The 60,948-nt window shown below is 61.6% G+C and overlaps 6 protein-coding genes across 13 annotated transcripts; 4 read left to right on the forward strand and 2 right to left on the reverse strand.

Annotated features, from left to right (window-relative positions):
• The first annotated feature begins 6,283 nt into the window (after positions 1–6,283).
• On the forward strand, positions 6,284–7,324 carry NPBWR2 (neuropeptides B and W receptor 2). The gene is given in 3 exon segments (XM_007099201.2): positions 6,284–6,373; positions 6,375–6,471; positions 6,474–7,324. Coding segments are annotated over 3 exon segments (1,038 nt in total).
• Positions 7,325–12,560: 5,236 nt separating this feature from the next.
• On the reverse strand, positions 12,561–20,911 carry OPRL1 (opioid related nociceptin receptor 1). Of its 2 annotated transcripts, XM_007087004.3 has the most exons (5): positions 20,394–20,911; positions 19,620–19,785; positions 18,850–19,114; positions 13,737–14,092; positions 12,561–13,640 (listed from the first exon to the last, which is right to left on the reverse strand). In XM_007087004.3, the coding sequence occupies exons 3-5, from the start codon at positions 19,080–19,082 to the stop codon at positions 13,117–13,119; spliced, it is 1,113 nt and encodes a 370-aa protein (XP_007087066.1). In that variant the 5' UTR covers positions 19,083–19,114; positions 19,620–19,785; positions 20,394–20,911; the 3' UTR covers positions 12,561–13,116. The 2 variants fall into 2 exon arrangements, with proteins under 2 accessions (XP_007087066.1, XP_042835799.1); XM_042979865.1 differs by lacking the exons at positions 19,620–19,785; positions 20,394–20,911 and having other exon boundaries at positions 18,850–19,130.
• A 4,078-nt stretch (positions 20,912–24,989) lies between these two features.
• Positions 24,990–27,506, forward strand: LKAAEAR1 (LKAAEAR motif containing 1). 5 transcript variants are annotated; one of them, XM_042979866.1, is made up of 5 exons: positions 24,990–25,693; positions 26,315–26,419; positions 26,599–27,000; positions 27,188–27,310; positions 27,392–27,506. In XM_042979866.1, exons 1-5 carry the CDS (start codon positions 25,508–25,510, stop codon positions 27,443–27,445), a joined length of 870 nt encoding a protein of 289 aa, XP_042835800.1. In that variant the 5' UTR covers positions 24,990–25,507; the 3' UTR covers positions 27,446–27,506. The 5 variants fall into 5 exon arrangements, with proteins under 5 accessions (XP_042835800.1, XP_042835803.1, XP_042835801.1 ...); XM_042979869.1 differs by having other exon boundaries at positions 24,995–25,691; positions 27,408–27,506; XM_042979867.1 differs by having other exon boundaries at positions 24,996–25,684; positions 27,408–27,506.
• A 4,009-nt stretch (positions 27,507–31,515) lies between these two features.
• Positions 31,516–37,283, forward strand: RGS19 (regulator of G protein signaling 19). 3 transcript variants are annotated; one of them, XM_042979872.1, is made up of 6 exons: positions 31,578–31,849; positions 34,277–34,374; positions 34,543–34,664; positions 35,998–36,072; positions 36,156–36,390; positions 36,480–37,283. In XM_042979872.1, exons 2-6 carry the CDS (start codon positions 34,345–34,347, stop codon positions 36,669–36,671), a joined length of 654 nt encoding a protein of 217 aa, XP_042835806.1. In that variant the 5' UTR covers positions 31,578–31,849; positions 34,277–34,344; the 3' UTR covers positions 36,672–37,283. The 3 variants fall into 3 exon arrangements, with proteins under 3 accessions (XP_042835808.1, XP_042835806.1, XP_042835807.1); XM_042979874.1 differs by lacking the exon at positions 34,277–34,374 and having other exon boundaries at positions 31,516–31,849; XM_042979873.1 differs by lacking the exon at positions 35,998–36,072 and having other exon boundaries at positions 31,579–31,849.
• A 710-nt stretch (positions 37,284–37,993) lies between these two features.
• Positions 37,994–46,502, reverse strand: TCEA2 (transcription elongation factor A2). Its single transcript, XM_042979871.1, has 10 exons — positions 46,257–46,502; positions 43,153–43,215; positions 42,724–42,829; positions 41,568–41,658; positions 40,253–40,383; positions 39,920–39,976; positions 39,301–39,455; positions 39,084–39,230; positions 38,403–38,474; positions 37,994–38,209 (listed from the first exon to the last, which is right to left on the reverse strand). Exons 1-10 carry the CDS (start codon positions 46,326–46,328, stop codon positions 38,201–38,203), a joined length of 903 nt encoding a protein of 300 aa, XP_042835805.1. The 5' UTR covers positions 46,329–46,502; the 3' UTR covers positions 37,994–38,200.
• A 10,265-nt stretch (positions 46,503–56,767) lies between these two features.
• Positions 56,768–58,623, forward strand: SOX18 (SRY-box transcription factor 18). The gene is made up of 2 exons (XM_042979669.1): positions 56,768–57,246; positions 57,386–58,623. The coding sequence occupies exons 1-2, from the start codon at positions 56,889–56,891 to the stop codon at positions 58,228–58,230; spliced, it is 1,203 nt and encodes a 400-aa protein (XP_042835603.1). The 5' UTR covers positions 56,768–56,888; the 3' UTR covers positions 58,231–58,623.
• Positions 58,624–60,948: the final 2,325 nt, after the last annotated feature.

The following is a 60,948-nucleotide window of genomic DNA, read 5'->3' on the forward strand; positions in this document are numbered from 1 at the left end:
AGGCAGAGCCAGTCATGTGCACGCACGTGTCACCCAAGGGTGAGCGAGTACCACGGGGCGTGTCAGCATGACACGTGCGAGCAAGATGCTGCACACACGGGGCATGAAAACATGTGTGCTCACCAGCACCTGTATATGGAGCAGCGAGCACCTGACCTGGGGGCCCCACGCCTGCCCTGGCTGCCCTTCCCCCATCACCAATACCCCTGCAGCCAGAGAGGGCCCCTCGCCAGTGCCCGGTCTCAGTGGCCATCCCGGACAGCCCCACGCCACCATCTGGATGTAAAGATGGCAGGAGGGGTGTGGAATTGAGCAGGAGTTTCTGCAAGTGCGGGGGAGGAGGGCGTGTGTGCTGAGATCTGTGTGCAGTGCGGGAAGGTGTGCGTGCTATACTTCGTACAGGGCCCTGGGGTCGCCAAAGCTCGTGCAGCAGGCCAGGCTCCCTCCTCTGTCCTTGGGGTCGGTGCCAGGCAGGTAGGGGAGGGAATAAGCAACCTTGCCCGGCAGGACCCGTCACTCTGGCCCTACTTGCTGCCAGCTCAGCCTGTCCTCCCCTGCCCAGGAGCCCCGAGGGCGACCTCATCCTGGCCTTACTCCACCAACTGTCCCACCCCTGCCTCATCTGCCCACAGTCTGAGAGCCGGGTCCAAGGTGAACAGGTCTGGCCTCTGGAGCATCCTATTCCCGGCTGCACCTGTGGAAAAGGCCGGCTGCCCACGTTCCCCGGGACCAGAAACAAGCTGAACTGTGTGGCATGAGCCCTGCACAGAAGGACAAGCGCTGCCCAGCTCCAGAACCACCTCCTGGCCTGGACTTCTGGTCTGAGTCATGGCTCTGCAGGAGTTTCTTCGAGGATGAATCAGCCTTGCCTGTCTACTGACCTTCGGCATGAATTCGGGGACTGACAAGGAGGCCGGGCTCATGGATGGCTCCTTCCTGGGTCCCATCTCTGGCCCAGGGTGCTGGGCCACTCCAGGCGTAGGGGGAGGGTGTCCAGGTACATCCACAATCTCCCACCACCCACGTGCGTTTTTACATACGCAGATGTGCCTGTGACCCCTCCCACCTGAGACACATAGGCACCTGCACCCTCCCTCCCTGCCCTGCCCACGCTCTCCGAGCAATCACAGGAGCTCTGCTGGAGACAAGAGGAGACCCCCCTCCACCCCTCTCACTCCGAGTGCACCAGGACCACCCGGGGAGACGTGCCCCCCAACTCGGGACAGGGACATGTGCTTGGTGAAGCCCCCCTTCCCACCCAGTAGGGCCCGCTTCTGGTTGCTGGAGCCTGAGCAGGAAGGAGGGGAGCCGCCACTACAAAGTTGCCCACACCTGCTGCCCCATTTCCATTTCAGCCTCCAAGCCCTCCTCATCCGAGTTTCTGGGGGACAGGAAGGGGTAGGCTGTCTGGTAATACAGCCAAATGACCCTCCCATGCTGAGAAGGGCCTGGCTTGCCTCGGGGAACCCTCGTGCCTCATTCCTGCCTGGGTTTAAGTCACCTAGAAGTTTCTCAGCTGGTGTCTGGAGAGGGAAGAGGGAGTGCGTGTGGGCAGGGCAGGGGCCGTACGCAGGGCAGGCAGGCTGTGCAAGCAGCCCAGGCCCTGGCCCAGGTTGCCCCAAACCCTGCCTCCCAAAGACCTCAGGTGGGGCTGGTGCCATCCACAGCCAACTGGACTCTGGACAATACGCCCCCTTCCAACCTGGCTGCCCCTACAGACCCCCGGCGGGGCTCCTGCACCAACCCCTCCCTCGTCCCCCTCAGCCCCCTCCACCCCCTCACCCCACAGACCCTCTCCACCTGAGGATGTGGCAGGACCATCCTCCCCTCCTCGAAGTTTTCACAGAGACAAGAGCCAGTACCCTGGTCCGGGCAGCCAAAGCCCCTGGTCCCTCCCTCCCTGAGACCCCTCCCTCCCCTTGTCCTTTGTCCTCAGCACACACACTTGCAAGGCTCTGCCACCTCCTTGGACTCTTGCGGCTCCAGCCTTCTCAGCAGGGCCACCCTCTCAAAGATGGACGGGGCTCCAGCATCGCCGGCAGGCCCCTCTGCTTTGCTCCCCCGTAGCACACCTCGTCTTGGACCACATCTCACGCCGCGCTCGATGCTTCCCTGCTACGGCATCAGCCCTGTGAGAGCGGGAAGACTTTCCTCTTTGCTCACTGCTGTATTCCTGGTCAAATGCTCGTGGAGCAAACTAATGACCCTGGGCCTAGAGTTGGGGTGTTTGAAAGTTGACTAAGCCGGAGCCCCTGTGGGACCCCAGTCTGGCTGCCCCGGGTTTCTCCCACCTGCCCTGAGCCAGAGGCCTCCCTCAGCACCTGGCACAAGAACCCCCAGGCCATGACCTCCCCCTGGGGACAGCTCAGCGCTCACTGGGTGTTAAAGGACGGGGAGACAGCTGGGCGCCCAGTGGCAGGGAGGGAAGGAGAGTCCCGTCCCCTCAGGGTTACACATAGAGGGCTCTCTCTGCCTCCCGGAGAAGTGTGAGGACCTGGTTCCCATCCTAGGAAGATGGGCCGTGTCTTTTTCCAGGGAACTCAGCTTCTCAATTACCTTCTTAGAGGCAGCTGGGGCCCAGGCACCTCCTCACCTGGTGAGCCGGTGAAGGAGAGAGCAGGAGAGCAGGCAGGCCTGGACCCCAACCTGCAGGGCAGAGTGCCTGTCGTCCCCACCAGGCCTGCCTGGGTGGAGCTGACATTGCCGAAACACAGGCGAGCACACGGGTGCTCGGTGCACACATGTGCACATGCGTGTGTGTGCATAAGTGTGTGTCTATATGTCTCCACGTGTCTCTGTACGTGTCTGCATATGCCTGTACAAGTGTGTGTGCACGCGCATGTGTGTGTAAAGACCCAAGTCACCCGTTTCAGTCAGGGATAGGTGGAAGGTGGCTGCCACACCCACGTATCATGACAGAGTAAAGCTGACACGGCTAAGCTCGCTCGCGGCCTACATTGTCTCAGGGTCTAACGCTCATTACCCACTAGCCACACTGTCCGTGCTCCCCCGCCGCCCTGCTCTGAGGGGGACAAGGGCCCACTGGGCTCTCTGGACCTGCTTCCCCCCAAGCGTGCAGACCGGTGCACACAGCAGCACACAAACACAAATTCACCATCACACAAGATCACGCTCCCTCCCCCACGGCTCCCTGCCCGCATCTCTCCACAGGCTGACAGCATCTCACCTCACTCATTTCTGAAAATGGAACCAATCTCCCCGGAGTGACGTTCACACAGTGCCCAACCCACAGGGCAGGACAAAGGACCAGGGGGCAAGGGCTGGGGCCACGGTGTTGCCAGGGGCCTCAGCTGAGGTGCTTCTGTGGGAGGAAGGGGCATCTAGGAGAGTCACTGCGCCTGCAGGCCTGGCATTGGCTCCCTGGGGTCCCGAGACCCCCACCTGAATGTGCCAGGGGCTAGCTAAGCACCCGCACCTGGTGTCCCCATTCTCCCCCAGCCCCTGCTGCCTCTGGGCCCTCCACCCTCCCATCTTCTACCCCCCCATCCCACTTCAGAGGTGACAGCGGGGAGCCAGGCCAGCACCCAGGACAGACTTAGGAGGGCAGAGACCAGGTCTCAGAGGGGCTCAGAGTCCCAGACCCAGCCAGACACCGGTGGGGTGAAACCCAGAGTCCGGTTTGCCTCAGAGGAAGCCAAAGGCACAGTGGGAAAGCCCACGAGAGGGTTCTTGTACTTCTGATACTGGGCTGTGGCCCCTCCCGAGCACTCAGGAAAAGGCCTGCCTGGAATCATCAGCTCCGGAGAAAGTTTGGGACGGCACTTGGTCCTTTGCTGAGCCGGGACAAAGCAGGAGGGATATAAGGGTCCCACCTGGGCAGGGCTTGCCGTGAAGAACCCCACTCCAGGGCCCATGCTCAGGGCGAGACAGGACACCAGTCTGCTACGTGCTGGCCAGAGGGCAGACAGAGCCACAGACCCCTCCTAAGATGAGCAAGGGACGGGGACCCCGGCATCCCTCCCAGGGAAGGCCCACAGCCAGGCCCAGAGCGGTCAGCCACTCAGCACAGCCCGCATACCTGCCGACATGGCCAGTATGGCCAGACACTGTGGCCAGACACGAGCCTGACCCTCTCCTCTTCCTGTCTTCTGGCGTCCAGGAACCAGCACCTCAGCCCACCTGAAACATCCCCAAGTCCAGCCCCAGCCCCACATCCTCAGAGGGAGCCACCCCCAGGGCTTCTCCTCACAGTCCCTGACCACACATCCCCCAGCTTTGCTGGTTCTCAGCCTGGAGCTCACCGTCGGCCCAGAGACCATCCTGCCCGGGCCAGAGAGCCACTCCCTCCCTCCCAGGGTGCCCGGGCCCAGCCTGGTTCACAGAAGCAAGGCGGACAGCATTCTCTCCGGCCTCTTTCACTCTGCTTCTCAGAGAGAATGTCCTTGTTCAAATCGACGAAGTCTGAGGGTATTCACACGGGACAGCGAATTGTTCCAAAGCAAGTTCTAGCGACAGTGCCCTACACACACCAGAAACAAATGCCTGCGTGCTCCTGCATGGAGGTGAGGGTCCTTGGGGCTGCCAGGGTATGGAGCAGACCCTGCTGGGGGCCCCGTGGGGTGGAGGCTCAGCCCTAGAGGGGTGGCCGGAGCCCCCGGCTGAGGCTCCCAGCACCCCCACCCGGCTATGCCCACCTCTGGGCCCGTGGGAGGAGAGGCTGGTGCACCCAGCCCCCGGCCTCGGGCCGGGTGACTTCAGGGTACTTGGGCAACTGCCCCGGCTCCTGTCCTGACCCAGGCCGCGGGGACACAGGAACTGCGGCTCTGGTGAAGGAAGCACAGCGAGGAAGGTGGGGAGACACCCAGCAGGAGGTAGGCAGCCTTGTCCTCCTAGACTGGAAACACACGGGCCCTTGACGCCGAAGTCCCTGCTGAGGACCTGCCCAGAGACGGTGCCGGGGACCGTCAGTAGCTGCAGCATTGCTGAAACAGCCCAGCTGTAAGGTATCGGGACTGAGCAAGTCTTTGAGAGTGGCTAGTGACAGTGGGCACTCAGGGAGGGACCAGGAGCTAGACAAGAACAAATCTCTCCGCACACTTCCACCGCATGTGTGGTTTTGGCACACGTACATGTCCTTCTTTCGGCAAAAGAGAGAGAGAGAGAGAGAATTGGGTTGTCTGCAGGCAATAGATCCTGCTTCCATACAAAGACATACAGACCCCCCCCCCCCCAGATTCCTAAATCTGGCTGGAACCTATGTAGACCGCCCCGCAGACCCAAGTACAGAGCTTTACGACAGAAACCGCACACGGACAGACACAGATGCACGATACACACGGGCACACACACAGGGTCAGGCACAAGACCTGCCAAGGCACCCACATATGCAGATAAGGGTGCCCAGGTCTACAGGGACCCACAGACAAAGGCACGGACGAACTCAGTGGCGCGCACAGCCATGGCCAACAAACCTGGGCCTGCCCAAGGCCCTCACACACAGGCACACATGTGCACAGATGCACACGCACGCACGCATACACGCACACCAGGGCCGCCCACTGGAGACTCCAACCAGGCGAGTGAGCGTGGCAGCAACCCCGGGGACGACTGTAAGTGCTACCTCGGTTCCTGTCCCCACTTCCCCCGCCAGAGCTCCACGTCAACCAGCGGGATCCGCCTCCCTCCTTCTCAGCTCATTGGCGCTGCCACCAGGCTGGAGACCTTGCCGGGAAGCCAGCTCCCGCTGAGGCTGTTGGCCAGGCAGGTCCCGAAAGCCCCCCAGGAGATCAAGAGCTGACTGGGACCCTGATGAGCACCCGTCCATGGGGGCCACACCTTCCTCCTCCACCCTTGCCACAGCCTGAACTGGCCTCCTCCGCACGCCCACGGAGGCCACCAACCTCTGGCTCCATGTCATCGGACAGGTCGGCGGGGAAAAGAGCAGGTAGCCAGGCAGAAAGGGTGTGCGCTGTGACTGGGAGGGCTCTGGCTTCAGGACCCTGGGATTTGAAGGGGGCAGGGTGAGTCTGGGAGGCGTGTTTGCAAAGGCACTGCCTTGACCCCATGTAGAGTGTGCATGGGGGGCAGACAGGACAGGGAGGGGAGGATGGAGGGAGGCCCCGTGTGTCCTTAACCCTGGCAAAGTGGCCACAGCCTCTGCCAGAGAACTTGAGGCAGCTGCTGTTCCAAACGAACAGCCAGATCCCAGAGTTTCTCTTCTCTTTCTCAGAACCCAGCCCCAGGAGGCCCCCGCCCAGACTCCCAACTCCACAGCACCTCCCGCCGGCCCCTGGGAGCGAATCCTTACCAGTCCCACCTCAGGATGCAGGCTGCTGGGCTGGATCCCCTTGAAAGCAGAGGCTTCCCCTTCCAGGCTGCGGTGGGCGCCGACTTCTCCTGGGACAACGGCACCCGGGCACAATGTCACCCTCCCCGAGCCGCTGCCACCCTTCTACGTGCTCCTGCCAACGGTGTACTCTGTGATCTGTGCCATGGGGCTGGCAGGTAACACAGTGTCATCTACGTGATTCGGAGGGTGCCCAAGATGAAAACAGTGAGCAACGTGTTCATCTTGAACCTGGCCATCGCCGATGGCCTCTTCACGCTGGTGCTGCCTGTCAGCATCGCGGAGCACCTCCTGCAGCGCTGGCCCTTCGGGGAGCCGCTCTGCAAACTGGTGCTGGCCATCGACCACTACAACATCTTCTCCAGCATCTACTTCCCGGCCACCATGAGTGTGGATCGCTACCTGGTGGTGCTGGCCACCACGCAGTGCCGCCGGGTGCCCCAGCGCACCCTCCGCGGAGCGAAGATCACCAGCCTTTGTGTCTGGATCGGTGTCACCATCATGGTCCTGCCCTTCTCCTCCTTTGCTGGCGTCTACAGCAATCAGCTGCAGGTCACGAGTTGCGGGCTGATCTTCCCGCGGCCTGAGAGGGCCTGGTTCAAGGCCAGCCGCATCTACATGCTAGTCCTGGGCTTTGTGGTGCCCGTGTGTACCCTCTGCGTGCTCTACGTGGACCTGTTGCGTCGGCTGCGGGCCCTGCGGCTCCACTCCAGAACCAAAGCTCTGGGCAGAGCCAAGCGGAAGGTGACCACCCTGGTCCTGGCTGTGCTGGCCGTGGGCCTGCTCTGCTGGACGCCCTTCCACCTGGCCCCCGTCGTGGCCCTGACCACAGACGTGCCCCAGACGTCACTGGTCAGCGGCATCTCCTACGTCGTCACCAGCCTCAGCTATGCCAGCTCCTGTCTCAACCCTTTCCTCTACGCCTTCCTGGATGAGAACTTCCCAAACAGCTTCCGCAGCACCTTCCGGTGCTCAGGGGCCTCAGCGCCCTCTGCAGAGCCCCCGTGTGTCTGCTAGGAAAAGCGCTGTTCCCTTCGGAGGAAAGGCTCACCTGCTCACGTCCCATCGCCACCTTCTCCACACAGAGAGAGGAAGACCCGTGAAGGCCGCCCACCGGACCTGCAGAGACGACCGCGACATCTCTGCCACCTGGACAGCCCCTGGGCAGGCAGCTGCAGGGAGTCAGGTTCTGGCCCCACCCTGCCTGTCTGACCCCGGGCACGACAGGCATCCTGACTCTACTCACCTGCAGAGAGGCAGACAGACGACGTCCCCGGAGGCTCCTTCCCCGTCTTCCTGACAATCATAATCTGGAGGGAAAGAAACCCACACTGTGATTGCATCCCGGGGCCACCACTGCACTCCACACTCGGCACCCTTGGGCTGGCTCCTCCCAAGACTGTGCTGAGATGGCAAAAGTGCAAGCACCTGGGGCAGGAAAGCCAGGTGTTACTGCAAAGGCCACAGACTCAATTATCAAATAAGGCCACGGAATGCATTCTCATAGCTTGAAACTTGGGCGGCATTTCACCAGGAGGCCTATGCCCACTTGGTGTCCTCTCTTGACCCTGCATGCTGTGTGGCCCATGCCCCTTTCGTGCCCTCCATGTCATAGTCTGTGGCCACCAGGACCCTTCTTCCAGGACCTTTGGACCCCCACGGTCTAGAGGGGGCATCTGGTACTTGGATGGGCTGACATCCGGACCCCTCCTCCCTGGGTTGTGGCCTGGGGCCTAGATTCAGCCAGCAGGAGCCCTGTGCTGAACCTCTGGGGTCAGGGTGGGGACACTTAGCTGCTGGCTATTCAGAGACCTGAAGCCTCAGCCAGGCTCCCCCGCCCTTAGCCCCGCGGCTCCCAGCTGGTTCCATGCTTGGCGCTCTAGCTGTGCCATTCTGTGCATCATCTGGCATCTCCCAGGACCCTCCTCAGCTCATGGTGCCCCAGGCTGGCTTCAGTCCTCATGGCACAGAGCTCTGAGCTGTCTGTCCAGCGGGCAGGCAACACCCACCATTCACCATCCATGAGGTGCCCCCCAGGGGGCGTGACTGCCGCCCTTCACATACTCCAGCTTCTCCAGTCACGTGGTCCTTAAAGCTCAGACCCACATCCTTTTCCCCTCCTCTCTGTCAGCCTGAAACAACTTACAGCCACCTCTGTGCTGCCTCGTCCCCGACGACACCGGAATCTACTGCCGTATGATGAATTTCCCCTGATCCTAACAGCTTAAGACAACATTTTATTATTTCATAGCTCCTGTCGCTCAAGAATTTGAGAGACGTTTTGGAGTAGTTCTGGCTCAGAGTCTCTCATGAGGTTGTAGTCAGGCTGTTGGGTGAGGCTCTGGTCACCTGAAAGCTGGACTCACATTGGGTCGCTGCTTCCAAGGAGCCCCTCACATGGCCCGGCGCACGAGGCCTCAGGTCCTCCCCACATGGACTCTCCCCAGGGCTGCTTGGACATTGCCCCCGTGTGGCTGCTGGTCCCCCAGGGTGAACCAGTGGAGAGTGGGAGCCAGGAAGAGGCCTCAACACCATCTAAGACTGTCTTGGGGGGCACCTGGGTGGCTCAGTCGGTTGAGTGTCTGATTCTTGGTTTCGGCTCCGGTCATGATCCCAGGATCATGGGACCAAGCCCCACATTAGGCTCCCTGCTGAGCGCAGAGCCTGGCTAAGATTCTCTCTCCCTCTGCCCCTTTCCCCTACTCTCTCACTCACTCGCTCGCTCACTCTCTCAAAAATAAATAAAAACATTTTAAAAATTGGGGCGCCTGGGTGGCTCAGTCGATTAAAGCGTCCGACTTCAGCTCAGGTCATGATCTCGCGGTCCGTGAGTTCGAGCCCCACGTGGGGCTCTGGGCTGATGGCTCAGAGCCTGGAGCCTGCTTCCGATTCTGTGTCTCTCTCTCTCTCTCTCTGCCCCTGCCCCGTTCATGCTCTGTCTCTCTCTGTTCCAAAAATAAATAAAACGTTAAAAAAAATTAAAAAAAATTTTTTTTAAATTAAAAAATAAATAAAAATAAAAATAAATTTTAAAAGACTATCTTGGAAGCCATTTGCCACATTCTAATCATTAGAAGTCAGCCACTAAGCCCAGCCCACACTCGGGGCTGTGGACATTTTTTAAGCCACCACTAACACCCACATCTCTCACTGGAAGATTCTGGGACCTGTTTGGTCACTGCAGGGCGGACACCTCCGCCAGCAGCAGCCCCAATTAGTGCCTCCGCACTGGCCCTGCCGTGCAAGCTTCTTGAGGAGAGGAGCTGAGGCTCTTGACACGTCTTCTAAGACCGCGGAGGTGAGAGCGGGTGTGAGGTGCAAATGAGTGAGTGAACAGGGCACAGCAGTCACCAAGGCTGGAGGGTGCGTTCCTGACAAGCGGTGGGAACAGAGGGGCGGGGAGGGGCGTGGCGCTGCTCAGAGACTCCTCAACACTCGACCCTGCCCCCTTCGCCCCCGGGCCGCAGCAACACTGGGAGGACGGACGGCAGCGTGGCAGGGACCAAGGCCAATCAGAATCAGCCAGGCAGCCCGCAGTTCCCCGCCCCATCCCCACGTCCGATGGGAGGGAGGGTCCTCACGCCAGGCCCCGGGAGACCCCAAGGACGGGGGCGGGGGAGGGGGTGGCCATGGGCCAGCCGAGATGAGGGGACAGGTGAATCCTCACCAAGGTTCCACCCAAGCGAGTTGCTGGGTCCCCAGGAAAATGCCAACCGCCCGCCCCCCCCCCCCCGCTGGTTGTCTCCACACCCTCCACTGTGACTTCCTGAGGTGGAGTGGGGGGAGAGAAAGGAGTGTCCCCAACCTCTGAGCTCGTCGTCCAGGGGAGGACCCGGGGCTCCCCTCGGCTCTCCAAATCTCCCAGCTAGGGCGGGCCGGCTCCGCAGCGCAAAGTCCAGAGGGCAGGCGAGCCCTCCGCCTCCCTAGCAGGTGCAACCCGGCCGCTGACCCCTGCCCGCAGCCCCGGCCTGGTCCACAACCTGGGCCTTCCCCCACGAACCCGCAAGGAAGGTTCAGCCGTCCCTTTTGCAGAGGTGAGGAAACTGAGGCTCGGAGGAACCAGGAGACTTGACCAACCCCGGGGGCTGGTAGGGGCGGAGGCGAGGGGGGCAGGTGGGGGGGCAGGGCCACGGCCGACGCGGGAGGGGACGGAGGTGGGGACGTGGTGCGGGTGGAGGTGGGCAGCGGACGCCGTTGGGCAGGGGCGGACACAGTCCTGGAGAGCTTGGGTTGGGACCCTACGCCCACGGTCCTGCGGGCTACCTCACAGGCCCCTCACGCCTGCGTGGCGCGCCTCGTGTGACCCCTCACGGCCCATCTCCGCGCGGGTGCTCACTGCGGGGTCGGCCCTGCACGGACCACCTTGAGCTCCTCCGTCAGCAGAACCGCAACTGTCCTGAGCATTCTTCACGCACCTCCGCCCTATGGCCGGTCACTCCCAAACTTTTCCTTGACGCTTACTTTTGGTTTTAAAAGCAAAGTGCCCGTCATTAAAACTTGTACCAAACCACACATCGGCGCATCTGCCTGTGCCCAAACACCTCGGCCTGAGCTCGCCCTTGCTACCCCTCTGAGGGCCTCTTTCTGAGAGGGTCCTCGGCCAGTAGAGTCAACCTGGGCAGAACAGGGTCCCCACAGGGGCCAGGGGGGCGAATCCACATCTCAGGGCCACCAGGGGAGGCTGTTCTTTTCATCTTCCATCAAGACCCCCCCTTAGACCTGCTCAAGGGAGGGGGAAGGGCTGGGGCAGGCAGGGGGCCTGCTGAACCTGTGACCCAGGTGGGAAGAGCACACCCCCACACTGGACCCGCAGGGAACCTCTAGCAGCCGGGGCAGGCTGGACGCACAGTAGTCGTTCAGGGAGAAACGGTTTGTGCTGGGGGAAAGGCAACAGACCTCCAGGGCATCGTGAACTAACTGGTCACATCCCTTCTCAAAGCCAGAGCCTGGCCAGGTGAGGAGCACAGAGGGAGTGGAAGGACTCACAGCCCCAACAGCCCCACCCCACAGGGGCCCAGAACACCTGCTCAGGAGGCAAGGGTTTATTACGGCCCTCCATGGGCCTAGAGGCATGATCAAGGTTGGTTACATGTAGGGGAAATCATGCTTGTTGCATGCATAAATGCATGGAGATACATGTTACACCAGCACAAATTCACAAATCCTGCAGCCTTGGCAGGACAGTGCCCCAGCTGAGGCAGCCCCAGTGTCCAGAGCCCCCCCCACCCACTGCAGCCGGCACAGCCCCATCCTCTCCAGGAGCAGCCCCACAGGGCCAGGGCTCCCTGAAGCAGGAGAAGTCGGCCCAAAGTCAGTGCTTCGTGTTCTTTGCAGGTGCTTAAGGTCACCTGGCTGAGGTCTGCAGCTCAGCTCACAGGTGGAGGCAGAATAGTCTGTCCAGCGCTGGGAGAATTCCATAGTTTCTCTGCAGGAAGAGTGTTTGCAAAGTCACCAAACCACAGTTACATCTGCAGACCAGGGAGGGTGCTTCTCTGGTGACAACAGCAGGGAGACACCCTCCCCTCCAGTGTTTCCACAGCTGGACAGTCCTCACACTTGGCTCAAGCAGGCCCTGTCGAGCCCCACCCCTTACACCAGCTCTGCATGTGAAGCCATCCCGATGTGGCCCCAGGTAGGGTAAGTCCCGGCAGCAGGAAGCTCAGACCTGCCCCACAGACACTGGGAGGCTTGTAAATGAAGCAGGAATCAGTCACTTGGCGGGGGGGGGGGGGGGGGGGGGCAAAGAAGACCCCATCCCCACTGCCACTCCTCTTCCACGGCCACCAGGATCCAAACACGGCGCAGGGTCCCGCCGGCTGCATAGCTGCTGACCTCTGATTTCAAGAGAGCCGGGGAGGACACACGGACCCCCAGACGGAGCATGGCAGAGCCCTCCCCAGCACCAAGCAGCCAAGACCGGGAACACAGGGCTGTTTCAGTAATGACAGAGTGGGGGCACCTGGGTGGTTCAGTTAGTTGAGCATCCGACTCTTGATTTCAGCTCGGGTCATGGTCCGGGGGTCGTGGGATTGAGCCCCACGTCGGGCTCTGCACTGAGCCTGCTTGGGATTCTCTTTCTCCCCCTCTGCCCCTCTCCCCCGCTTGCGTCCTCTCTCTCTCTCTCTCTAAAAAGAGAAACACAATTTTTAAAGAAGACATTTTAAAAAAGAAACAGCGGCCTGAGGTGATCAAGCAGCCCACAGGCCTTCTGAGCCGCCTCCGCACGCGCGGGCAGCACATCTGAGGCTGACAGTTCTTGGCGCTTCTGGAGGGAAAAGCCTCTGAGAGGCAGGTGGGGGACGAGAAGAGGAGCAGCTGAGGCACAGGCAAGTCCGTGCCAGCGGCTCTAAGCCCCGCTGCCCGCGGACGCCTTGCCAGCCCTCCAGTCAGTTCCAAGCCCAAGGAGACGGGGCAGCGCTCCACGCAGACGGCACGCCGCACAGGGGCACGGGGTGGGCACGCTGCTGTTACGCCTCCAGGTGTGTGCACGCCAAGGGCGCACAGGGTGCGGCGGGGCAGAGGCCAGAAGGGTCCCGAGGAGCGTAGGAGAGTTGGCGTGCGCTCTGGTCACGCACGCTCACCGCTGGGTCCTCGCGTCCCCTCTCCACCCTGAACCAGGAGGGCAGCTGTAGTCTGACCTGTCCCATGATGTCACCGGGCCCTCTGAAGCCACGGTGAAGTCTGTGAGTCCGGCGACGCTCAGGGCTCAGGTTGCCGTCAGCCTAGAGAGCAGTGACCTGGGTGAGCTCCGTGTTGGGTGTGGACGGGCTCTGTGGGCTGACAGGCACCATGGGCAGGTCCACGCCTAGTCATGCGGGCCGTGGTACTGTCTCGGAGGTCTTGCAGGCGAGGGCCACATCCTTGGCAATGCTGCGCACACGGTCAGACACCTGCATCTCCCGGCGCAGGGCAGGAGCACAGCAGAACTTTCGGAAGCAGGCCTTGAAATTCTCGTCCAAGAAAGCGTAGAGGATGGGGTTGAGGCAGCTGTTGACGTAGCCAAGGGCTGTGCAGAAACGCAGAATGGCCACTGCGGTCTCACTGCCCGGCTGAACGCCCAGCCCTTGGACCAGCACGAAGACCTGGACGGGCGTCCAGCAGCCCACGAACACCGCCACCACCACCAGCACCAGCCGCGTGATGCGCCTCAAGTTCCGGTCCTTCTCCCGGGAGCCGGACAGCAGGCGGACGCCACGCAGCCGCCGGATCATGAGGCTGTAGCAGATGGAGATGATGAGCACGGGGATGATGAAGGAGAAGAGGAAGATGCCGATGGCAAACACGGGGCCCCAGTAGTCCTGTGGGGCGGGGATCTCCACGAGACACTCAATCTCTGCAGGGAGAAACACAGGGTCAGGGTGAGCGAGCCGGCACGGGGCCCTCTGGGGCCAGAGGACGACAGCACGGGGGAGGGGGGCCACCCACTGACCTTCGTCCTCGACCTGCGCCGAGCCCATGATGGCGACAGGAACACCCACGACAGACGCCAGAGCCCAGATGGCCACGTTGACGGCCTGGGCCTTGCTGGACGTCCGGACATCGAGAGCGCGGATGGGGTGGCAGATGGCTACATAGCGGTCCACGCTCATGGCGGTCAGCGTGAAGGTGCTGGTAAACATGTTGTAATAGTCGATGGCAATGACTGTCTTGCACAGGGCATTTCCAAATGGCCAGAAGCCCAGGAGGACATCTGTGCCCTGGAAGGGCAGCGTCAGCAGCACCAAAGTGTCCGCCAGAGCGAGGTTAAAGATGTAAATGTTGGTGGCTGTCTTCATCTTGGTGTGCCTGCGGAGAGCACAGGGGGAAGGAAGACCTGGCCCAGTCGCTCTGGCTGGACCCGGCGGCGGAGGCCCGGGGGCCTTTCCTGTTGCCGCCACCAGGAGCACCCGCCCCGAGACCCCTGTTGGAAGGCAGGCCCCCCGGCCCGGCACAAGGGACTTGGGGCACAAAACTGTGCTTCTGGCACACACAGAAGGCTTCCGAACCCCAAAACCGGTCCGCTTTGGGAAGGCTGGGATGTCAGGCAGCAGAGCACCCCTGTGACTCCACGTGGGAGCAAGGGGACAGGAATCTTCAGAAAAAGGACCAGTCCCCCTCCCTGCCTTCCAAGTCTTCCTGAAGACAGCCCACGGACTACGATGTTGGCCCTAGACACACCAGAGGTTCCTGAGGGCTCCAGAGTCTGTAAAAGCACATCAGAGGCCTTCCGACCCATGTTGTGGTCCGGCCATAGAGACAGGAAACGGCACCAGAAATGGGAGGTGTGCTAACAAGACCTGGCTGTATCCAAGGGACACAGCCTTGGGGACCTTATAGTTACGGAATAAACACCTGTCGAGTGGGGCACCTAGGTGGCTCAGTCACTTAAGTGCCCGACTGGCTCAGGTCACGATCTCGTGGTTCATGAGTCTGAGCCCCACATCAGGCTGTCAGCACAGAGCCTGTTTGGGACCCTCTGTCCCCCTCTCTCTGCCCCTCCCCCACTCGTTCTCTCTCCCTCCCTCTCTCTCTCTCTGTCCCTCAAAAGTAAATATATATTTTAAAAAATAATAAATAGGGGTGCCTGGGTGGCTCAGTTGGTTAAGCATCCAACTCTTGGTTTGGGCTCAGGTCATGATCTCATGGCTTCATGGGTTCAAGCCCCGCATCAAGCCTGCGCTGGCCGTGCAGAGACTGCTTGAGACTCTCTCCTCTCTCTCTGCCCCTCCCCTACTCGCACTGTCTGTGTCTCTTTCAGAATAGATCAATCAACTTTAAAAACTATCAAAAAATAATAAATAGCAAATAAATGCTTGTTGAATGAATCAATGTTATGATGGTGGCGATGGAGGTGGTGATTGTGGTGGGGATGGTGGTGGAGAGAATTCTGGTGATGGTGGTGATGATGGTGACTGTTGTGGCAGTGGTGCTAATTAAGGTGGTGGTGATCGTGGTGGTGGTGGTCGCACAACACCAAAGATGTTGCCGTCACCAGGAACACCAATGTTCCCTGTAAACTAAGCTTCCATAAGGGAATCTGGGTTCGGTTCTGCCTCTCAGAGAAGGATTAGAAAGAAGCACAAACAGACCTCAATTATGACCAAATAACAGCAACAATGACCACAGCGGCAGACACCTGAGCCAAGCTCTCACATGGATTTTATCTCACTTAAATTTCAAAGATGCGGGCGCCTGGGTGACTCAGTCAGTTAAGCGTCCGACTTCAGCTCAGGTCGTGATCTCACGGTCCGTGAGTTCGAGCCCCGCGTCAGGCTCTGTGCTGACATCTCAGAGCCTGGAGCCTGCTTCGGATTCTGTGTCTCCCTCTCTCTCTGCCCTTCTCTCACTCACGCTCTGTCTCTGTCTCTCAAAAAAAAAAAAAAATGACCAGGGGCGCCTGGGTGGCTCAGTCGGTTGAGCGTCCAACTTCGGCTCAGGTCATAAACTCGCGGTGTGTGGGTTCGAGCCCCGCATCGGGCTCTGTGCTGGCAGCTCAAGCCTGGAGCCCGCTTCGGATTCTGTGTCTCCCTCTCTCTCCGCCCCTCCCCTGCTCATGCTCTGACATTCTCTCTCCCTCAAAAATAAATAAACATTAAAATATTTTTTAATTTCAAAAATGCTATTTTGATCCCCACTCTATGCAAGAGGACCCTTAGGCTCAGAGGATCTAAGTGGCCTTGAAAAGAGCTGGCAGAAAAGCAGAGAGGATCAAGAGAACTAGAAGACGAGCCACAGACAGGAGGAAAGATTTGCCAGAGATGCATTTGATACAGGCTGCTGTCCAGAATACACAAGAAGGCTTAAAACTCGACAATAAGAAAACAGACAAAGACTTTAACAGACACCTCACCAGTGAAAACAGCAACGAGATACTGCTACACACCTCTTAGAACGAGCAATTTCCAGAACACTGACACCACGCGCCGGTGAGGGTGTGGGGCGGCGGGAGCTCTCATTCGTTGCCGGCGGGCATGCCAAACGGTGCAGCCACTTTGGGAGACAGTTCGTTGGTCTCTTACAAAACTAAACATACTCTTACCCTACGATCCAGCAATCACACGCCTTGATATTTACCCAAAGTTGTTGAAAACTTGTATCTGCATAAAAACCTGCACACAGATGTTTATAGCAGTTTTATTCACAATTGCCAAAACTTGGAAGTGACCAAGATGCCCTTCAGCAGGTGATGGATTCGTAAACCGTGGTCCATCCAGAAAATGGAATATGATTCAGTGATAAAAAGACATGAAAAGATCTGGAAGAACTTAAGTGCATATTCCTCAGTGAAAGAAGCCAGTATGAGAAGGCTACACGCTGTATGACCCCAGCTACGTAACGCTCTAGAAAAGGCAAAACTATGGAGACAATAAAAATATCAGTGGTTTCCAGGGGTTGTGGGGTGTGGAGGGATGAACAGGCAGAGCACAGAAGATTTTTAGGGCAGTGAAACTGTTCTGTGTAATATTATGATAGTAGATACATGTCAAAACCCACAGGATGTACAACACTAAGAGTGAACCATAATGTAAACTATGGGCTTTGGGTGATTATGATGTGTTAACGTAGGTTCAATTGTAAAACTGAGTTGTAACTCGTTATAAAATGTACTAGTCTGGCAGAGATGTTGCTAACAGGGGAGACCATGCATGTTGGGGGGCAGAGGCATATGGGCAATCACTGTACCTTCCTCTCAATCTTTCTGTGAATCTAAAACTGCTCTAAAAATAAAGTATCTTTAAAAAAAGCAGGACTTGGGGCGCCTGGGTGGCTCAGCTGGTTGAGTGTCGGATTTCGGCTCAGGTCATAATCTCGAGGTTCGTGAGTTCGAGCCCCGCGTCGGGCTCTGTGCCGACAGCTCGGAGCCCGGAGCCTGCTTCCGATTCTGTGTCTCCCTCTCTCTCTGCCCCTCCCCCTCTCACGCTCTGTCTCTCTCTGTCTCTCAAAGATGAATACACGTTAAAAAAAATTTTTTTTTAAAGAGCAGGACTTGGAGCCGGGGTCCGGGACTGCAGAGGCAGTCCACCCCAGTCCACAGGCTCAGAATACACTGTGCTAATACTCGGACCAGGCCCCACACACCAGTGTCTCTGGGGACTGCTGTGGGCAAGACAACCTTCCCTGTCTGCTCTAATCAGGATGTGGCTCTGAGAGTCCTGATGCCACAGTGCGGAGGAGACACACAGAGAAGTGACGACAGCAAGAGTGAATAAGACCACCCCGGGGCGCCCGGGTGGCCCAGTCGGTGAAGACTCCAACGTCGGCTCAGGTCGTGATCTCACAGTTTGTGAGTTCGAGCCCTGGGTTGGGCTCTGCGCTGATAGCCCAGGGCCTGCTTGGGATTCTCTCTTCCTCTCTGTCTGTCTCTCTCTCTCTCTCAAAATAAGTAAGACTTAAGAAGACAAAGACCACCCCAGGTTGCTGCACTTGTCACCCACAACCCACCCTCCAGCCACAGAGGGGCACGTGTGTGAGTCCAGTGCCGCGGGGTCCAGCACTGGGCACAGCCAGCTGCTCTTCCTGGCCCCGGTGTGAGCACGTGCACCATGCACCTCGCACACATACGTGCGCACACTCGCATACGTGCACACGCCAGTGTTGACACGTGCACACGCTCACATACATGGACCTGTTCACATGCACGGACAACCCTAACCGTGCATGTACACACACTCATGCCTTCGTATGTGCACACACACACTCGTGTGTATACGCTGTGCATGCCTACCCCGCTTTAAACCACACACGCGTGCACGCACACATATGGCACACTGACTCGTGTGCACCCACTCCCACACATACGTGTACACAGGCACACATGTATGTGTGTGGCTCACACTTGTGTGCACTCCTGCACGTGTGCATTCACCTTTTGTGTGCGCGCATGCCTTGTGTACACGCTTGGGCATGTGAGCACACGTGAACACACACACATGCGCACGTCCTCACGCTGTGGCCCCACGCCATCCCCACACTGTTCCCCTACGATGGACCCCGACCCCACTCCCGGCCACCCCTCTTGGCCACAGGGGCTTTCCCATTCTGAGCACAAACATGCCGGAGTCAGCCCAGACGGCAGCAGCGAACGCGATGCTGGAGCTGAAGGCAAGGGCTTCGGCACCTGCCCCGGCACGGGCCCCGGAACCGGCCGGCGAGAGCTGCCTCTTAGGGGCACGGTGAGGTCCAGGAGAGCCTCACGCCGCGGCTCAGCCGGGAAGCTGGCCCGCAGCTCAGGTCAGGGAGCGTTATCTGCCAGGAGTCAGAGTGACAGTCCGTCTGGGGCACGGATGCACCCTCTGCCCTCATCAGGACGGGGGTGAGCAGGGCTGATCCTTTCCTCTCCCTCTCCCCCTAGTCAGGTGCCCCAACCCTGAGGACTCGGAGCATCCGGGACCTCAGGACTGACCCTGACCCTGATCCTGCCTGACAGGATGACCAGAAATGGAATGGGAAAAGTGGGAACCCCCCACCTGCCAGGCCCACCCAAAACAGCCCCCTGCCTCAGTTTCCCCTCTGCAGTAATGTGGGACTCACCAGTAGGGAACCTTGGCAGGTCCCCAGCCTACCTTAGGATGACATACATGACGAGGCAATTTCCCAGCAGTCCCCCAATGCAGACGGCCAGGTAAAGCCCTACGATGGTGACCTTGAGCCCAAGGGGCAGGAAGGCGCCGTGGCTGGCATTGAGCAGCAGGTTGGGGGGCAGCAGGCTGTGGTTGGGGCTCAGGAGGGACAGGTTGCCCTGCAGGTGGCTGCCGTAGAGGACCTCCCAAAATGGGGCAGGGAAGAGGGACTCCATGCCACCTCCCTGCGTGCAAAGCAACCTGGTACCTAGGAGAGGACAGGGACACATGACCACAGCACCCAACACCCACCCGGCTGAGGCCTCTGAGCACAGTGTGTGTGGCCCAGCAGGCACGTGGACCCCCCACACATACACACAGGCAGCCACAGACGCAGAGGCATACATCCACACACAGAAACAATGGAGGCAAGCAGACACGTATGCACAGATGGGAACACGCAGAGAGGCATGTAAGTCTCGTCAGACCTGTAGACTCCCACATGGGGCGTGTGGATGTAGTTACACTCCGGGACATGTGTCCACCCACAGGGACTCATGGACACACGGCCACCCGTGTGCACACATCACACACAGAGGTGTCCAAAGCTGACCTCGTGCACGCACAGGCACAAGAGGGTCAGAGACATACCCAGAAACACCTGCAGCACAGGACCGAGGCTGATCGAGCACTCAGCTCCCTCCCACCCCTCCCCAGGCCTGCCTGAGAGCTGCAGTCTGTCCACACCCGGCCCCCAGCAGCTTAGGCCTTACCTTAGCAACCTCCGTGGGAGCCAAGACTGTGGGGATGCTAACCGTCAGCGCTGGCAGAGCAGGGCTGGGATCCCACGGCCCTCAGCGCCGGATCTGGACAGGGCTGCGGCAGGCGGCTGCTCCTTCCCTGTAGCTGCCAGACCAGACGCAGCAGCCTAGCGCGGAGCTGGGGGATGGGGAGGAGACTGCTGCTCCTGAGGGGGAGGGGCCACGCGGGGTGGAGGAGGGGGCCGCAGGGAAGGCGGGGGTCACCGGGCCCCACACTGGATGGGGAGAGACCAAAGGACCAGGACACACACTTAGAGATGAATGACAGACGGGCTCCGACACACGGACACAGGAACTGAGCCGGGGCACAGACATACACACAAGGACGCACGGGGACTCGGGGACGGGCACGGGGGACAGACACAGAGACACGGGACAGAGACAGAGTGGACACACGGGATGGAGACACAGGTAGGTGCACACACAGACTGGGACACAGACATGGGGGCTTGTCTCACACACAGAGACACTGCCTCGGACAGGCTCAGACCAGCCTCGGTCTGCACTCTGTGCCCAGAACAGCACCCTCAGCTGGGCTCCGGGGGAACTGAGGCACAGCAGGCCAATAGGTAGGTAGGTGGATACACAGTGCCCCCGCCCAGCCAGCCCCAAGCGGATCAGAGCCTTGTAGACAACAAGACGCCTAGACTCTACTGTGGACCCTGTGTCCCTGCTGTGTGCCCCGCACGTCCATCATGAACGCGAGCTCATCCGTCCCCATCATACCGGCTCATTGTCATCAGCATCACCTTCATGCAGACAGGAGCATTAAGCCTCAGAGGTGTGAAGTCACCTGTCGAAGTAGCAGAGACAGGGTTCAAACCCAGATCCACCTGCAGCTTTGAGACACCCCAAGGGCGTCTCGCCACAGCAGGGTCCCAGGGCAACATCTGAGCATCATTCCGTCACAGCCTGGGCCCCCACACCAACGCAGCCAAAGGGCTCCAGTGGGGCTGCCTCCTTCCCAGCCCTGGGGTCACATGTCGTGTGGGAGATCTCTCAGATCAGCTACCAGCCTTGCAATCATGGGGTCATTCTTCCTGCACAGGCTCTACTCACATAGCCCAGACCCTGCTTGGAGCATCCGTCTCCAAGGATGGGGACCTGGTTGCTAGGCGACTGGCAGCAGCGTCGCTAGGATACCTGGCAAATCAGAGAGGACAGGGCAGGCAGATGCCCCAGGACTCAGCATCCTAAGCTGTCCCCCAGGGCTTATCTCTGCATCTTCACTGCGGCTGACTCAGGGACACGTGTGGAGACATGGGGCACACCCACGGGGACACTCAGGACACAGGCTCACGTGCCTGCATGCACACACACAAAGATGCCCAAACAGGCACACGAGTGAACACACAAACACAAGCTCATGCTCAGAAATGCACAGACACCCGCAGGCACAAACACACGGACCACACACACGTGAACCCACGCCAACGTGCACTCAAGGCACATCAGTAGACGGGACAGAACAGGCGGACACACAGATCAAGGCCTTCAGACACCCAGGGGCCACACACGAGCACCACACTCTCCAGGTGAAGCTTGAAGTATGATCCTGCTGACCTCGGGAGCCCAGCAGGGGCAGGAACCCAAGGAGGCCAGGCTTGGCCTCCCGCAGCCTCCCCCAGCCGGGCTGACCGAGGTCTGAGCAGCCAATCCCAGCCCCTCTTGCCCCCGCTGCCTGCGCCCACCTGCCTGCTCACCGGCCCGCAGAGCTCGTTTCATAATGGCCTCCAGCTGCCTCCCAGCTCCGGCACAGACTAGGGGAAGGGAGGGCCATGAGGCTGGTCTGGAAAGGTATCCCGTGAGAGTGCACCCAATGGACCCAGCGCTAAGGACGGCTGGAAGCAGATACCTGGCCCCTCACAGGGATGGTCTCAGCCGAAGGTCAGGCTTGGTCACCTGGCCCGTGGGGGGTCAGGCTGGAATGCTGACTGTACTCCCTGGGTGTGACAGCGGCCCAGCCTTGGACCCTAAAGGGCTCCCACAAAGGGAGCTGGCAGCACCGAGGAAATAGCCCCTGCACAGCCAGGGTAAGACACAGAACACATGTGTCACACATGGGACAGCAGGGGACACGTTATGTGAGACAGCATTGGTATCAAAGCAGGACAACTCACGGGAGCCTGGGTGGCTCAGTCGGTTAAGCGTCTGACTTCAGCTCAGGTCATGATCTCGCGGTCCGTGAGTTCAAGCCCCGCATCGGGCTCTGTGCTGACCACTCGGAGCCTGGAGCCTGTTTCAGATTCTGTGTCTCCCTCTCTCTCTGACCCTCCCCCATTCATGCTCTGTCTCTCTCTGTCTCAAAAATAAATAACGTTAAAAAAAAAATTTTAAAGCAGGACAACTCAAACTCACATCATATGCAGGCAAAACAAAACACACAGGGGCACCAGGGACAGCCCAAGGCATGCGGCTTACGTGAATGACGGCACAGAACGCATGTCCACAAATTATGGTTGTAGCTCCTGGGCTGCACTCAGGAGTCATGGGAATTTGTGGCAGGACCTGGTCCCAGAGAGATTTCCACCCACAAAGTGGGGCGAATGCACCTTACTCTTGCCCAGTGAGTCACAGCCCGGAAACGCCGCTACTCGTGGCCTCGGGCAGGCTCGCCGTCTGCTTCCGTCCATCTCTGGGTGCTTTGCTACCCCTGGGCGCGGCACAGGAATCCAAGCAAAGTCACCAGAGCCTAACAGGGAACAGCTGCCCTCGGGGAATTCAGTTCCCAGGTCATTTGTGCTGTTAAAAAGCGAAAGACCCTCCGGGCACCTGGGGGGCTCAGTCGGTGGAGCAGTTGAGCATCCGACTTTGGTTCAGGTCACGATCTCACGGTTGGCGAGTTCGAGCCCCGCGTCGAGCTCTGTGCTGACAGCTCAGAGCCTGGAGCCTGCTTCGGATTCTGTCTCTCTCTCTGCCCCTTCCCTGCTCATGCACTGTCTCTGTCTGTTCTCAAAACTGAACAAACATTAAAAAAAAATTTTTTTTTTTTTTTAAGTGAAAGACCCAGGTTCCTGGGAGGCTCAGTTGGTTGAGCATCAGACTTTGGCTCAGATCAGGTCTCAAGGTTTGTGAGTTCAGGCCCCATGCAGGGCTCACTGCTGTCAGCACAGAGCCTGCCTCAGATCTTCTGCCCCTTTCTGCCCCTTCCCCATTTATACTCTCTCAAAAATAAATAAATCCTAAAAAAAATTAAATTAAAAGTGAAAGGACTCTTTCTTTCAAGTTTATCTATTTATTTATTTTGAGAAAGTGCACACCCAAGCAGGGAAGGAGCAGAGAGAGAAGGAGAATCTCAAACAGGTTCCATGCTCAGTGGGGAGCCCGTCGCGGGGCTCAATCCCACAAACCCAGAGATCATGACCTGACCCGAAATCAAGAGTCTGATGCTTAGACTGAGCCACCCAGTGAGCCACCCAGACACCTCCAAGGACATTTTTTTTTTAGTTTATTCATCCATTTTTTTAAAAGAGAAAGAACGTGCATGTGCACACGAGCACAAGCAGGGGAGGGACAGAGAGAGAGAGAGAGAGAGAGAGGATCCCAAGCAGGCTCCACGCTGATAGTGTGGGACTCGAACCCTCAAACTGTGAGATCATGACCTGAGCCAAGATCAAAAGTCAGATGCTTAACCTACTGAGCCACCCAGGTGCCCCTAAGAAAAAACCAAAATGGAAGGATTTTATCGGTTGTGAGTTTCATCATAATAAATTACTTTGTGTGATTTTAACTTTATAATATTTATATATGGCAACAAAAGAATTGACCTGTACATTTTCAATATAATGTTAAATTTTGTAGTCACTTCACAAGTGTCTTAATTTTTTTTGGAGTTTTATTCTCAGGCTTTGGCAGCAGTCAAAATGCTTTTAGATCCCAGCATTCCCATCAGCCCTTGAAAAACAGACGAGTCCTGGGGCGCCTGGGTGGCGCAGTCGGTTAAGCGTCTGACTTCAGCCAGGTCACGATCTCGCGGTCCGTGAGTTCAAGCCCCGCATCGGGCTCTGTGCTGACCACTCGGAGCCTGGAGCCTGTTTCCGATTCTGTGTCTCCCTCTCTCTCTGCCCCTCCCCCGTTCATGCTCTGTCTCTCTCTGTCCCAAAAATAAATAAAAAAACGTTGAAAAAAAAAATTAAAAAAAAAAAAGAAAAACAGACGAGTCCTGGGCACAGAAATAGGTGGGAGACACCTACCTGGTGGCCTCGCACAGCTACTGGGCCCTAGACACTTGGGGATCCCCGTCCCACCCTCCCTTCCCGCCCCCCTCCCCAGGAAACTGCAGGGCGTGCAGAGGAGGAGCCCGAAGAAGCTGCTTTCAGGAATATGAGCTGTGTAGGCACCAAGCCCTCCAAGGATTAGGGAGGAGGGGTATCAAAGGTTTTCAGTCCTACAAAAACAGAGGGAAAGTTACAAGTCCCTTCTTGCAGGAGAGCAGCTCCCACTGGCCCCATAAACCCCCCTCCACTGCCAGAAGCCAGCAAGTAACTCCCCTTCTGCGAATGCTCCTGGCCCAGACCTGGGAAGCTGAGAGGAGAGCCAAGATCCCCGTCTCACAGCACTCACCAGAGTGGGAGCACAGAGTTGAACCTGAGGCAGCCCCTGCCTGACTGTGGGTATCCGGGAGGACTGCCTGGAGGAAGTGGCCTGCTACGTCAGACTCCCTAAGCCTAAGCCGTTGCTGCTTCTGGATCCCAGAGGCCTGTGTCTTCAACAAGCCCCAAGGCTGGTGCTGAATCCCAAGGCCCAGACCACACCCCAAAGGCACGTGCTGGGCAGGAAGGGGCAACACCCCAGGAACAGCTTGTGCAAAGCCTTGGGGGCCAGAAGGATGGACAGTCATTCCATGGAGCTTGGGGCTGGTGCAGGCTCTGATGTACAGGGGCACAGAGTCATAGTTTACCCTTTCACCAGGAAGCCAGAGGAAGCTCCCAAAAACAAGGTGAACCGTCAACACCCTCCTGCACAAAGGCCAGGTCTCAGCTGAGACCCCATCCCCAGGACAGTTCCCACCTCAGGGCTGCAGGTCCTGAACCCCCAAAAAGGCATCATCATCCTTGGCACACAACCGTGAATGAAGGGGAGAGTTGTGCACGCACCATAACGAATTGTGGACTTAATGCAACAATTTTGGCCTAATGTAGCACCAGCACATGAATTAATGAGTTCTAAAGGGGTTTTTTTTTTAATGTTTTTATTTATTTTTTGAGAGAGAGAGAGAGAGAGAGAGCAGGGACTGAGGATCCAAAGTGGGCTCTGTGCTGACAGCAGAGAGCCCCATGCAGGGCTCAAACTCACCAACTGTGAGTGAAGTCAGATGCTTAACCCACTGAGCCACCCAGGGGCCCCTCAATTAATGAATTCTAGAATAAACTGATGAGTGCATGCATGAGTTATAGAATTAATAAATTGAGAAGTGAGTTAGTTATGAAATATGATGACACTAACAAATACATTACAGAAATATAGGACCCAGGACCCAGAAATTTAGAGTTCGGGAAAACCTGGCTCCGGTCTTGCGGGACCCCTGAGACTCCAAACTTGACCTGGAAGAGGGTAGGTGTCCTCCTGAGCTCTGCCCCAGTTTCCCTTCCCTGTGAACGACAGTGGCGGTGAGAGCCCTTTTGGGTCCAGCAGCGGAGAACGCGTATCAGACAGGAAGGTCTCATTGCTACGCCCTCTGCCCCCAAAGCCACTCCCCAAAGACTTCTCCAGCCTGGAAGCTGGGACCACAGCTCCCAGAAGAGTACGTTTGGGGCTCCCAGAAAGGAAAGAAAGGGCACCCGGGCTGGAAAAACTGGCGGTCACCTCCCCGGGTCTGCTGCAGGGATTTCGCCCGTCGGATGTGGGCGCCCTCCAAGCACCTGGATCCTGACTCTGCCGGTGCCCCTCCCTCCCCAGGGGCAGGCCCGCCCCCGCCGTGCAGGGGGAGGGCGGGACTCCCGGTTGCCAGGCAACCGCGTCAACAAGTCCAGGAGAGTCAGGGCTCAGTTGGAGGCTCAGACCCCGGAAGGCGGAAAGTATGGGGTGTACGGATGGGGGACAAGAGCCGGCCCCTCGACCAATGTAGCAAGAATGAGTTGAGGGAGAGGGTGATGGCCTCCGGCAAATGCCGTGTTGTGTGGCTGTGCCTGCGGCCCACAGTGGGCCAGAACCTGGCCCAGGGTCCGGGGCCTGAGGTGCTGTGGGCTCGGAAGGAAGAAGTCCTGCAGGGCTGAACCAGGCCCCCTGGGCGTTCCCCTCTCCTCTCTCGTGGGCCCTCCCCGCCCTATCACCTCCGTGGGCTCTGCTTTCATCTAGACCCAGCAGGGGACAGGCTAGGAAGACAGGGTTCCCCCCAAACACGTCCAGGGCAGCAACTGTCCAAGTTGCTTTCGGCCTCCCACAGACACACACCTCCCAGAAGGACATGAGTCCTCTGCCCAGGGCAAAACGGAAGCCCACCGACTCTCATCTCCAGCCCCTAACACTAAGGCCGAGTAGAGCAACCCGCCCCCCCCCCCTCCCGGGGTTGCAGTGCGGGAGCGGGGGGAGACTGGGGGTTTGCCGACTGACCGTCAACCACAGACATGGGGGACTGGGGCACACTGAGGGTCCCAGAATTGTGGGGAAGGGCCTGCCAAGCTTAACATGTTCTCTACCCTGGGTAGGGCCCCAGGTCTCCGCATTTTCTCAGTGGACAGAGAACCAGCCGGTGGGCAGGAAGGGAATTTCCTGAAACTCAGCGGATCAGAAATGTCCGGTTGACAGCAGGGGTAAGGAGGACGGGTGCTAGGCCCGCGCAGAGGTGCTGAGTCTGCAGACGCAGGACCTAAGGCCAGCTGCGGGGAATCTAGAAGGGCCAGAGCTGGGAGCGCACGGGGGGGGGGGGGGGGGGGGGGGGGGGGGGGGGGGGCCGGGCCGGTGCCAGTGGGACTCACTCTTCCCTCGGCAGAGCGGGTCGAGCATGCAGTCGCCAGCAGAGAAGGAGGCCGGGCTCCGGGGCCCGCGGGAGCGAACCGGAAAGGGGTCCCTTGAGGAACGCGCCCGGGGGGCGCCCGCGGCGCAGCCCCCCAAGCCAGGGTGGGCCCTGACGCTGGAGGAGCTGGCGGCCATGAGCCCCGCGCAGCGTCACCGCCACCTGCTCTTCGGTGACCAGCTTGAGGACGTGGGCGCGGCCGCCTCTATCTTCCCGCGCGAGTCAGTGGAGCTGGGGAGCCGTATGCCCGACTCGCGTGCGTGGACGCAGTCACCGGAGCCGCCCGGCGTGCGCCAGGACCGGCTCCTCGGCGTCCTCAAGGCAGCCGAGGCCCGGGGACGAATCCGCGCCTTGCGGCTGCGCTACATCCGCATGCGGGTGAGGCTCGGGGCCGGAAGGAAGGGGCGCGCAGGCGAGAGGGTTGCGGGGCGGGGAGGGGACACCAGCCCGTGTGCCCCGAGGAAAGGGGTGGGGGTGGGGGGCGCCCTGCAGGAGGCGGCGGGCGGAGCTAGGGCAAAACATCGCGGAGGCTTGGAGACCCGAACCCCCGCCCCGCGACCCGCAGGCGGAGGAGATCTCGCTCCTCACCTGGCAGCAGAAGTCCGCGCGCGCCGCCATCCGGCTGGAGCTGTTCCTACCGCGGCAGCTGAAGCCCACGCGGATCCCGGACCCCCTGGATCGTCAAGAGGTGCCCACAAGCCCGGGAGGGGGTGGAGCGCGGGGGGGGGGGGGTGCATCCCGGCCCGCGTCCCCGCACACCTGGCCCCAGCCGCTCTCGCCCACAGAGGAGGCGCGTGGAGACCATCCTGGAGGAGAAAGTTGACGGCAGCGTCTTCCCACGTTGACGCGGCCCCACCCTTCCACATAAAGTTCTCACGGTTCAAGCGCCGCCGGGTCATTAAGCCCCCGCTCTCCAGGTTCCCCAGGGAGGGAGGCGGGGGGGGGGGGTGTGGATGCCGCCTTCTCTGCGTCCGATGTCACAGACATCGGGAGACACAGAGTGGGGCCCCTCCAACAAAGTAGAAGTGTGCAAGTGGCCAGGCGTCAGATCAGCAGAGGACACTGATGATCCCTCAAGCCCTGGGGCTGTCCCCATCCGGCAACCTGGTGCCCTGCAAGTCTGTGAGAGCCCCCAGTCTGAGGGGACAGGAGTAAGAATCTGATGGGGAACGGTCACACCTCCAGAATAAGAGCAACCTCAGGGAGAAAGTGGGGCCCAAGTGGGACCCCGGGTTGGAGGTCATTCCATCAGGGATCAGAGAGGAGGGTGGCCTTCTGGTCAGGGAGAGTGACTGCACAAGCCAAAGGTGGTCTTTGGAACCAGCCGCCCAGGAGGCCCTCCAGAGGACGGAGACTGGGGAAGGGGAGACCCCCTCAGGGAGGCCTGCACTACCCCACAGAAAACCACCTTACCATCCTGAATGACCTCTTCAGTTCTGCTCGATCCCCCTTACGCACACACACGCGCGCGCGCGCATACGGGAAGGAACCCCCCCCCCCCCCCCCCCCCCCCCCCCCGTGTCCCATTCTGACAAACCCACTTCCTGCAAACCCTCTGGACTCTGAAGAGTCTCCCAAGTTTCTGGATATGTCTCCCCTTAGAGAGCTTACTCTTCTCCCAGACGCAAGCTCTTTGTAGAGCCTGGAACTTGGCCACCTTTCCTTTTTCTTCCCTCCTGGTCCCTAGCGGGCTCCAGAGGTGGAGGCTGAAAGATTTCAGACAGGTCATGTCTGAGTGGGCCTCCCGCTGAGTGGGCCCACAGCAAAGAACTGATCCTGGGAGGGGGGGGGGGGTCATGCTTTACCTGCAGAGGTCAGAGCAGGGTCCAACAAGGACTCCTGCTCAGTGGTGGTCAGTGCCCCTCCCTGACCCGGCTCAGGACGGGGACCTAGCCTCATGGGGATGCGGGCCCTCTGAGCCCTCAGCAAGCCCTTCTCCCCCTGCACCTGACCCTTCACCCATTCTAGGCTGTTGCTGCCCTGGCCTTGATCCAAGCCCAGAACTGTGTGTGGAAGCTGGCTTCTGTGGCAGCTCTGGGAGGGAGGGGAGGGCTGTGTGTGGCAGCTGTGGGTGGGGGCTGATCTTTAGGCAGAGAGGGGGAAGGAGAAACAGGGGAAGAGAAGGTGGCTTGGGCTGAGGACAGAGATCTCTGTCCAGGAGTGGTGGCCACTTACACCCGGACACGAACGAGGAGGCTGACAGCCAGCCCTGACTCCCCTGGCCAAGCCCCCTTGTGATATGGACCAAAGCATCCTGTCCCTTGGGGATGTGCTGATCACCTAGGATGATTTCCTCTGCTTGGTAAACACGTATTTCATTTCGTCACTTGTCTGAGTCTCCATTTCTTTATCTTTAAAATAGAGATCTGGAGGGTCTCACCGGGCTGTGAGTGAACACAGTGAGTGCCCCATAAGGGTATGGTCACTCTGCATCAGGCAAACACAAGAGGACAGAGGCACAAGATAGACACACAAAGCCCTGAGAAGACCAGCAAGAGGGTGGCCTCACAGGTAGCTCTGCATCGAGCTGGCACGGGGCGGGGGGTGGGGGGGTGGGGGGATCGCTGCACCAGGGAAGGGGCCCTAGCTCTGCAGAGGAATCCAGGGAAAGTGGCTGAGGACATTTCTGCCGGGCCCAGAAGAGGCTTCTGCTATGGGAGAGTGCAGCATGTGGGCCAGGACTCAATGTCCTGGGGACTGTAAGGGATCAGGTTGGTCCTGGAGCTGGGATCCTGCTCATGCTCTGGACAGCGAGTGCTGGGTTCAAGTCCCATATCCACCATTATCTGCTGCATGGCTTTGAACCAGTTCCTTCCCAGCCCATCTGGATCCCTCCCATGGAATATGGGGCACTCTCTGTTGAGACAGGCTCACCGGAGGAGGTGCAGGAGACCCAGAAAGGCCAGGGCAAGGGGAAAAGAGTGCACAGCCAAGTGGCCAGAGGAGGTACAGTGTATGGAGGGCCGGGAGGGCAGAGACGGTGTAGAGTGGCATGAGTGCAGGGAGAAGCGTGTGACCCCACACTTGGTCAGCTGCCCCACACATCTCTCAGGAGGTGGGTGGACACTCCACACCAAACACTGTGGGATCGGTGTGGCTGTGTGACACTGACCAGGTGCTGACCTGTCCTTGTAGGACCTACCTCTCAGGACTGTTACCTAGGTTAAATAAGAAGCTTCTGGCCTCTGGCCTCCCCTGGCCAGCCCGTCAGCCAGCTAGCTCTGTGGCCATGCCGGCCGAGGCCTCTGGGCACACAGCGTCAAGAGGCACCCCAGCCTCCAGGGCCCCTCTCGCCTCCCTGACCTTGTGCCACCCTCTCCTCCAGCGCGGCCCCCACTCTCCCAGGCCCCTGCACTGCTGTCCTGCCAACACCGTCCTTTGCTGAAGGACACCCCCCTCCTCGGCTGTATGGCTCTCCTTAGCCCTCCTCACCTCTCACCCAGTCTGCCAGTCTGTTTCTTGTCTGCTCCAGGGCTGGCCTATCTGACTTACTGTTAGGTGCCACTGCCTGGCGCACAGGGAGCACCCAGATGATCGCCGAATGAAGAGCACATACAAAATCTCCACTTCCCTTTACATCTTGAAGAAGAGTTCTGAAAAGCGTGTGCATATCGGCTTGTGCAATTGGAAGGCATTTTGTGAGCGGGACCCGGGCATCAGGAACTGACCAAGCTGAGTCCCTGCACTGGGGACAGGAGATGCACATGGTCCAAGGCCAGGGGGACGCAGACACTCTGCAGCCCATTTCCAGAGCAGCGTCAGGGCTGCTCTGGCACTGGCCCAAAGCATGCCAGGATAAGAAATTTAACTGACAGCTGTAACAGAGCATAAAATATCAGGAGAGTCAGCCAAAGAGAAGGGACAGGGCATTCGTTGCAAAAGGGAGGGTGTGGCTTTAAGCTTGAGGACATCTCAGGGCAACTGGAGGGGTTGGAAAAGACTCAGGCCCCACAGACAGGAACATTTGGTGACTCCAGATGTAGGAACCCATACCGCCAGTATCCACCAGCACCGGGGAACAGGACGCCCCCTTTCTTGGGAAGGCCCCTAGAACCCTGTGCCGGTGAGCTCTTAACCCCACTTTACAGGCCACAGCACATAGTCGCAGGGAGGCCAGGCCTGGGCCTGGAGGAACCACTATACAGTCCTTTCCAGCCTGGCAAGGAGCATATAGGACCGCAGGGTCTTAAGGGCTCTTGTGCCCAGGCACTGGACCAGAGTCTCAGGGGCACCCACAAGAATGGCAAAGCTGGACTGGCCCCCCTGAACAGAGTGGGGGACACGACCACACCCCCATCTACTGCAGTGCCAGCTCAGGCCGCCCTGTGTCCAGAGGCCCCATCATTAGCACCTCGTCTCCACGGGCCACCCTCAGCGACGGTGGGCACCTGGGTGCCCCGCCGAATCTAACGGGACGTGGGGAGGGGGCGGGTGGGGAGCAAGGCCAGCCGAGCGCGGGGCGGGGCGCGCCTGGCAGGGCGGGCCGGGCGCCTCCCCGCGCGAGGAAGTCCCGGCCCCGCGCTTTGGGGAAGTGCAGCCGAGGCGCCTGCGCACTGCACCCTGCGCCCCCTCCCCGACTATCGGGCCGGACCTCGGGGCGCGCGGGCCGGCGGCGGCGGCGCGAGCGGCTCGGGAGCGCGGCCGGTGAGTGCGCGCGCGCGGCGCCGAGGACGGCGGCCCTGCCCCTCCCGGCCTGGGGCCCGGGGGCCGTCCCGGGCGGGAGCCTCAGGACCCGGCACCCCGATCCGCACCCCCACGGACTCCAGCCGCGGGGTCCACGTGGACCCTGGGCCGCGGCGGGACGGGAGCCAGTTCCCCGCGCGTGGGGGAGGGGGCGCTGCAAACCGGTTCCCCTTTTTCTGCAGCTCAAAGCCTGGGGAAGTGATTGCTCAAAGGGGGGGGGGGCCGGAAGAACCCAGGTTTCCGCGTCTCCCGCCCCCCGCCCAGCCTGTTGGGGAGGGGCCGAGGCGGGACACCCTGTCCGTCCCCACCCCTGCCCCCTTGGATCTGGCAGCCACTCACCCTGCGAGGCGCAGGGGAGGCACTGCGCCCCCGGCCCCAGCTGATCTGGGGCTCCCGGCGCCGGCCTCCCTCCAGAACGCCGCAGGAGTACCTCCTGCCGTCTGACTTGAGTCCCGGCTGCTGCAGTGCACGCCCCTTCGGCAGCCAGGGTGGGGCCCAGAGGGAACCTGGCCTCTCCCGCCCCCACCTCGCCTTTGGGTCGATGGTGAGTGGGGCGCCATGGCGAGTTCCTTGAGGTAGGGGTGGGGGCGTCAGAGGCTGGAGGAAGGGGCCCCTGAAGGAGACAAGCTCTACCAGGCCAGACCTTGCCAGCAGAGAGAGGAAGAGAAAGAGAAATGGGTCGCCCCCACCTCTGCAGTGGGGGCAAGGGTCACCAGACTTAGGAAGACCTGGCCAGCCTTGGAGGAGCCAGGCAGGGGCTCCCCCACCAGCTGAACGGGGGTAGCCTAGGAAAGGTGCCGAGTACCATCAGAAGCAGGGAATGGAGCCCCTTTGTCCACCCTCCTCCCAAAGGTTATGGCATTTTTTTCTGGGATTGTCACATTTTCTTATTCTTTTTTTGGACTGGGCGGGCTCGGGGACGTTCTTTTTCCTTCTGTGGAGCAGAGTAGCAGCCGCTCCCAAGGGAGCCTCTCTGTCCCCAGAGGCCAGGCTTGCTGCCTGTCCAGCCCCTCCCATCCCAGACTTGGGGGCCAGAGCCTAAGGGGCTGGGAAATGCCAGCAAAATGCCAGGATGAGGGAGGGGCAGGGACCCTAGTTCAGGCCTTATGTGACCTCGGGGGGGGGGGGGGGAGCAGAGGCGGGGGGGAAAACAGGTGGCCCCAGTTAGCCTCAGGAAGGTGCAGGGAGCCAGGCCCAGGCCTGCAGCTAGGAGAGAAGACATTGACCCCAAAGTCAGCCTCCAGCCTCAGAGCCCCTAGCACGTGGGCCTGCACCCTCGGACAGGGCCCCTCCTCCAATTCAGAGCCAAGCCTTCGGGTGCTAGGGAGTGGAGTGGGGACAGAGCCCTGCCCCCACTCACGGTGGGTGGGGGCGCAGAGGAGGAAGAGCAGTTTTCTGCCTGGCTACCAGACCTCAGAAGTTGCCACACCCCTTCCCTTCCCTTCCCTTCTTCCCTTCCCTTCCCTAGAAGCTTGACCCCTGAGGGAAAGGCAAGCTGTGAGGCTGCTGCTTCCCCATCTGCTCGCTGGGAGTCTGTGGGACCCTAGACTTTACCCTAGTTCTGGGGCAGGGCAGGGCCTCGGCATCCCCGCACCCGGGAGGAAAGGGGGCCCTAAGCAGTGCCTACCTCGGGCACTGCCGCCTCAGATCGCCGCTCACATGCAGTCCTAGTGTCTCTGTTCCCAGAGCTGCCTGACCTGATTCTGCTGTGATGCCTACCCTAGAGCGTCCGCCTCCCCCTACCCTGGGAGACCCCAAGATGGGCCAAACAAGGAAAAAAAGACCACAAGCTGAGGGAGGGGGGCAGCAGGGAGGATGGTAGTTAAAAGAGAAAATAAAGTGAAAGCAAGTCGTGAGGCTCCTGGCCACCAAGATGGGGGTGTGGGGGTGGGACTGGACGGCTCAGGGGGGCCCTTGTCAGCTGTGCAGGGGAGCACCCCAGGCCCTGGGGGTCCTCACCTAGGCCAAGAAGGACACAGGCAAATGCAGTGGTGGAAAGGCATCTAAGACTGCTCCCCAAGGGCACTGATGGGCCACCCTGGCATGGATGCTGGGATCTATGGTTGGCCTCCCCTGGGGTGGGGGTGGGGGGATCAGACTCCTAACCCTGACTTGAGGCTTTGGTGCCCTGCGCGCCCTCCCCATGAAACACGGGTGTGGACGCCGAGATGGAGGCTGGCCCTCACCCCCTCCAGGGACCCCGCATCTCTGACAGCCCAGCCCATTGCTGTCCCCCCCGCTCCCCTCCCCCACCGGCACACCAGGCCCGGTTGCCTTCGGCAGCCTGGCAGGGGAGGGGGAAGGGAGGCCGGGAGACCCTGGGTGTGGTAAGGTGCCAGCTAGGGTTGGGGTGCCCGGGGCAGCGCCCAGGACCAAGAAGCCACAGGCCCCCAGGCCCTCCTCACCCATGCCCCGCTGCATTCCCACACCCTCAGAAAATCCTGCCCCAGTCAGATCCTTCACGCTGGAGGCCTAGTCAGCTGCAGACATGTTGGAACCCCCCCGGGGCCACCTGGCAAATCTGGACTCCTAGTGGGGAGCAATCCTCCTGCAGAAAACCCAGAACGGAGGGAGCTGAGGAAGGGGGTCTGAATGTCTGACCGCTACCCTTATGCGTTAACCTGACAGCCCCAGACTCTTGGGGGCCCCCAGCCCCTTGGGAGGGGCCAGGAGCCGGAAACCAAGAAAGAGGAACCCAGACTTCCGGCTTCCCAGGGACAGAGCAAATGGGGGTGTCCCGGAACCTTCTGTGGAGATCTCGTCTGGGGCCCCCCCTCACTGCCCCTGCCCCTGCTCACAGCCCTGGTGTAGGCTGGGGGCAGAGGTAGGAGCCTGAACAGAGTGGTCTAAAGCGGGCGGCTGCTCCCCCCAGGGCTCCTGGAAGGAGGGAGAGACTCTCAGGACCCCTTCTAGGGGACAGTGGAGACTGTGGTCTCAGGTTCTCAGGGAGAACCTCCACCTCTCTTCTCAGACTCTCAGGCTGTGGTGAGGGTCCCGGAGCCAGCACCACGGAGCCGGGGCGGCCTCCACCACCCACCCATGCCCACCCCGCATGAGACTGAGAAGCAGGTGCACCACCTACACCCCTGTCTCTGCCCCCCTTTGTGGGATCGGGGGCGGGGGAGACCCTTGAACACCTGGGAGGCCGGGAGGGCGACCACCGAGGGGAGTCAGGGAAGAGGTGTGTGCGGGGCCCTGGGTTCTGGCCTGGAGCTGAGGAAGCCCCCATCTCACCAGCACATAGGGCCAGAGGAGGCAGACCAGCCCCCCTCGATGTCCAGTCATGACGCGGCCCCCCCGGCTGCCCCCAGCCGCAACCCCTGCTGCTTGTGCTGGTGTTGCTGTTGCGGCTGTTCCTGGTACGTGGGGATGGGGGCGGGGGGGCGGGGGGGTAATACAGGAGGGGACTGAGCAAGGAAGGTGGGCTGAGCAGACATAAGGCCCGGGGTCCCGCCGCTGGCCCCTCGGATGGGTTCTGAGGGGTCACCTGAAGGCAGGACGCCTCTGCTGCCCATAGCTCTCTACAGGGGTCGTTGGGCCCTGGTGACCCGTCGCCGCTGCCCTGACCCCTCTGTACGTGTGACTTTCGTGCCTGGTGTGTGCCTGAGGGTGTGTCCATGTGCAGGCACCTGGCCGACCCACATGTGTGCGCACTCATTTGTCCGCTTACTCAGCACATGCTTATATGAGGCCGCTGTGATCCAGCCTAAGCTGGCCCTGGGCACTTACAGAAGAACAAGACAGAAGCAGGTCCTACAGACTGTTAGGCGGGGGGACACTGGGCAGAGACTCGGCCCAGGGATGACAGGGACAGGCTTCCAGAGCGGCCATGCCAGAGGGCAGCTGTGGGGCCTCCCCGTGCTAACGGGCTTCTCTAGTGTGGAGAAGCTCTTGGGAGTTTTCACGCCTTGCAGAGGCCTGGTCCTATTCAGGCTTCCAGCCTGTGGCTGTTGAGTGGCCAGCGCCGCGGACCCAAAGGGGGATCTGCTGACCAGTGAGCAATTCCGGCCCGAGGCGGGAGGAGAGGGGCAGCCTGAGGGCAGAGGTGGGAGGCCATGAAGAATTAGGACGCACCGAGAATTGGGCTTCGGGGGTCAAGGGAGAGTTTGGGGTCTAGCAGGCAGGGGAAGGGAAGAGGGCAGGTCTGTCTGGATGTTTGGGTTTGAGATGTCCGTTAGACATTTCACTGGCCCTACAGAGATCTGGCTGGAGGCATGGATATGGGAGCCAGCACTGACGCAGTGAGGAGCCAAGGGAGGGAAGAAGGCTCCCTGGGGAGAATCTGCAGTCACACTTGCAGGCTGGGGCTTTCCTACTGCATCAGCTGGGGCCTCTGGGAGAAAGGAGTCGGGGCTGAGGTCGGGCCAGGAAGGGAGGGGCACACCAGGAATCTGTGAAGTCCCAAAGGCTACAAGACGGTAAAGGTCTCCCCAGCACCGGTGAAACTGCCTTGGCCCCAGGGGAGAGACCGGAGGGAGGGGCGAAGGGCAGCCCGTGCAGACACTCCTTCCCTGGAGGGTGTGAAGGGAGCAGACGCCAGGGCTGCCTACCTGCAGGGGGCTGACACCCGGCCGAGAGCCCCCAGGCCACACGTGCCTATGGAACACATCTGTGTGTGTGTGTGTGTGCGCGCGCGCGCGCCAAGACCACGTGTGCCAAGGAGGCCAGCGCCACCTTTCCCTCTGCGGTTAGGAACGAAGAGCGGCGGCGAGCGTGGCGGGCCTCCCGGGAGAACAAGCTGCAGCCCCTCCCCAGCTGCGAGGCGTGGTAGGTGTGGCCAGCCGTGCGCGCGCGCGTGTCCGGGGGGCGGGGGCGCGCGCCTGACCTGGCCCGGCGGGGAATGCCCACAGCGCCACGCCAAGCCCGGAGGAGGTGCGGAGCTGGGCGCAGTCGTTCGACAAGCTGATGCACAGCCCGGCGGGCCGAAGCGTGTTCCGGGAGTTCCTGCGCACCGAGTACAGCGAGGAGAACATGCTCTTCTGGCTGGCCTGCGAGGAGCTCAAGGCCGAGGCCAACCAGCACGTGGTGGATGAGAAAGCCAGGCTCATCTATGAGGACTACGTGTCCATCCTGTCCCCCAAGGAGGTGCACCGCCTTGTGGACCAGGGCTGGGGGCGGGGGCGGGGGTGGGGGGGCGCCTCCTGAGCCCCTGACGGTGGCATCCTGTCCCACAGGTGAGCCTGGACTCCCGAGTGCGGGAAGGCATTAACAAGAAGATGCAGGAGCCTTCGGCGCACACATTCGACGATGCGCAGCTGCAGATCTACACCCTCATGCACCGGGACTCCTACCCGCGCTTCCTCAGCTCCCCCACCTACCGTGCCCTGCTGTTCCAGGGAAGCTCCCAGTCCTCCAACGAGGCCTAGGCTGCCCACCACAGCGGCACAGACGTGGGACCCCTCTGGTGGGCACAGACTCGGTTACCGGCACCAGTGTGCGTCCGCGGATGTCCGGCACACCAGCGGGGCCCAGCACCCCCGAGGGCAGTCCCAGACAGGAGCCCCTCTCTACCCCGGGGACCTGGGACCCGGAGGTCCTGCTGAGGGGAGGCGAGAGGGCCTCTTGACAGCAGGCAGTCTCTCCCCAAAAAGCTCCCCACGGGGCTCCTGCGTGGGGAGAGGGAGACCTCCCACGGGGTCTGGTGGACCCACCGGCCTCACTTAGGCCTCCTCCCCAAGCAGCCAGGGACCTTGAGAAATGCCTTTGGTGGGCAGTAGAGCCTCTGTGTGTCTAGTTGTGACAGGAGGAGACAGACCCTCTAATTCAAGCTGTCTGCGCCCGGATCAGACCCAGAACCTCAGAACTAGGCTCAAGGCAACAGGAGCCAGTTTCTTTTTTATATTTCCATTAATTTTAAACCTGGAAACATGTCCTTACTGTATTTTATCAAAAAAAATGAAAAAGATGTTTTCATATTTATCTCCATTCCTCCTCCATCCAAAATAGGATCTTTTATTGAAGATATTTTTAAAGCAAAAGTCTCTCCTTTCTTTCCACATTTGGGGGTGGGAGATGAGAGAATGAATTGTCCCAAACCCAGAGCAGGGAGCAGCGGGCTCCAAGGACACCTGGCCCCGGTGGGCAGCTGTGCTCAGCCTTGCCCTTGGGACGGTGCCATGCCCCCTGGCAAGGGTGACCCCCACAGCGTCTCGCCAAAGCTAGGGTTGGGCAAGGCATGTGCTTGCCAACCTGTTCCCTACGTTTCTGGGAGGCAGAACATTTCAAACCTGCAGCAGATCCAGGAAACTGAGACTCCGGCCCAGAGTCCACCCAATCCACTCCATCGGATTGGAGCAGACGATCATGGACGGCTTGGAGACCCAGACTTAGCCTCCTGCCCACGAGCCCTGGGCCCTGAGCTACAGTGGCTGGGGAGGCTCATGGGACCCTGGATCCTCTGTGTCCTAAGGCCCCCTCCCACCTGCACATGCTTATGCTGTGCACCCCTGCACCTGTCCCTCCTCCATGGGCACACACAGGCAGGAATCTGGGTCCCTCCTGGGATCACCAGGCCCCTCCGAAGGCCAGCGGGCTCTTCCCTGCACCTCTGTTCCACTAGGGCCAAACCTAAGTGTCACCTGATCCCAGGGAGGAGGGCCGTCCCCAGTGGTGGGGGGGCAAGGGTGGCCCAGGTCACAGCCCAAGACCGTGCGTGGCCCACCAGAAGCAAGGGCCAGGAACAACACCATGGCAAAAAAAAACATTTAATAATTTGGGGGAAAGAGGAAGAAAGGTGTACTGCAGGCAGGGTGGGGGGCAGGGTGCACAGCCCTCTGAGGAAGTCCAGGTAGGCACAGGGCAGGTCTCCAGAAGCTATGTCTGTCGACAGAGGACGCGGGGAAGGCCATGGCCAACGCTGGGCACGGCCCAAGGCTTCAGACATGTCAACGAGGGCTCAGCAGAACTGCAGCAGACGGGAGAGGCGTCAACCACGCAGCCTCCGTGACCCCCGCAGGGCAAGAGTCAGGGCTGGGATCTCCACCCACCTTGTCTCAAGTCCCGGGAGGCTGGCTGGGCATAGCTGTCCCCCATTTCACATCACACAGATCCCACACAGGCTGGAGACACCCGCGTCCAGAGAAGGCTCACCCACCTACCTTCCAGCGGTTTCCACACTCATTACAGACGACAAAGGTGGTCATGGGCTCATCAGAGCTGCGGGTCTGCACCTGTGAGAGCCCCCCACCCCAGGCCCAGGGATCAGTCACTCAGCAAGAGGCCCCAAGCAGCAAGTCTTCCATCAAGTGACAACTTGGGGAGGCTACCCATGCCCTCGGGTAGGGGCGGTATGGCAGCACCCAGGCCCCTGTGGGTGACCTGTGCTGAGGCTGCGCCAGTAACTCCAACCCTCCGGCCACCCCAACCCTTCTCCCGTTACCAGGGACCCCTGACATGTCCCGAGGTCCACATCAGTGTCCACCTCCACGGGCCTGAGCACAGTCCTGTGGCCACCGCCAGGCAGCCTACCCCACCCACTCCCTTGCCAGTGCAACGTCCCTCGCGGCCCCTCCATGCTGGATGAGGCCAGCGCCCCCCAACGTTAGTGCCCAGAGCGAACCACCACCTGAGACGCTGCTTACTGGGGACCAGGGGTGCTGGCAAGGAGGAGGTCCCAAAGGTGGCCATCCCTCTCCCCGGCCCAGTCAGTACACATTCACAGTGCATGTGTCCGGACCCAAGTGCAGTCCCCGCCCCACAGAACTGGGGGCAGGTGCGGGCACCCCTCTTGCTGCCCTCAGGTCCCTGGGACCCCGGGAGGACGGCTAGCGGCAGCTCACCTGCGTGTAAGTACAGCTCTTCTTCTTGCACTTCCCACAGGTGAAGAGGTCTGTCTGCGTGCCCCCCGTGCGGGCCATCTGGTGCTCTCGGATGGCCTCCTTGGTCATCGCCTTCCGAATCTCCTTCAGCTCGTCGCTGGCCATCTCCTGGGCAAGAAGCCGTGTACTTACCCACTGCTCACAGGGGTGGCCCCCGCATCCCTCCCGCAGGACTCACCTCTGACGTCATCACAGCGATCTGCTGGGGTGTTATGGCACCGCACAACACGTTCCGCCGCAGGTCGGGGTTCTTAGCGTCCTTGAGGTTGGAGATGCGGCTCCGCACACGGTTTTTATACTTCATGTCCGTGTTCCCCACGTCCCGGAAGATACGTGCAGGTGTTTAAGGACCTATCCAGAGGCCAGCGCTTCTGCCTTCCACCCACCCCCTCGGGCCAGCCGAAGGAGGCCAGTGAGGGCCTCCTCGTGGGGGCCCTGTCGGGGTAGGGGCTGGGAGGGGAAGGGGAGCCCAGCAACTCAGTACCCACCCACACCGGGCACCGAGGGGAAGGGCTGCCGGGCGGGGCCGCCACCAGACCCCCCCCCCCCTCCCCACCGCCGTGGCTAAGGCCCAGCTGCAGGTTCAAAGCCCCAGTGACCCCCGCCCCACCAGCAGGCAGAATCCATCCCTCAGCAGGTCTGGGGAGGGCCCTCCTGGTCAAGACGGGTGAGCCCACCCAACTGACCGACCACCCGGTGAGGGCACTGGGGTGGTGGCCCCCAGGGGAAGCGGGGCCCGGCTGGCCTCACAGCTCGACCAGAAAGCCCCAGACCCCAAACCCCTGCGCAAAGGATATATTCCTCAATCTGGGCCGACAGGCCCTCGCAGTCTGCACCGACGGCCATGTGATCATCTGCAAGAAGCAGCCCTGACTAGCCGCCCCTCTGGCTCCACCTCCAAACTGCCCCGCACCTGACGCCCAGCATCCGGGTGCTCTGGTGACCCCAGAGACCCCCTGCTCCCCACACCCGGGGTCAGCTTCAACGGCTAGGGGAGAGGGCTGTCCCCCAGGACCCTCTAAACTCAGGCCGCTGTGGGCAGGCAGAGTCCGGGCCACCCCGGAAGTCTGGGTGCGTATTAGGAGTCAGGACCCCCAGGCAGGCTGTGCAGCGCCCGCCAGGGCACTCACGGTCTGTCTGCAGGGCGGCGGTCAACAGCTCACGGCACTTGTTGCGCACGGCATCACAGGTGACCGGCACCGGGGGAAACGTGGTGATCCTCGGGGCCGATGGCATCCTGGGCAGTTCTGGCCTCTTGCGGCTGGAGAAAGACAGGCCCGCTCGGGCCACGTATACCCCCATGACACACCGGCCCCACCAGGAAAGCCAGCAATACAGCCACAATCCCCCCCATCCTGGTCGCTCTACCTTGACAGCAGCCCATGGTCCTGCCCGCCTGCAGTCCAGCCCCCCATGCCCCCATGCCCTCTGCCTAGTTGGTCAGAGGCGGTAAAGCCAACTGGGTGGGGTGTACTCTCCCGACGAGGGCACGATTGGGGCCGCATCACCTGTAACGGTCTCCACCCTCCAGGAGGCCGGATGCAGGGCCACGCTGCTCAAGACCAGCTGCCATTTCAGGGAGAGGCAGATGGTGTTGGTGGCTGCCCGAGACCACGGATGGCCATGCCCAGCGCAGATGCCCCTCGAGCCGCTGGGCACTCCCTACAAGCTACCTGACGACCAGGTTGCATCCACCAAGCCCTCTCTCCTCACAGCCCTGCATCTTGTGACCCTGTGGCCCCCAGGTTAAGTCAGTGGGAGCAGGGGCCTCCTGGAGGAAAAACAACACGTGCAGGGGGGAGCAGACGAACCCACGGTCCTGCAACCACGCTATAAATCCAGAGCTCAGCCCTTCCTGGCCCCCGGCCCCTTCTGCCCAGTGGGGTCAAACGCAAAGCAGCCTATTGGCCACAGCCCACCCCCAGAGGACCCCCAGTCTCCATGACTGCCCTCTCTGGGGTGGCAGCAGCGAGACCTCAGTGCCCCCAGAACTCGCATCATGCTGCAGGCTGGGGCACCCAAGGGAAAAAGAGTCCAGAAACAAAGTGACACCAGGCTGAGGGGGATTGGCCAGAGTGGGCCAGTGAGAACCAGACCCAGGACGTGGATGTGCAGCTGGGGCGGAGGGGTGGCACAGCCCCCCCCCCCCACAGGCCTGTTCAGGACACGTAGCAGCTCCGTGCAGCCAGGTGGACACAGCCTCACCTCTCAGACGCTTGGGGCTAGAAAGACAGCGTCCAGAGGAGCTTTGGAAGAGAAGTGTGCAGCAAGAGGCCGACCAGGCCAGGCTCCCTGGGGAAAGTCCCTTCCAAGGAACCGAAAGGGCTGATGCCTTCGTATGACCTCAGCAGACCCAGGGCACAGGGAAACCAGCACCTTCATCTGCCGAGCACGGGGCACCCAGGGGGCAGGAGGGTGTGCACCTGCCTTCCAGATGCACGCTACCTGGGATCCTGGGCCTCAGGGGCCTCCTTCGAGGACGATGCGGGCAGAGGTCCACCCCTCCTCTGCTCCCTGGCTTTGGCGTCTGAAGCATCTGCAGGTGCCAGGAAAGGGGGAGGCTGGCTAGGGAGAGGCAGAGCCAGAGGGGAGGCCCAGGCCAGGGAAGGGAGCGGATCACCACCAAGACATAGCCTTAGCCAGACCACCAGCCCTAGGCCACCAACCCAAACCCCACCGGGGCCCCTAGCTGCTGAGCCTTCCACAACTGGGGCCCTCTGTCCTCCCCGCTCAGAAGGTCCCAAGACAGCCCCCACCCCCTCTTTCCTACCCCCCTCCTCAAACAGGCCACCTGTAAGGTTTCTCTGGGGTCTACCCCACTGCCCATCCAGGCAGGGAGGACTGCCATCTGCCCAAAGTGACCCTTGAGTATGGAGCCCCCCAAGTGACAGCCCCCACAGATGAAGCATGATGAGGCATGGTCATTCCTCAACTGGGCCTTGGGGGTCACAGAGAATTGCCATGCACTGAGCACGCCCCCACAAGGTTCCTGAAACCCTAGCCTGTGCTGGGGACCGGCCCACGGGATAAGGAGCAGCCCCCACACCACCAGGAGAAACACACTTGCCCAACACGTGGGCTAATGGCCACACGGGAGTAGAAGAGACCCATTTCGCAAGGGTTTGGATAGAGCCCAGGAGAGGCTGGGAAGGTGGGGAGTGGAGGAGGGGGGCCTCAGGGTCCCAAAGTCGGCATCTCTGCAACCTCCAGTCACCCTGTGCTGAGTGGCTGTGCCCCCTCTCCTCTCCCCTTGCCCCCCAAACCTTCTCCCCTCTTCCTCTCCCCCCACATCTCCTCCAGCTCCTTGCCCTCTAGCTGCCCTGACACCTCTCAGTGTGACCACCTGCCTGTGCCAGGTCCCTGCAGGGCCCCTCAGCCACCCTCAATGCAGTCCTGCTCCTATCTTGAACTTTCTTTTCTCCTTGCTCTACATGGAACGCCTCTCCCCCCAGCCCCAAGCCTTCCTGGACCTGTTCTGTCACACCCCCGCTCCCAGGTGGCCCTGGCTCAGGGACAGCACTGCCAGCACCCTACACAGTGCTGACCAGCGCTTCTCAGGGTTCCCCTTGCCCCAGCTCTCAGCCTGCTGCTGGACCCGCACCCAGGAGCTTCTTCCAGGACTTGATGAGCGACTTGGCCAGCGCGATGACCCCCTCATCAGAACTCTGCTTCCGCAGGGCGTTGACGGACATGCCGACGCGCGTAGACTGCAAGGCAAGCAGCCTGGGCTGAGGGGCAGCAGTCAGACCCTTCTCGCAGACCCTCCTAGGCTCCCACAGGGCAGGGGGTGGGGACCAGCTTGTGAGGTGGACGGCCTTTCCGAGGGTTACTGTCCCATGTGGAACCCAGGAACCTCGGCAAGGAACGGGGTGGGTTATCTTTGGATTCCCCTTTGTCTTCCTCAGCAACAAAGGCAGGGACGGTCTCTTCTGGGACAGACACCTGTGCCAACCAAGGCCCAGGGCATGGGCCAGGAAGCCCTGCCAGGTGCCCAGGAGCTGTCCCGGGCAGGAGGCACGCAGGGCCCTACCTGCAGCAGGTGCAGCGTGACGGGCATGGCCTTCAGCTCCCGCAGCAGGTCCATGGCTCCCTCCTGGAAGGAGAAGGGGGACCTTCATAAATGACTTCAAGGTCTTGGTGGGATGATCCCACCTCCTCCTACACACAAGGGTAGGGGGGCACAAACAGTGACAATTGGAGATCCACCTGTGGTCAGGTGCCCAGGGAGGGTCAGGACGAGAAGGAAAGCGTCTTTGTACACTCAATCCCAGCATTTTGGGTCACTGACCAAACCATGGCTACGGGAAACACCGTCAAGGACCTCAGCCCCTCTCTGGCAGCAGTGCCACACCTAAGTGCAGGTGTGGGGCCCCAGGGGTACTCACTGTCCTGTCCGGTCTCAGGACAGGTGGATTGGCAGCATACCCTGAGGTGGCCCCCCTACCCGCTCAGAGGGGGCGACCCAAGCAAGGTCAGTGTCCCCTGCTGAGGCCAAACGCTCTACTCCCACACCTACACCATATCCAGGTTCAAGTCCTGTGGCCTCGCCCTTCATCAATCCCTCCAGGCCTTGCCTGAACCCTCAGGCCAGCCACCTTTCCCACCTTGCCCCCTCCCACCCCACAGCTTTGTTTCTTCAAAGCTCTCTCCCATGCCAATGCCATGCCCAAATGGGCCATTCTCTCCACTCGAGGCTCAGCTTAATGTTCAAGTGTGCCAAGTTGCTTGCCCCAGGGCCTTTGCACCTGCTGCCCCCGCTGCCATAGAAATACCTCCCAAATAGCTACAGGTTTGTACTCTCCCGCCTTCAGAAGTTTGTTCAGATGACACCTTCTTGGCAAGACCTCTTCTACTTAACATTGAAATCACAACCCATGCAACACCCCCATCCTCCTCCCCTGCTTTGCGCTCTTCCACAGATGCTTCACTTTTTAACACACCGCTGTGTTTTAATGTATGGGTCTCTCCCTTGACATGAAGGGGACAGAAGTAACCTGACCAGCCACCCAAGATTGAGAGCGCCCCATGTCCTGCAGCACAGGCCGTGGGAAGGGCTGGCCCCACTCCCAGCCGCCCCCGGCCCCCCCCACCCGCCCACAATCTGGGTGGCACCTCTGTTCTGCAGCCCCCTCCCTGTCACCCCCAGCGGGCTCTGCCCCTCGGCCTGTGCAGAGTCCAGCCCTGAGGTGATCTCCTCAGGGAAGGAAGATGGTTGTCAGAGCCAAGGACACAGTGCTGCTCACTGATCATTTTCCCTGAGACAGAGCCTTGGGCTGTGTAAGGTCAGTTTCTCGTGGGCTCCAGACCAGAGGCATAAACACAATTCCCATCATGGCTCCCAAATCCCCAAGAAGCCTCACAGGGACTAGAACCGCCGCTGGCTCTCACTGCCCATGCCACAGCACCCCCAAACCCCTTAGACTGCCTTCCCAGTCTAGAGGGTGCTCGACACCCCCTCTTCAATCTCCCCTGGAGCTTCTATTCACGCTGTGGCCGTGCTTTCGACCTGCATACACCCTCCTCCCAGCTCTACCTGGCCCCAACCAGCCCTCCATGGGTTCTATAACCCATCTCTGTCCCCACCTGGGGGGTGCTGTCTCCTTCAAGAGAGGAAGCAGCTTCTTTCTCTGGTCATCTCTGGAAACAGCTAAAGATTGTTCCCACACCCTTGCTCTGTGCTGCCCACGGCCTCCCAGGGGTATGAAGACAATGTGTGTGGAGGGGGTGCTGCTTGCTGGATGAATGAATGAGTGGGAGCCAGCCACCCCTCTGGCCCCAGTGTAGACCCCTGTCCAGAACCTGGTCACCGGGGACCCAGGACGAGCCTGCTTAATCCCAAAAACCACCCGAAGCACCAGTGCAGGCGGACAGCCCTGGGGCGGCCGTGCAGGCATCTCAGGCCCGTGACTGAGCCTCCTCCACCACCTCCCTATTCTTAGTCTGCAGGGGAGGGCAGGTTGTGTTTATTCAGCCTCTCGGGAAGCCAGCCAGGACCCCTCCCAACATCCTAAAGGCAGGTGCCACCCACGAAGGATGCTTCCATGTGAGGGTACACAGGTTGCCAAAATCTCAAAGCTGAAGACGAGCTGCAATTGGAACCCCATCTACCTGCTTCCTCTTAGGGATCATGACACAGCCTCCTACAAAGGCTCACTGACCACAGGACAACAGAGGCCGGGCAGCATAGTGAGCACAGCTGGCGGGGGCGGGGGGCTCTAGCACCAAAGCACTCCCAGGCCAGGCTCACCAGACCTCCCAAGGGTCTTAAGCAGGGGTCTCTACATATCTACCCACTCCCCAGTTGCTGCTGGCTGAGTCCTGGCTAAGGAAGGGAAAGAATTTATTAGGGAAATCTGGTTCTTGTAGGGCAGGGACAGATACAGAGGAAAAGGGGGGCCTCTCCACCAGGAAAGGCCTCTGGCCCGCTTGTGAAGGGGTATGAGGGCCACAACCCCAGGCCCAACAGAGTTAAGCGCTGTAGCTCCAGGAGAAAAGGGGGTCCAATCTCACACTCCAAACTCTTGCACACTGAGAAAGGATGTGGGAGACCCAGGGTGGGGCAGAGGGCTCTGAGTCGGGATGGGGGGGGGGGGGGGAGGGAAGCTGTCTGCGGAGAGTCCTGAGAGCGAGAGGGAAACTGTGAGGATGCCCAGGCTGAGAAGGAGGAAGGCAAGGGGGGGGGGGGGGGGGGCGGGGCAGCCAATAAGAAAGGTCTGAACGGGCTGGGGACTCCGCAAGGCCTGAGGGGCGGGACCGAGGAATGCTTCCGCTGGCCGGCCCTGGTAGGGGTGGGGTGGGGGAGTCCGGAGTTAGGGGGCGAGTAAGGAGACGGGTCTCAGGTCTGCGGGATCTCAGCCTGGTAGCTGGGGTCTGAGTCCAGAGAGGGCGGCTCCAGGGACAAGGTCCAGGCCCGACTGCGGCCTCTGCCGTGGGTGCGGGAGTGAAGGGCAGGGCTGGCCCAGGGCAGGGGTCTCGGCCACCGACGGGGGTCTCCCCGCGTCCCGGGAGTCTCTGCTGGGGCGGGGTCTCGTCCTGCCCCTCGGGTGGTCTCCCCGACCCTGAAGGGGGCTCGGCAGGCTCGGCAGGGGTCGGCGGGGCGGGGGTCCCGGGGTCCTGGCGGCCCGCGCCCCTCACCGCACTCTTCTTGGTCACCATCTTGTCCAGCCTCCGGGCGATCCGCGCAATCTCCTCTTCTTTGCCCATCATCGACACGGGGGCAGGGCCCCCAGCGCCCGCCGCGCCAGCCTCAGCCTCCGGGCCTAGACCCCCTGCCCCGGCCGTCGCCGCCTCCCGCACCCGTCGCAGCCGACGCAGCCCAGCCGCGGGCGGGAGACCCTCCGTTCAAACCCCCGGCCCCCGCGGCCGCCGCGCTGCATCCTGGGACATGTAGTTCTCGCGGCCGCCCGCCTCGCGCGCGCTCGCCACGCGCTGAACCACAACTCCCAGAAACCATGCGGCTCGGCATGGCTTCCTGGGGAGTGTAGTCCTGACGCGGGCCGTCGCCGAAGGACGACGGGCCCGGAGGACTCACAATCCCACGAGCCCCCGCGCGAGGCGGTTAGCCGGCGGAGGGCGCTGCGGTAGCGCGAGGCCAGAACGTGAGTCCCGGCCCCTGCGCGACCCCGCGGAAGTCCCACCCCGGCCCTCCGCCCGGGAGCTGCCCGGGGTCCAGATACGTGGGACCCACAAAGGCACCTTGGGGTCCGTCCCCTATCTCCATCCGCTTCGAACGCTCCTCTTCCACCTTCGGCCGTCCGGGGACAGCCGGACCCGGCGGGAGACCCCCCCCCCCCGACCCCACCCCCCCCCCCCAAGCCTGCGCGGACCCCCTGCGCTCTCTGGCCTGGATTCTGGCCCCTGAGCCCTGGTGCGGGGCGCCCGGAGGTGGGAGGGAGCAGTAGCCGGATGCAGGGTTTGGAAGAAGCCGGGGCTGCGGTTCAGAAGGTGCCGGGGGACTTGGGAGAGGCCGCTTGGGCAAGGCTCCTGCCTCAGGAGTCAGCTACCGGCTGTGAATCCCGGGCTCTGCCCTTGAGACCAGTCGTTAACCGCTGTGCGCCTCGGTCTTCCCATCTGTGAAACGAAGATGGTAACATTGTCTGCCTCAGAGGGCTGCTCTCGGGACGATGTGAGTTGGTACAAATCATGCGTTGAGAACAACAGATCAGGGGACACAGTGGTCACCTTTGCTGCTGGAGGTCCCTGGGAGTGGCCACACGGTACTCAAGTCGGAGGGATGGCGCTGGCAGTGAGAGGGCTGGGGAGGGGCAGAGCTCGCATCCCCTCCAGACGTCTGCCCCTTCCTCAGTGATGCAGATGCTGAGTGGTTTGCCGGACAGGGCACAGTTCTAGGGCGAGGGTAGAAGCCAGAGAACTGACGTCTATAGTGTCGTGGGCCCCACATTCGCTAAATTTCAGACCAGGTAATTGTGAGACCAGGTGCCTGGGTGACTCAGTCGGTTAACCTTCTGACTCTTGATTTCAGCTCAGGTCATGGTGTCCCTCTGTTGTCAGATCAAGCCCCGCGTCTGGCTCCATGGTGAGTGTGGAGCCTGCTTGGGATTCGGTCTCTCCCTCTCTCTCTGCCTCTCCCCTGCTCGTTTGCATGTGCTCTGTCTCTCTCTCAAAAAATAAATAAACCTTAAAAAAAAAGTGACTCTAATGCGTGACCTAGGGAGCTGGTGAAGAATGAAGACCCTTGCTTCTTGTAACCCAAGGGTGGGGCCCTGAGGTCTTTGCCCTCTGTCCACAGGGGCAGAAGCACAGAACTGTGGCCAACCAGGCTGGACTCTGAACAGTGGGCACCCAGAGGCGGGCAGGGGCTCAGGAGGCCGGGGGGCTGTGTTCCAAGTGTGCAGATGGTGCAGACAGAGCCGTAACTGGGAGGTGGCTGGTGGTCTGGAGTTTGTGCCCAGCCCCATGACTCGGTCCGCGCTGCTGGGAAGAACAGAGGCAGTCACAGGACAGGGACTGTGGGGGGTTAGGGGGAGACGGGGCAGGTCTGGGAGCTGAAGAGGCGGACTTGGTGGGGTGGCAGGGAGAGCAGGACGCAGTCTCAACCTGGGGCTCAGGGACCAACACCCTGTCAGGAAGAAACCAGGTGGGAAGGAATCTTCGTGTCCTTCCCGTTGACCTCTAGTGGAAGCGTATTGTCCCTTTGGTTTTGAATGAAGCGATGGCCCACATCTCACAGCAGTGCCAGGACTGGCCACAGCACAGACGGGAGCCACTTCCCTCCACGGCCACCCTGCCGGTGCCCCGGGTGGTCACTGCTGCCGGAATCTGCAGCGGTGAAGAAGCGCTTAGGTTTCCGTGTCACACGTTTTTTGTTTTTCTGTATCACACGTTTTAGGAAATCCTTTGGTAGCTGTGTAGCGCTGTAACTGGTTTCCTTTGTAACCCTATGAATTTGACTTTCTGCTCGGGCCCCATGACATGGCACCAGAGTAAGGTCATGGGCCAGAGAAGAGGCTGTCAGCTGAGAACTAGGGCCCTTCCGCTACGCAGCCACGGTGAGAATCCTGGGCCTCCTGCCTTGGACCCTTTCTCCCCCACGAGAAACCAGGTGGTCTCCAGCAAAAGACTGGGCTGCAAGGCTGCAGTGGGGTGGCCCAGGGTGGGGCAGGTGTTGGGGAGGAGGACAGAATAGGTGGGGCTGGGTGGCAGAGGAGGCAGGGTGCTTCCAAGCTGGAGACCTGGAGGCCACAGCCCTTCCCCTGTGACAGGAGCCCTGAGCCATGGTGCAGTCCAGGGTATGGCCCCATGCTGCATGCATGAGTGCCCAGGGACCAAGTAGGGTGATCCTGCCCGGAGGCCTCTGTGGCCCTTGATGAACGAGCAGCGGCCTCTAGGTGGCGGGAGGGAGCCACAGACCAGCAGGCCAGCCAGCTACCCACCACCCTACCCCTTCGGAGGCCAATTCTGGCCACAACTGAGAAGTGGCCAGAGTGGGGCTGTGCTTAGTCGTGGAGAGAGACCCTCACCTGTGGGGGCTGTAGGTGGATCCCACCCTCGCTAGGGCAGCACCCACCAACCCCAAAATTCTCAGTATTCCACTTCAGAAGTTCCTGGTCACGGGGCCCCTCATGAGTTCACGACCTTTGGAACCTTGCTTAGGATGTTCACAGCCCACCGCAGACCCCTCGTGGACCCTCTTCAACCTTGGGAACTTACTCCCCAACAAGCCGCCTGAGCCCCTGGGGCCATCCAGCACCCTCAGAAAACTGGTCAAAGAGGGTAGCGTCACAACCACGGGATTCTCCCGGGGGGAGTGGTATGTAAACCTCGCTGTACCCCTACTAGGGGGGTACCCCTACTAGGGGACTCCAGGGCGGGGGCCTTCCTGGTCCCCTTCCTGGTCCAGGCCTCCTACCCTGACCCCTCTGCAAACGAAGAACTTCATTTCCCCCGTCTAGCCACACGCAACAGGGGAGACAGTTGCTCACGTGTGCACACGCTGGCCACACCTGAGGGTGCACGTGCACAGACACTCAAAACCCCCTGGGACTGTCCACGAGCTGGCTCCCAAGGACTGTCAGCTGGGAAGACCAGGCCTTCGTTCCACCCGCATCTGCAGCCCAAGACACCTAATAGCTGCTCAGTAAATATGTGTTTCATGAAGGAAGGAAAAAAACAATAACCCGCAGTGGGTGGGCAGTAAGAGACCCACACTTACCAGCCACCACCCAGCAAGGGAGCCCTAAAGGCAGGCCCCACCCCCACCCCCAGGGAGGGCCAGCTCAGGGCTGATGTCTCCTGCTGCTTTAGGCCGAAGGCCTGACCCACAGATCTAGAACCAGATGGGGCCCTCCCTCCAGGACTCCCAGCATCTCCTGCTAAGATGGGCTGAAGCAGGGGAGGGGGGTGTGGGGGCAGAGAGTTGAGAGCTGAGTCAAGGCAGGTCCGGGCTGGGCTGGGTTAGGAGACCATGAGCCGTGAAAATGTAGACGTGTGGGTGGAGGTCCAGCAGCTCCCGATCGGAGGTCAGAGGTGAAGGGGAACCAGCAAGAAGCAGAGAGGAACCCCCAAGGGACGGAAGGCAGCGTGCACTCCTTCCCAGACCCTCCCTGCCTGTCTTACTCCGGAAGGCCCTCCTGGACCCTCCGCAGGCCGCCTGGAAGTGAGGGTACCCAAGATGGCGCCATGGGGCAGCCCCCAGAGAAGAGAGCTGCACGGGCCGGCCCTCAGGAGCCCTCCTCTGTGTGGAGCCCGGCCCTACCCTGGGGGCTCAGGGGGAGGCACAGCCCCGACAGGGACCTGGGGACACCCCAGCGACACCCCCAGGGTCCACCACACATAGGCTGGACCACACCTTTGGCCCAGAGGCCTGCCCCTCCCCCATCCTCAGTCCGGAAACATCGGAAGCTCAGGCCATTTATTTTTCTATTTGCGTCCCCCGCCCCCTGCTCGCCCAAAGCCGGCCATGACCCAAGCAGGTCGCATCCGTGCTTCCTTTCTGGCTGAGGCAGGGGCCTCAGTGGGAAGGCCCAAGCCACTGAACTCACATCGAGCCCCACCTCTTGCTTCCCATGGCCACAGGGTGTGGGGGCATCTTGCAGCCCCAGAAGCCCCCACACGTTGTCCACTACCCTTAGGCAGCTCTCCCCGGGCCTAGGTGACCAGCTGTTTCTACATCCACCGGACCCCCCAGGCCGCCAGGGCGGCCACCACGGTGTCACTGCGGGGCCGTGACCCCAGCCAACCCCATCAGGGCTTCCCTCAGATCCTGGCCTCTGAAGTCAGGCAGGGCAGTGACCAGAGACTCGTGCCCAGCAAGAGGCCTCATCCCGTGCACCAGCAGATATCTCGGCTCTGCCGCTGCAGCAGCCCTCTCTCTGGACCTCAGTCTCCCAGTCTGCAGAATGGGAAGAGCTGCCCACCCAGGGTAGCATCTATAGGAAAGTCCCCACTCCCGCCCATAACCTTGGCCCAGGCCCAGCTCCCTCCCCCAGAGGCAGCACTTGGGGGAGGCAGAAGGCATCCCCCAGAGGCCACATGCAGTCCTGGCGGCCTGCTCCAGGCTCTAACAATGTGCTTCCCCCCACACAATTCCCAGAAACGCAGCCTCCCTGCCCTGCCAGCCAGCCTGGCGGCCACTCCACCCTCCCCATCCCCAGGGGCCCCAGGCGGGGGGTGGGGGGTGGGGGGTGGGGGTGTCGGGGGTGGTCACGGGCCATAGGCGAAAGGAGGCAGTCTCACTCCCAGGGCACCAAACCCGGGGGTCCCCAAGGTAGCTTCTCCCAGGGGTCCAGGCACACCAATCCTGCCCTCCTGGAGGGGGACCAAGGAAACTCCTCAGGGAGGCAGTTTTCGGCTGAGGAGCGAGGCCTGCTCCGGGAGCTGCCCTCCTCCCCTTCTCTCCTGATACTAAGTCCATCCTTGCTGAGCCGCACATCTCCACACAGCAGCTGAGCTGAGGCTGTGAAAACTAAGTCACATCACACCCCTCCTCTGCTCAAAACCCTCCTAAAGTGACCAACTCTCCTTCAGAGGAAAAAAAAAAAGAGAGAGAGACCCTCCCAGGCCCCACACAGCAACCTGTCCCCTCCCTTCTGCACTCCCCACTTATCCTACATACCAGCACACCTCTGTGACCCCGGGCCTTTGCACGTGCTGCTCATGCTGTGTAAAACACTCTTCTCTGTGCATCCCCTCATCTCTTTCACATGTTTCCTTCTGGGGTTGGCTCAAAAGTGACCTCACGGAACAACAGGTCGCAAGCCCCCCTGACACAGCCCCTCCTTCCTCTTCCACATCTGCCAGCACCCTTCTTGCACATCGCAGCCTGGCACCCCATATTCTAACCTGCTTGTGGATTTGTTGATTGTCTGTCCCTCTCTATCGGAACGGGAAACCGCACCCCCAACCCTGGGCAAGGACCTGGGTCTGTTTTGTTCACTGCCAGACCCCCATCTCATAGAACAGAGCTGGGTTCGTAGCAGGCACATAGAAACAAACGAATGAATGCATGAATGAATGATTCTTGCCCTTGAGTGAGGGCCACTTGTCAAAGCCACTTGGCAGCACAGCTAGGGCAGCAGCAGCAAAGAAGTATAGCGGCAGGGCCCTCGGGGGGCTCTGCGCCTTCTCTCCACCATTCCCAGAACAGCTGAGGACTGTCACCAGACCCTGGCAGGAGAGAGGCCCAGCCATCCGAGGGCAGAGAGGTCAGGGTGGGCACTGCCCAGGATGCCCACAGCGCCCCTCCCCACGTGGGACACACAGACAGCCCCCCCTCTGCTTCTCCAAGAGCCCCTGGGGGGCCGGGGGGGTGCAGGGCACAAGTCCTATAGGGCTAGGACACCGGCAGACCCAGGCCCAGGCCACGCTGATGTGAATAAAGACAGCCATGCCAGCAGCTGCCCTGTGCCCTCACTGGGGGGCACTGGGGGCAGAGTGGGACAGAAGCTCCAGGCCTGGCCCGCCGGACGACCGGACAGACAGAGTGTCTGGCGCCTGCTCAGGCAGCCTGGCCCTCGGCTCCCTCCTCACAGCTGTGGCCTTCCTTCCTGAGCTGGCGTTTCCTGGCTCCTCCCTGCTGTTGCCACGGAAACCTAGAGCCCGGTTCCCATGGAGCCCCTGCTGAGCCTGAGTGGGGCCCACACAGCTCGCAGAAACCCCCAGGACACACATGGCCACACAACGCCCCCCCCGCCGCCAGGGCTCACACAGCCCAACACCCCAACTCAGCGCAACACCCCAGCCTGGGCACCTTGACCGTCTACGGAAGTCACTCCTCCCACGTGGGACCCAAGGCTCATCTGTCGCCCTCCAGACACCCACAAGGCCCTGTGCCTCTCAACCCAGAGAAGCCCCCCCCCCACCTGCTCAGCCCTGCCAGCCCCCCCAGCACTCAGGGGCAGACCCTCACCAAGCACCTGAAGGGCCCACAGTGACACCATCACGTCCACCCCCTCTGCTCATCCAAAAGGCTCGAGACCCTCAGCCAGTCCGACACCCCCCAGAGCACGCTGACACCCTCGTTCCCACAACACCCAGCCCAGCCTGTGGACTCAGGTCCACACGCCTGCGGCCAACTGTGACGCCAAAGCTGACACTCTCGAGAGCTGCTGCCTATGAGCCTGAGCGCCCAGACCTGCTTCCTCACCCCCACCCCCACCCCCACCCCCACCTTCTCCCAGGGGCAAGGCCCAAAGTTCAGAACCCCCGTGGTTCTGTGCACAGCAGGCCCAGCATCCTAGGGCTGAGAGCAAGAAGGCACGGGGCGGGGCAAGCCAGCTGTCCTCAGGCATGAGCTCCGGTGCCCACCTGAACCAGGCCTGTCGCTGGGCGAGGGACCCCCATGCACATGCACGTGCCCACTTGGTACTAGGCCATTGGGCAGCCTCCTCAGAAGCCCTGAGCCCTGCACAAAGGTTGAGGCTGATCCTGCGCCTTGCCTCCCCACCCCCCCACCCCCGCCCCAGCCCCTGGAGCGGCCTCAAGGAGGACCAGGACGAGGGCCGGGCCCAGAGCCCTGGTCTCAACGACCACAGGGTGGGATCTGACGCGAGCAGCCTGGCTGTAAAGCCAAGGTCTCAGAAGACAAGAGAGTCCCTTCTACCTGGACCTGTGTCTAACAGGGACCCCCACCCCCACCCTCCAGGAGAAGGAGGGTCCGGCCCCAAGGGACTGGGTAATTGGTCCCAGCCTCCCTGCTCCTGCAGCAGCCAGGGCTGGGTGGGTGGGAGCCTGTGAGGTCTGTGCCCCGGGCAGCGCCTGGGAGGTCTGCCACTCCCAGAGCCCAGCCAACCCCCCACCCAGCACGGAGGGGGACTGCCCAGCATTCTCTGGTCCTGGCTGAGAGAGGAAGTGGGTGGAGGGCGGGGAGGGCAGTGTCCACTCGGCCCTCGGGCCAGCCCCACGCTTGCAGGGAAAGCTTGCCCCTCTACTCCCCCTTTCTGTCTGGGGAGCTGGGGGCTGCAGACAAGGCCCCCCACAAGGGTGAGCAGTAGCCCAGCTGGGCCAGGTCAGACAGAGATGGGTTCTGGAGGCAGAGGAATGCCCCGGACTCACGACTCACCCCCACTTCGGACAGAGCTGGGGCCACTCCAGAGAAGTCTTGGGGACCCCTCCCTTGGTAGGTGTTGAGGGTGAGGCCTTCACTGAGCAGGACCCCTATTCCACACCCTGTGGGACCCCATCTCACGGCAGGGTCCAGCCTCTGTCTGGCTCCTAAGGCCTTGGGCAGACTCCAACACTAGAGCCAACCTCACTCCACACTCAGGCAGACAGACACACAGACCTTCACCACCACGCAGACACAGAGACCACACACAAACACACAAACACGCACAGCTGATGCCCCTCCCCCCAGAACAGCTGACCACACCCACACCAGCCCTTGTATAGCGCTGGGGGAGTCCCCCAGCCCTGTTCCTCCGAGGTCAGGGCCACCCCGACTGCAGTCCCCACCCCCAGCTCCGCCACTGTCTTCCCGTCCGGACCCGTGGGCCAGAGCCACGGTCCTCACCCCTGCCACGCAGCACACACAGGAGGGTAGCCTGACCCCAAAGAGGTAGGGGGCACCCCAAGAGGCTCTCCTCTTGCCCCACCCAGCCCCGGCCCACAGGACACGACAGCTGGCCCCCCCTGAGCAGCACAAGGTGCTACTCTGCCAAGAGGGAGGGTCCTCGGCTGGCGCCAGATGAGGCGGCAACCCTGGGGGATGCGGGGCACTGCCTTGGCGAGGTAGCGCCGGGTGCTGCAACCACTGGTGGGCAACCGCTTCTGGAGCAGCTTGGTCAAACCTGGGCTTTCGGGAGCTGCAGAGGGCCAGGCAGGGCCCGGGGGGGAACTGAAAATCCATCCCGATGTGGGGGGAGGCCGCAGTGGAGGACCCAGTGGGCCTCCTCCCCGAGCCCCAGTGACCGTCATCCCAGAGAGCTGCTGCCCTCGCCAAGCCAGGCCCTGGGAAGCCCAGACCACACCCAGCAGGGCAAAGGTAGTCTCTGCCGGGTGCCGGCTCCCGGGACCCATCCTTCGACCCACAGTCTTCCTCGCGCATCGCCCCTCCCGTCAGGATGCCCAGTCCACCCTCTTACACTGGTCGGACGGGAGCTGGCCCTGCCAGGGGAGGCCCGTGGGCCCGTGGGCTCCCAGGCTGGGGAGCCCTGTGGGGCCACCCCAGGGCCCCATGTTCTTTCCTGCTAACCTTCCCCCTCGACCCAGAGAACCCACTTCTGGCGCCTTGACTGCTCCCAGTGGAGACAGGCTCCACGTTGCGGATTAAGCTCTGGGGCCCGGGGCATCCGGAAAACAGTCTGGGACGCACGACGCTCTAGTCCTCCGGCCAACGGACAAGACCCTACACGACAGAACCCGATGAGGGGACAGGACGGACATCCGACAGCCCTCGGGTTGAGGGACCCGTGTCGGGCTGTGGGCCTTTCCCACGGGGGGAAAGCTCAGGAGCAGGCAATGGGGGGAGCCATCCCACTCACAAGCACTGCCTACGTGCCCTAGCCCAGGGTCGCTGACACCCGTGGCCCTGAGCCACGGAGCTGCCAGCACCTGGGGCAGAGGCTCCGCGACATGGGAAGGAGGGCTGCCCAGCTCCCAGGCTGCAAACAGTTGTGCAGGAGCGAAAACTCAGATCCCACCCCAGAGCTGAAAAGCACACTCCTCCCACCCCCAAGAGAACGCCCCTCAGCAGGAGGGTAGTGAAACAGCCCTCAGGGAGACCCCTCGGACTCCTCAGCTTCTGGAGCCCAAGCCCCTCCTGGACTGCCAGGAAGCTCCTCTGGAAACGCTCGCAGGCCTGGCGGCCCAGGGGAGGGGCTCCCCCGCTCCCCTCCACCTGCCCCAGCCCTGGATCCAGCTTCACTCTAATGTGGCAGCGGTGGCCCCAGCGGGGCAGGGCAACCAGTTACCACTGGTCCCACCCCCTGACCCCAACGGGTCCCGGAGGGGAGGAGGAACAAGGCCGCGGGCTCAGCGCCTTCCCTGGAGGCTCCTCTGCCCTCTGGGCTCCCTCCCACTGTGGGAAGCGTCCGGGGCACCTACTGCTGAGGTTTGACCTGTTTGCAGTGGGTTTGGGAGTGATGGAGGGGGCACGAAGACCAACTCTTTTAACTCCATGGACAGACAGGAGGAGCTCGAAGCCCCCAGTCGTGAAGACTCCACATGTACGGGAGGGGTGGGGGCCACGATACCCTGGGGTTATCCAGAACACGCTCTCCCAAGACACAGGGCGCTTTCCCCAAAGTGCCGGGTACTTTTGAGCTAGACTCCAGGAAGCGTTCTTGGGAAGCTTCCCAGGAACATGGGGTTAAAATATGTCCCACTCACGGGGGGGGGGGGGAGTGGGGGTGGGCAGCCAGCCTCCCCCAGTTGCCGTCCGGGGGTCTGACTCCGTGGGTGGGGACGGCACCTCGTCTCTGAAAGTCTGACAGTCCCCGCGAGGACGCCCCCTTCCAAGCTCCAGCCCACATCGGCGGCCCGTTCCCACTGTGTGTGTGTTGGGAGGGGGGCGGGTGGCGGTCCCTCCTTCAGAGAGGGTGCGGGGGCAGCCGCGCGAAGGAGGCTGCGGTGGAATCCGGAGGGCCGGAGAAGAAAGGGAGCCCCCGGGGAGGGGGCGGCCCCAGCCCGCCCCGCCCCGCCCCGCCGCCTATTGGCCCCGCGCCGCTATATCTGGGCGCCCACCCGGCCCGAGGCCACCGCCGTCTCCACCGCCGTCCGCCCTGCCCTCCGAGCCCGGCTCCCGAAGTGCCCGCTCTCCCACCCTCCGCGCTCCCGCGCTCCGTTCCGCCCAGGCCGCGCCCAGCTGGAATGCAGAGATCGCCGCCCGGCTACGGCGCACAGGACGACCCGCCAGCCCGCCGCGACTGTGCATGGGCCCCGGGACCCGGGGCCGCCGCTGAGCCGCGCGGCCTCCCCGCCGCCCCCGCCGCCCTCGCCGCGCCCGCCGCTCCCGCCTCGCCGCCCAGCCCGCAGCGCAGCCCGACGCGAAGCCCCGAGCCGGGGCGCTATGGCCTCAGCCCGGCCGGCCGCGGGGAGCGCCAGGCTGCCGACGAGTCGCGCATCCGGCGGCCCATGAACGCCTTCATGGTGTGGGCGAAGGACGAGCGCAAGCGGCTGGCGCAGCAGAACCCGGACCTCCACAACGCGGTGCTCAGCAAGATGCTGGGTGAGGGGCGCGGGCGCGCGGGGAAGGGCGCGGGGCGGGGGTGGGGGGCGGGGGGTGGGGGGAGGGACCTGGGGCCGGGCCGGGCGGGGGCCGGGCGGGGGCCGGGCGGGGCCCGCTGACCCGCACCCACGGTCCGCAGGCAAGGCGTGGAAGGAGCTGAGCGCGGCGGAGAAGCGGCCCTTCGTGGAGGAGGCGGAGCGGCTGCGCGTGCAGCACCTGCGGGACCACCCCAACTACAAGTATCGGCCGCGCCGCAAGAAGCAGGCGCGCAAGGCCCGGCGGCTGGAGCCCGGCCTCCTGCTCCCGGGCCTGGCGCCCCCCCCGCCGCCGCCGCCGCCGCCGCCGCCCCCGCCGCCGCCGCCGCCGCCCCCCGAGCCCTTCTCCGCGGCGCCCGGCGCGGCCCGTGCCTTCCGCGAGCTGCCCCCGCTGGGCGCCGAGTTCGACGGCCTGGGGCTGCCCACGCCCGAGCGCTCGCCGCTGGACGGCCTGGAGCCCGGCGAGGCCGCTTTCTTCCCGCCGCCCGCGGCGCCCGAGGACTGCGCGCTCCGAGCCTTCCGCGCGCCCTACGCGCCCGCCGAGCTGCCCCGGGACCCCGGCGGCGGCTACGGGGCGCCCGCGGCCGAGGCGCTCAGGACCGCGCCCGCTCCCGCCGCGCCGCTCGCCGGCCTCTACTACGGCGCCCTGGCCGCGCCCGCAGCCGGCCCGTTCCCCGGCCCGCTGTCGCCGCCCCCCGAGGCCCCCCCGCCCGAGGGCGCCGAGACGCTGGGGCCCAGCGCCGACCTGTGGGCCGACGTGGACCTCACCGAGTTCGACCAGTACCTCAACTGCGGCCGGACTCGGCCCGACGCCGCCGGGCTCCCGTACCACGTGGCGCTGGCCAAGCTGGGCCCGCGCGCCATGTCCTGCCCCGAGGAGAGCAGCCTGATCGCCGCGCTGTCCGACGCCAGCAGCGCCGTCTACTACAGCGCCTGCATCTCGGGTTGAGCGGCCGCCGCCGCCGCCGCCGCCGCGCGTGCCCGCCCGGCATCTCTCCAGGGCGCGCGCGTTTCGGCTACTCCCGGGCGCCCTGCGAGGGTGCCTCCCACGTGCCCTGGGGCCTTTCCCGGAATCCCAGGCCTGGGACCTGTTGGCTGGCCCTGCTAGGGTTAACTCTTTGAAGCGTCTAATGCTTTCCTTGCAGTGTATTTTCTAGAATCAGGCTGTATTTTTCGCTTTGCCTTTTTTATACACGTAATACAACATATTTAATTTTTAATTAAACTTTTAAACTTTTTCTTCCAAGGGGTTTCACTGACCAAAAGCACCAATGTAGCAATATGAGGAATACCAGTATTTGTTTGCTTTAAAGGAGGAGCAGGATCTGCACCCCCCCCCCCCCCCCCCCCCCCCCCCCCCCCCGGACCAGGCGAGGCCACAATAAAGTGACTCGCTCTTTCCTCTGCACACCGGAGTCTGTGGTTGTTGGGGGAAGGGGGAATGGACCCTGGCCTTGCCGTTTCCCAGAGCCTCCTGGGAGACTGCCCCCCAGCTTGGCCCCCAAAACACCCACCTCTCCATCCTTCCAGGATGCTCCTCCCCGGACAGAGTTGGTGGGAGGCATGAGGTGCAGGCACTCCCCACCCCCCCTTCCATTCCCCTCCTCTCCCAACCCCCCTTTTTAATTCGAGCGTAATAGGGGTTGGCGATGCCCCCACACCTCCATCCATGTTTCATTATCCTCAGCTCTTTTAAAACTTTCTTCAAAATAAATAAATTAAGTTAAATTAAAAATAAATACATAAATACAACTTCCTTCACACCTGGGGACTACTTCTCAGGACTGTGCTCCTCTCCAAAGGAGGCTGGCAGGGTGGACACCTATATGCCCACCCCCCCCCCCACCCCCGCCGCAGGGCCCTGTCATTCTTAAACCAGCGTCCCCGGAGTGGGCAGCCCCACGTCACACCCATGCTGCTTCCCGGTGACAGGTCAACGACCCGAGCAGGGAGGCTCAGGCCCCGATTCTGGAGCTCTCAGCCAGCCCTTCTCCCCTCCCAACAGAACTGGGCCTCCTCTTTGCACACTTCCTGGTCTCCTGGCCCCTTTCTCTGCCCCCCTCCCTGGCGAGCTGACATGCAAAAGTCAGTCCTAGCTCAGTCTCCCATGCATCTGGGAGCACGGGCTTCTGTGAGTCAAGTGGGGTCTGTACGATGCTGAGTGCAGCTGAGCCCGATTCTCACCGCACATGTGTGAGCCAGTGTGTGCAAGCACGTGTGTGTACGTGAGGCTCTGAGCACGGGTGTGATGCTGTGACACGGACCATCCATGCTCACTGTGTCCGTGTGCACATGGTGCAATAACCCTGGGGCTGGATGTGCATGTGTCAGTGTGTAAACCTAGGCGTCCACACACACGGGTCTGCTGCCTGAGTGTGTGTGGGGAGGCAAACAGGCGGTGGGGCTGTTTCTGCAGGTGTCCTGCTTCTCAGAGGCAGACTGACATCACCTCTATATTAAGTGGCATGGGCTACACACTTCACCTGGGTCCCCTATCCCTGCCTCGTCAGCAGCAAGGCCCCAAAAACTGAGACAGAGACAGAGATATAAAGGAACAGAGACGGACAAGCCGAAAAGGACAGGATTTGGACCCAGAGGCGGAGAGAGACACACACTGGGTGGGGAGAGGGGCAGAAATAGCCCACAGGACAACAAGGACACCATCTGCCCCCTCCGAGTGGACACAAGCATGGTGCATGGCAGGGATGCTGAGGCACAAAGGGAAAAGGGTGGTCCAGTTCAGCCACCTTTGTTACGGGTTTGGAGTGGGAGTGCTCAGAGGCCCCAGTGCTGAGTCCCAGACTCATGCCTGGAGAGGGGCACATGACCCAAGAGTGTACCTCATCAGCTGTCATGGCCCTCCAACTCCTGATCTGCTCTGGGCCTGCCCCCTGGTGGGGGGTCAGGTTGCCCACCCCCTCGAGCCCTGGGTCAGCTGGACCAAAGTGTGCCCCACTGCGGGGACCCATGGCAGCCAGAGTGCAGGAGTCTCTACCCCAGGTGTGGACCCTCCTATCTCCTCACTCCACCCACTGGCCAGGGCAGGTAGGAGGGAGGGAGGCCAGGGCAGGTAGGAGCCACCGTGAACAGCCCCACTAAGGGCCTCCCTGCCTGGGCTGAGGCACTGTCCATCGTCCCACCTGGGCCCCCGCCCCAGAGACACCCGTGGACACACAGAAGAAGATGCCGGACAAGTGGACACAGCCGGTTGTGTCTTTCTTTCCTGTTTCCTGGCACAGGCCGGGGCGATATTCTCCCACCCTCCGTTCTGGGCTCCTCACCCCACCCCCATGCCACCCAGAGGGCCCCTTGAGGTCAGTAGGATGGGGAGCCACAAGGGTGCTTCCGGGGGGCAGCACACAGCGTTGCACCGTAGGAAGAAGGCAGAGCAGCTGGACCACTAGAAGCTCCTCCCACGGTGGCAAGGCAGGAGGGCGGTGGAGGGCCCCAATTTGGAGCCAGTCCCCATCGCCAGGGGCTGGGGGACTCCAGGAGCAGGATCTGAACAAGGACATGAGAGGGCCTCCCACAGAGAGCAGCTGTTTCCAATAGCAGCTCCTCAGCTATTGCCCTCAGTGGTGGGCCAGCGCAGGAGGGTGGGGAGGGGTCTCTTCAAAGGACCCTCTGCCTGGGGAGCTATCCAAGGGGACTGGCTCTGCCCTGCCTG

This window comes from Panthera tigris, chromosome A3, assembly GCF_018350195.1.
Source record: "Panthera tigris isolate Pti1 chromosome A3, P.tigris_Pti1_mat1.1, whole genome shotgun sequence".
NCBI lineage: Eukaryota > Metazoa > Chordata > Mammalia > Carnivora > Felidae > Panthera > Panthera tigris.

Excerpts from the sequence above, each read along its gene's own strand:
- LKAAEAR1 (XM_042979866.1), top strand. The coding sequence starts at position 25,508 with ATGTGGGCGCCCTCCAAGCACCTGGATCCTGACTCTGCCGGTGCCCCT. Across the intron at positions 25,694-26,314 it reads GAAGGCGGAAAGTATGGGGT|GGCCCCAGGTCTCCGCATTT; the intron begins GTACGGATGGGG and ends TACCCTGGGTAG. Across the intron at positions 27,001-27,187 it reads TGCGCTACATCCGCATGCGG|GCGGAGGAGATCTCGCTCCT; the intron begins GTGAGGCTCGGG and ends CGCGACCCGCAG.
- TCEA2 (XM_042979871.1), bottom strand. The coding sequence starts at position 46,328 with ATGATGGGCAAAGAAGAGGAGATTGCGCGGATCGCCCGGAGGCTGGAC. Across the intron at positions 40,384-41,567 it reads CCTGAGGCCCAGGATCCCAG|CCGCAAGAGGCCAGAACTGC; the intron begins GTAGCGTGCATC and ends GTCTTTCTCCAG. Across the intron at positions 38,475-39,083 it reads AGAGCTGTACTTACACGCAG|GTGCAGACCCGCAGCTCTGA; the intron begins GTGAGCTGCCGC and ends GGGCTCTCACAG.
- RGS19 (XM_042979872.1), top strand. The coding sequence starts at position 34,345 with ATGCCCACCCCGCATGAGACTGAGAAGCAG. Across the intron at positions 34,375-34,542 it reads CGCATGAGACTGAGAAGCAG|CACATAGGGCCAGAGGAGGC; the intron begins GTGCACCACCTA and ends CCATCTCACCAG. Across the intron at positions 36,391-36,479 it reads CCATCCTGTCCCCCAAGGAG|GTGAGCCTGGACTCCCGAGT; the intron begins GTGCACCGCCTT and ends CCTGTCCCACAG.
- OPRL1 (XM_007087004.3), bottom strand. The coding sequence starts at position 19,082 with ATGGAGTCCCTCTTCCCTGCCCCATTTTGGGAGGTCCTCTACGGCAGC. Across the intron at positions 14,093-18,849 it reads GTCATGTATGTCATCCTAAG|GCACACCAAGATGAAGACAG; the intron begins GTAGGCTGGGGA and ends TGCTCTCCGCAG. Across the intron at positions 13,641-13,736 it reads GGCGCAGGTCGAGGACGAAG|AGATTGAGTGTCTCGTGGAG; the intron begins GTCAGTGGGTGG and ends TTCTCCCTGCAG.
- SOX18 (XM_042979669.1), top strand. The coding sequence starts at position 56,889 with ATGCAGAGATCGCCGCCCGGCTACGGCGCACAGGACGACCCGCCAGCC. Across the intron at positions 57,247-57,385 it reads GGTGCTCAGCAAGATGCTGG|GCAAGGCGTGGAAGGAGCTG; the intron begins GTGAGGGGCGCG and ends CACGGTCCGCAG.